The sequence below is a fragment of the Rana temporaria genome, chromosome 2 (genome assembly GCF_905171775.1).
Source record: "Rana temporaria chromosome 2, aRanTem1.1, whole genome shotgun sequence".
Lineage (NCBI taxonomy): Eukaryota > Metazoa > Chordata > Amphibia > Anura > Ranidae > Rana > Rana temporaria.
In genome coordinates, this window is record NC_053490.1 from 465,980,856 (window position 1) to 466,042,438 (window position 61,583).

The following is a 61,583-nucleotide window of genomic DNA, read 5'->3' on the forward strand; positions in this document are numbered from 1 at the left end:
CCTTATGCCACGCAGATTTTAGGCTGCAGTCGGCGTAACGAGTTCTCTGAATCAGGAGAACTCGTTACGCCGGCGCAAGTCAGCAATTGCGCTGCGTAACTATGGTTACGCAGGCGCAATTGCTTACTGAATCTGGGCCAATGTATTTAAAGTCCCAGAAATAGATACGCAGTCTCGTAGACATTGCAACCTCCCATTTTATAGTCTCATCTGACAATATCGCACTCTGATCAATGCCCAGTAACAGAGGTGGTCTGACATGGCCCCTCTATTTCTGCACCGAGAGGAATGGCTGCCAGCACAATGCACTGTAGAGGAGGGTAGGAAGCAACATTTTTACTGAGAGAAAGGGGTATTTTTAATGGCCAAAATCAAGAAAAAAAAAATGCAATTTTTTTTCAGGAGGAAAAAGTGTGTGAATTTTTTATTTTATTCCAGTATCGGGCTCTTGCAGACATCTTTCCCTAGTTCTCTGCCCTTTCATCTATACATACTTTCAGTTAGAAGGTTGGAGGACGTGTCAGTGGACTGCGCTGATTACTGCACTAGTAATCCTTCGAAAACTACAAGTCCGTCTTCTGCTGTGGCAGATGGAACATAAATAGGAAACCACATTTTGGCTGGACACTTTACATTTTATCTTTGAAGTCAGCCTTGTCATTTATTTCTTCTTCTCTATGTACAGCGCTGCTGAAGAGAGGGAATGTAAACATTCTTGATGCACTATTTCTGATAAAGGAACTGATAATAATCATAAGCTTTTATATTCATAACTTCTATACATGAGAAATATATATGCAAATATTTAACTTCTTCGAACAGATGGCCTGTTGAGTGATGAAAATCTTATGAAATCTTTGGAACGAGTGTGGATGGGCCACATGATCTTCCTTTAAAGGACTATGCTGTTTTATGAAATGTTAATATGAAGAAAGAAAGAATACCCCCAGAATGGGACTTTTAAGGCCAGACTCCGAATTTAGATGAAAAAAATGTTTATTTAGTGGATCAAGCAAAATTGGGTTGACACTTGTTCACAGAATAAACCTTGAATGTCAAGGTGTATATGCACTGGAGCAGGTACAACTATTAACCACTAGAGGGCCGCGCTATAGACGAAAGACGTCCACAGCGCGGCTCAAGTGCCGAGTGGACGTCTTTAGACGTCCTGTTGTTGTGATTCCCTGTGCGCGCCGCTGGGGGCGCGCAGCGGGAAAACAAGTTGCTCGGGAGCCGATGCGAGTGCCTGGCGGCCGCGATGTTCTGTGAAATAGCCCAGGATTCCCTGAGTTATTGACACTAGGACTGTTCATATTGGATTTACTGGAGCAACTGTTGGTTTTTTATAAAAAAAAATGTCCCACATCGGGATTTCCTGTGTTTTTGGACACCCATAGCTACGTACATTAAAATTGAAGGGATCTTACTTTGAGTCCAAGGGAAGGGGAAGATCCATGACACCAAGGGATTACTTTACTCGTTTTTTACAAACGATCAAGAATCTACAATCATACACTCCTGTGGCCCCTGATGATGGTCTTTTGCTTGTTCACAAGACCAGAAACGCGTCGGGCAATTTTTACCGTCCCCTGAAGAGTGTTTTTATTCTTTATGTTGTTTTACACTGGGTACTGTTTTGTTCTAATTTTTCTTTTTTCTATTTTACACTGGTGTTATCTATCTGTATGTTTGTTCAATAGTTAGTTGTACCTGCTCCAGTGCATATACACCTTGACATTCAAGGTTTATTCTGTGAACAAGTGTCAACCTAATTTTGCTTGATCCACTAAATAAACATTTTTTTCATCTAAATTCGGAGTCTGGCCTTAAAAGTCCCATTCTGGGGGTATTCTTTCTTCATATTATCAGGGATGTGGCCATTCCTCTAGTTTATGGATCTATGAACTTCCTTCTATATATCATGGAATGTTAATACATCCTCAACAAGGCCATATTGGATTTATTGTATTCTCCATGTGCAAAAAATGTTATTTATTTTTTACCAGAAATTGATTACTGTGTTTTTTACTTTGCGTAGCTAAATGCTATTAGGATGAGGAAAGGGCTTTTGGTCCACAACACTCTATTGAAGGTCTTTGTACTGTATTAGCTTGTGAGCCACATTCAGCTTTAAAGTGTTACTAAACCCAGGACCCTGCATTTTACCATATCTGGTCTCCAACAGTACATGGAACATGGAAATGCAATTATTTTAGTAAATATAAAGTGCTAAATACCTTTTCTCATCAGCAGTATATAGCAGTCTTGTGACTTATATCAGTTTCTGGTAACGCTTGTAGGGGGAGTTTTCATTCTGCACCATGCTATCTTATCAGGATGCTGATTGGCCCTGTGCTGGTCACATGCACTCTCTCAAGGGACAAAAAAAACTCTCTCTAGCAATACACACCAAACTGAGCATGTGCAGCCTGACTCCATAGGCTCTGTGTTATCGGAAAATGATCAGGGGACAGTGGAAGGAGGGGAGACGTGATCAAACAGCTTTTTTACACAATGTGGAGGATTAACCCCTTGGGTTCCACAGAGAGTATAACAAGCATGCTTTAAGCTTTACTGCATATACAGATGATGTTACTGTTGTGGATTTAGTAACACTTTAACAAGTGGTGCATTGTACAAGGGATCATTTTAAAAAAAAAAAAGATTTAGGCCTCAGCCACGAAGTTCTGTGCTGGCATTGTATACCTCTTGGAGACTCATCACCCCTTATTGCCGGTTAGGTCTGTTGCTATAATGAAGCCAAGCAAAGGTGTCTTAAATGAAACCTGTACTGATATATCCTGTCCAATCCCTTTCTCTCCAGAGCTTTGTCAGCCAGAGTCATCTAAATCTGGAGAGGCGATCATCTCTTGTCCTGAGGCTGCTTTAAATAAAAATGAAAAAAAAAAAAAAAAAATCTTATATTTGGACTTTAAAGGTACCCCCATAAATTATACTTCAAAGTACATAGATATTGATTAAAACTTATGAATTTTTTTCAAAGCAAGGAAAATGTTATGTTTAAAAAAAAAAAAAAAAAAAAGCTTTTTTGGAAATTGTAGTTGTACACCCAATAGTGTACCCATCCATAACAAGTTAAACTTGCTACCCCCTTCTGCCTCATGTCTCCTAGCGCCTGCCATACACAGAGCAACTTTCTTTCCTGCAACCATGACATGGGAATCCTTCCCGCCAAGCCATTGTGATCTCCTGGCGGGGGGTGTGGAATAAGCCATTCTTGTCAGGAGAAGACAGTGATTATTGCTAGCCACTAGTAATAATCACATGTAAAATCCGGCAGGCTGGTTGTACCCGAGTTGAGTTGGTACATTCAGCCTGCTAATCTGGCCAAGATTTAAAATGTCTATGGCCGCCCTAACATCATGTTGTAAATATTCATGTTTCGGGTTACGTACCATAAATCTAGTGTCACATGATGTTCATATTGGATCCAATAACAATAGTGGGAGACTTGAACGGTGGCCCCTTGAGGCCACTTTATCGTATTATAAATAATAATAAAAAAATAAAATAAAGGGTGTTGTCAAGGGCTACTCTTCATGTAAAAATAAATCTTATTACAAGAAGGGAAATGTTTGGGGGACTATTTTGTGGAGGGAAGAAAATCAGAGCCAATGTGGAGGTGTGTGGTTGTTTTATTTTTTATGACCAATCAGGTTGATTTATTTTTCTGTAAATATATTATTATTTGTTTAAATAAATAACATCCTTATACTTGCCCCTGCCTAATTTCTTTAATTTGATTTGTCAACCCCAGTTAAAAATGATATCTGCACATCTAGTGGATCAGTGTGGAGCACAGTGTGCAATTTCCATACCCTAACAAAGAGATCTCTTGCCTCTCCATACACCCGTATAAAAGGCAGTCTTCACCCGTATGGGATGTGTAGGTGTTCCATGCAGACCCGTACAGGCAGCCTGTTCAAATCAATGACAGGTGACCGGCTGCATAACAAAGCATCCGTGCGGGTCCAATACAGGCATCAGGGCGCATTTTTCTCACCTGCAGAGAGGATGTTGTGAGTGAGCAACATCAAAGATACCTAGTGTAACGGAACGTCCCACTGCTTGCCACCAATGTAACGAACCGTCCCACAATCCGCTTGAGTGCTTCCGTCATATACCGATTCCTTCCAATCTGGATATAGATATCAGATATTCCAACTGCTCACAAGCACACATTGAGACGATACTTGTTTTTCTGCTGAACATGGACTCTTTATTAGAACCAGAATACAAGTCTTATATACAGTTGAAGAGGAGGGAGTTCACCCCTCCTGCTCATATTGCTCTAACAATACCAGAAACATAATATAACATAAGCTAATTAAAGTGGATGGAGACCCAATTTTTTTTCCCCACTCCTTTTCTGAAGTCATGTGGTTACTTTTCTGGATTTTGACTGGATGTTAGTGATCATAGCAGAATTCAGTGTTGTGTTTAGTGCATGTTGACAATGGGAGTGTAGAGGAGGGTTGGGAGTCTACTGACATCACGACTCCACCCACAGAGCTCCAGACAACAGATCCACCCACAGAATCTGCAGTTTTTCAGTTCTTATAACAGACAGAGGGGAAACATTTGACAGGTAAGGATACATGCAGGGGGTATGTATATCCTTATAGATCAGCACTATGGCAGTAGTTTAGAAAGGATAATAGTGGGTTTACATCCACTATAATCCCTTATGCAGCCGATGTGACTCCCTAATTACAATACACATTATCATACATATCAACACAGAACTCCTTCATACAATTGCAGGGTCAATTAGCACAAACAACAATGGGTGACAGAGAAGCCACACTCATTTACATTATAGAAGACAACAGACAGACAGGTGGCTGGAGGTGATGACATTAGCATCTCCTTACAGTATATGTCCCAACAGTATGAATCGGTCACTCTTTCTAATATGGCATATACAGGGTTCCCAGAGTCTGTGTGTCTTGGGGGGGACATGGACCTGAATCCAAAGTAACACCACCTCAAGGGTCCCCAGGAATACAGCTCACAAAGAGCACCGTTCCCCCAAATGCCAGGGCCCATGATCGCAAGGCAAGAGGCTAGCATTCAGTCCCCTCCAAATGCCTCTGTCCCGGGTGAGTCTGTCACACCTAGAAACTGCATGTGCCGTTTAAGCTGCTGGTTGTGGACCGTGAGCCCACAGAATATGTGTAAAAGTGGATGTATCGTTTAAAAAAATATACAGGATAAACTGACATGTAATAGCAGGCATGCCAGGGTAGATTCCTCAGCCCCCCCGCCACAAATACCCACCACCCTCCTTTAACTAAATGCTGTGGTTTTAAAATGAAAAAAAAAAAAACCCTACCGTAGGCTGGGTTCACACTGGTACTACAGGACCATTGTACGACTGTCATCCTACTTTGCCCTGCGACATCGGTCCTTCTTTGGTCCTACTTTCATCCAACTTGAATGAACAGGATACAATTTTGTTCTCACTTTGACATAGTCTGACTTTGTCTTTTTGACCAATCAAAACAATCCCAGTGTGACCTAAAATTCCTTTTCTTGCTGCTGTATTCACCATGTCGGATGTCACAAGTCGGATGGTTAGGACGAAGATCTGACTTCAATGATATTGGATGGGCTGAAAACTGACCAAAGTAGTGCAGGAACTACTTTGACTTGTGTCGGGCCAGTTAAGACGGCTCTCATAGGGAACCATTGATTTGTACACATCATGCGACATGTGCTCCCAAAGTCGGAGTGTATGTTGCACCGGTGTGAACCCGGCCTAAATGCCTATTTATTTGCCTAAATCTGCAGTTCCATGATGCCCCAATCCCAAGTCTTCTCATCATTGCCTGCATAATGTAAACACTTCCCACTATCCAGCGACAGGGTCCTATCTGGATCTCAAGCGATGACATCGGCACAAGGGGACCAGCTGGCACAGCCATATTTGCAGTACTGTATTACTGGTCCCAAAAATGCCAGTATGCAACCCAGATGGCACACTTATGGGAGTGACCTTCCTTTCACAGGGATTTAAAAAAAAAATAGGTTGGGTTTGGGGGGCTTAAGTTTTGCCTGGAGATGGGCTTTAATGAAAGATCTACCTTAAGGCCCCATTCACAGCTGAGCATAGCGTTTTCAGGCAGAAAGTCACGCAATTTTTGCCGCGATTTTGTACAGGTCAGAAGGTCACTAATGTAAAAAGCAGAAAAACGCCTGTCATCTGCCTAAAAGAATGAACTAAAAAAAAGTTCCAGAACTTATTTGAGCTTCAGGCATTTTGGAGTGGATATGATATGTGAACCATCTCCATAGAGAATAATAGATTTTTTTTTTTTTTTTTTTAGCTTCAGGCTTCAAGCTACAAAACGCTCAAGTGTGGAAGTTTAGTCAGAAAATGTAATCTTGGTCACTTCAGGCTGGCCCCGTTTGCAGGTATAGCTATGTGAAACATAAAAAATGAATCCCTATACTGTCTAAAATCCACTGTCTCATTCTGCTCTGCACATGCCCAGTTGCTCTCCATGAATTTGTAGAGGCCGATCTGCTGACAGCCTTAAATCGGAATTAAACCCTCCTATCCTTTACAGCCAATGGTGCTGCACATGTGATTTTCTTATGACACCAGCTATTTGACGGTTTGACAGTTTGGTTGAGGAAACAAGCAAATGTGACAGTTCCAAGCATTCTATGAATATAACTTTTTTGAATGTCTGTTAAATCGATGGGTTTAGTTCCAATTTACTTCTGCTCAGGGGTTCTGGGCTTTAGCAAAATGGCAGCCTCTGGCAAAAAGAAACTGAGCAATGCTGGAGGCAATTTACAGCACATACTAATTTTGGTAGCAGAATTATTATTGTGTAATGTATGTTCCTTGCTAAAGAACATTCGTTTGTTTATCAATTTGTTATGGGTAAAGTTCCACTTTAACCGCTTGCCGACCATCGGACGCCGATGTACGTCGGCACAATGCCACGGCTGCGCAAATTGGCATACCTGTACATCCCCTTTAAATTGCGGGCTAGTGGGAGCACGCCGTGTGAGCGTGCCCACGGACTCTATGTCCGCTGGTGGCCCTCGATTGTGACACAAAGAGGCGCAATGGGGAGATGCCTATGTAAACAAGGCATTTCCCTGTTCTGCCTAGCAACATGACAGTGATCGGGAGCAGTGATCTCTGTCATGTTCTAGTGAGCCCATCCCCCCTACAGTTGGAACACAATGAGGGAAAACATTTAACCCCTTGATCGCCCCCTAGTGTTAACCCCTTCCCTGCCAGTGACATTTGCACAGCAACCAGTGCATTTTTATAGCACTAATCGCTGTATAAATGCCAATGGTCCCAAAATAGTGTTAAGTGTCCGCCGCAATGTCAGTCACGATAAAAATCGCAGATCGCTGCCATTACTAATAAAAAATAAATTCCATAAATCTATCCCCTATTTTGTAGCTGCTATAACTTTTGCGCAAACCAATCAATATATGCTTATTGCAATTTTTATTTTATTTTTTCCAAAAATATGTAGAACACATATCTGCCCAAACTGAGGAAGAAATTCATTTTTTTTATATATATTTTTGGGGGATATTTATTATAGCAAAAAATTAAAAATATATATATATATATATTTTTTTTTTTTTTAAATGATGCTCTTTTTTTTTGTTTATAGCGCAAAAAAAAAAAAAAAAAACAGATTTGATCAAATACCTCCAAAAGAAATCTCTATTTGTGGGGAAAAAAAGGACGTCAATTTTTTTAGGGTGCAACGTCGCATAACTGCGCAATTGTCAGTTAAAGCGACACAGTGCCATATCGCAAAAAGTGCTCTGGTCAGGAAGGGGGTAAATGCTTCCGGGAGTGAAGTGGTTAAGTACTTGCATTGTATTTTGGGACACTAAAGTTAATGCCAGAGCTTCAATTTATAGCAAAGCCTTGATTTTCTGTGAGTGCCAGGGTTTTGGGGCTTCTGAAGCATAGAAGGAAATTTGAAAACCTATTGACATGTGCCACAGTGCCTGCTGTCTCACACACCTATGTCAATTTTGCTGGGTTTTTTTGTGACATGTATGGTGGACATACCATATTTCTGAAATTGATAATACTGACACTGTGGATTGTTTGGTATCTAATAAGTTTCTTATTTCAACCAGTAAGACAAGCTAGCTGTTTACAGTTAGTGAATGTACTAGTTGAAGGTTAGTAGGTATGTACTACCCTCGCCGGAGAGCCTCGGGAACGACCAAAAAGACCCGAGGACACCTTGGCTGATCTTGACAAATCTCAGAAAGACTTCGTTACCGAGATTTGCCGAGGTCAGACGTGCTGTCCTCAGGCCTTTCCGTGCATTTCCGATCGGCGCCGATCAGAATTGTGCTTGTTTTGCGAGACAACACTCGCAAACTGAGTTACGATAAAAAAAAAATGCAGTGCTCGTATTGTGAAACGCTTGTTAACCACGTTACTCGCAATCCGAGGTTCCACTGTACTGTATTTAATTTTATATGAAGTTTTATTTACATTTTTACATTTTATTTTTTTATTTTTTTAAATGTAACAAAGATAATAAAATACAAGCAGCTATATTGGGTGTATGGCAGTTCCATCTTTCTTCTACAGGGCAGCGGTGGAGGCTGAACAGCCATGCACAGACATTACAGATTCTGGGCCTCCATAGTTAATAGAATAGTAATTGGACAAAAACACCCACCCAGGCGCAGACATCGGGCGCAGGCGCACTGAGCATGCCACTACTAACGGCATCATGCCGTTAGTGGTGGCTCCCGCACATGCTAGTGACGTCATCGCTGGCGTGGGGAATGTGGGAAAACTACAAATCTCTGGTGTTCCATGCTCATCAGCTGCTTCACGTAAAAGATGTGGCTACTGAAATTGGTGATTCTGCACTCCGCTCCAAACTCTGCAAAAGTAAATCCATCCGTGCCTAAGCTACAAATCACTTTTTATGTCACACCAACCTTTTATTAACTGCAATGTACATTTTTTTTCCTACCAACAGAAATGCAAAGGAGAATGATTACTGTATTTGCTGGCGTGCAAGACTACCTTTTACACTTAAAAAAACTGTCCAAAAAGCAGGGGTTGTCTTATACGCCGGGTCAGCTGCTTGGATGCCTGCTGGATGTGCGGTAATACTGTATGTAGCTTTGGCTACATACAGTATATACCGCTTAGTCAATCCCGGTGAGCGATGTATTCAAATGAATACAGAGCCTTCTCGGATTGGAGTAACAACCTCTGCCAATCCGAGCAGCCTACATATAGTAGCCTGCTCGGATTAGCTTTGAGAGTCAGAGGCTGATGATGTTACAGCCTCTGCCAATCCAAGCAGGCTTTGTATTCATTAATAGAATACATCGCTCACGGTGATTGGCTCCAGCTCCAGCAAGAAGGAAGAAGAATATGGCTCCAGCAAGAAGGAAGAAGAATGTGGCTCCAGAAGGAAGAAATATGAAGTGTCAGAAGCATCGGAAGGGGGGTCGTCTTATATGGTGAGTACAGGCAAAAAATCTTAAACTGTAAAATTAGGGGGTCGTCTTATACGCTCGGTCTCCTTATACACCGGCAAATACGGTATGTGTCTGGCATGAGTCTACCACTAAGGCTGGGTTCACATATGTGCGGCCGCGATTCACAGCATGGGGTCCAGTGCGTTACTGTTCACCAGTGCAGGTGCGAGTCTGGTCAGAACTTTTACCTGAATTTGCACCTAAAACAGATCCAAACACACATAGGACCCTTTTGGAATGTGGCCTGTGGCTGCCCCTGACCTGGGGGAGCTCATGTCCATAACGGATCCTAAAAAAAATTGAGCTCTGTCATTTCAAGGCCATCGTTTCTAATATTTAGGGACTCGTTAGAGACTGGAATGGTACAACTGGATTGGCGCAGAGTCAATGTGGTACCCATATTTAAAAATGGATCAAAGTCTTTACCAAGTAACTATAGACCTGTTTGTTTAACTTCTATAGTCTGGAAGATACTGGAGAGTTTAATAAAAGACTACATAGACAAGTTCTTGCTGTAAAAAAATATTTGAAACAACACACAGCAAGAATTCATGAAAAACAGAAGTTGTCAAACAAACCTGATTTCTTTATATGACGAGGTAAGTAAAACCTTGGACAGAGGGATGGCTGCGGTATACTTGGATTTTGCAAAAGCGATTGACACCATTCCCCACACATGGCTAATGTGTAAGGTAAAGTCTACAGGCTCGGAAAGATCAATTTGTAATTGGATAGAAAACTGGCTGAGATCAAAAGTAACAATTTAGTCTTCGCAGATGACACTAATCTATGCAGTGGAATAACGTCCTTACAGGATGTCTCCAACTTACAAGACAACCTCAATGCTCTGTCTAATTGGGCAACTAAATGGCAAATGAGGTTTAATGTTGATAAATGTAAAGTTATGCCCTTGGGGGCTAAGAATATGCATGCATCATACATACTAGGGGGAGTACAATTGGGGGATCCGTTTTTTATTTTCTGCAGGTTTTTTTCTCCATAACAAACTGTATATAGCTGGTTGTTAAGGAACTGGCTGGGAAGCTGGCCGCCACATCCTTAACAACCGATGAGTCATCAGCTGTCAATGGGGTTCCCTGCTGACTGCTGAATGTAAAAAAAAGAAATGTTGGCAATAAAAGAAATCGGTTAAAGAACGGCGTATGGTTCCTCCTTTTCTCCTGGATTGCCCTTTTTTCCTACTTGCAGGTTAGGCAGTGTCATGATCAGGCGTCGGGCTTGAAGGCCAGTAGCAATAGCAGTTGCAGAACAGGTATACAGGCAGTCACTTCTGGCAGATGACACAGGCTCACCTGAGTTGTGGAGTCTAAGTACTAGCTGGTGTTCACCAGAGCTCCTGATGGTGAAGATGGATTTAGCTGTGAGCTAGTACCAGGTCGCGGTCCTCAGGTTTTTGCTTTAGAAGTACCTAACGGGGAGATTCTCCTCGCTTGCAAGGCTTTTTCAAATACCACCAGATCCTGCTTACGGACTATGATGCCATTTGAGGCATACGTGCAGGACAGGAAGTATTGATGGTAATGGGAACAGGTGTTTTCTCAGGAGGTAGCGAAGGGGTCTCTGGAGCAGGAGGTGGTTCTTTGGCAGGACAGGGTGATGTTACTGCGTTTACCACTGTGGAGCATGGAATGACTACTGGAACTGGTCTGATGCTGGAGGTTGCATAGTTGCCTCTAGGCCAGATGGTAGGGGTTTCACAGGGTTATTGGATGCAGGTTCAAGTAGGGCACTGACATCGTTGACCACTGTAGTCTGGGAACCCACACGTGTCATTGAACATAGACAGGCTTTACAGCAACATTGGCAGTTCACAGGCCGAACAGCAGGGATATCAGGATGAGTCCCAATAGTACCCATTTTAAGAACCTTTGGACACGGTGGACGAGTTGGGCAGAGAGAGATTAAGTGCCCTCCTTTCTCTACAATAGAAACAAAGGCCACAGCCTCTTCTCCGCTCTCTTTCAGCTTTAGACAGCGTGGTCTGGATGACCCCGATCTCCATAGGTTCCACATCTTCCAGGGTAGGTGTGTGTGTGTGTGTGTGTGTGTGTGTGTGTATGTATATCCACAGGAACGCCATGGCTTTGTGGTGTTAGGGCTTCATGGCTTTGCACGTACTGGGATGGCTTGAAGTTGTATCTGTACAAGGTATTCCGGTCCCTGGGTCCCCGTAGGCCACATGAGCTAGGAGCAGACTTGAGAACCCTGGTTTTCTCGGAAACTGTACAGTGAGAGTCCAGGGCTAACATAAATGTTTCCCAGCTGTCAAAGCCTGGACTCCTTTCCTGTAATACCTGATGAGCCCATGTTTTGATTGGTACAGTGAGCAGGTTGATAGTAGCGCAAACCTTCATATAATCGGTGGCATAGGTCCTAGGCTTAAGAGCAAACAGCTCGCAATCCATCTTGAAGCACAAGAATGATTCACGGCTATCATCAAACCTCTCTGGCATCACCACAAATGGCTCAGGACATGGCCCGAGTGTACACACAGACCTTTTAAAAGAACAGTGGTTCTCTTGAAAGGCAAGCGCTCGTCACATTCGATGCCGTCGCCGCCATCTTGCTTCACCCTACCTATGCCATGGAAACTACCGCGCATGCGTCAAAGTCATTTCAAGCATGCGCGGGTTTCTACGGCGACAGTCAAGTATACACACTCTCGGGTTTCTCGTCGGAAAACAGGCTGACAAAAATCTCGACGACAAAATTCTCTATTTTTCTCGTTGAGATTTTGGCCAGATTTCCAGACGAGAAACCTGAAAGCCTCGTACACACGCTCGGTTTACTCAGCAAACCGAGCGTGTGTACGAGGCTTTAGGCTTTAAAACTTGGTTTTACAATAAATGTTGATTTGACAAGCCATCCTATCCCCAACCTTGAGAGGAACACCTAAAATTATTTTCAGGTCTGGGGAGGTGGGAAGCCTTACTAAACCCAATTCATTGGGGGCACGTGGCAGAAATACCCTTTACATTGGTGATCAGTAGGACGAATGCCACCCTTGCAGACAGCTAAAAAGAGCTTTATTTCCCTGTTGATGTCTCTCGCAGGTGGCATCTGCCCCAAAACGATGCAGGCACCATTAGATGGGAGGTTATTCCATCACAACTCAAGGAACCCCTATCAACCTCTGGAGGAACCTTTCCATGGAACCCTGATTGCGCATGCCTGTCTTATACTATTTGAGTTGTGTTTTTAAATCTGGTCTTTTTGAGGTCCCAGATCAATAGATTGACACGATCCTGACACAAGGATAAATCACTTCTATAACCGTTCATTTACATTTAGGTTTCCTTTATTGCACAGTGAGAGCCGTTCTATGTAGTCAGAGAGTGGAAAGTTCTAAAATAGACTTTCAGAGAGTCCAAAAATAGACTGCTAAACTACAAGCTGTTTAGCTAGACTGTTTGCTACAATGGAGGCCAGTTCTGTGCTCCTGACTCTAACTAATATATATGTGGCAATATTTGCCCTGTTCTGTTTTAAACTTTTAATCAAGGTGTCCTTGTGTGTGCTCACACATTTTTACATTGTGCGAGGCAATCGGAAGGAGGCTGCCAGAATAGCAGAGGAGTTCTATGGAGTAGTACAAGGTAACATGATTCTGTATAATAAGATTAAAATGGTATAAACCATAATGCCTTCCGTAGCAGTTTGCCATAGGCTGTCTAGTAAATATACATACATTGTTAACATCATTAACGGTGTGCTATGCTTCCTTCATAATAACACATACATTAATATGGCTAATGGTGAGTCTGGATAAAACATAACAAGCTGTTTTTTCTTTGGTATCCAATTTTTTTATGATGTGGAGGAGATTCATTGGTGTTTTATATTATACAGACCAGACATTTTGTGTAAATTATTAGCGTTTTCTCTATTCTAATTACTCTAATTACTATTCATCCACTAGAAGTATATGTGTTCATACTGCAGGTACCTAGCCTAGATGAAGCAGCAATGTAGGATGTAGGCCTGCAGTCTAGCAAAAGCTTGTTTACCAAGATGTCACATCCTGTATGGTCATGATGCAAAGGCAAAGGACTATTGAACATATCTTGTCACCCTTTGTCGGGCACAATTATTTGGTCTCCTGTATAGAAGTAGTAAAAAGGAGGAGTGTTTTTCATACTAGCTAGTCTTTACACGCTCTTGCACACGGGCAACTTGAACTCGTGTGAGACAAATTCTGGCATATTTCCCCCCACACTGGAAGCCAAGTTGCTGCATACAGCCACTTGGGTATACACTGTTAAGGCCCGTACACACGATCAGAATTTCCGACAACAATTGTATGATGGCAGGGTTTTTGTTAAATAATAATCCGACCGTTTCTACACTCCATCGGACAATTGTCGGAATTTCCGACAACAAATGTTTTATAGCATGCTCTCAAATTTTCCAACAACGAATGTGTGCCGTCGGATTATCCGATCGTGTGTACACAAGTCCGTCGGAATTAAATCCAAAGTACAAACACGCATTCTCCGAGCCAATGCTAACAATAGCACGAAATTAGCAGAAGTTGCCCAAAGGGTGGCACTAAAGAGCTGAAAAAACACGTAGTTTTATGTATGTTGACTGAAAAAGTTCTGCCGTCCTGTATGCATACCAAGTTCACGGCCAATGCACTTCGGACAAAAATCCACAGATTTGTCCGATGGAAATCCGATCGTGTGTATGAGGCTTAACACTCACTAAAACTTGTATAGCATATAGCGTATAAATATGTACAGCCACACAAAGCTATTCATGTTTAAGGGTGGCTATAAGAAGTACCTGGTTTTCATGAATTTATTTTCCGCAGGCTCAGCAAGCCAGTACACAAAAGCCCTACATTTTGAACCTAAAAAAAAATAACAGTTTAATGCTTAGAAAATCTTTGTTAAAATGGCCCCTTTAGTCACTTGCAGTGATATGAAAAAGTATTTGCCCCTTCCTGATTTTTTTGCATATTTGTCACACTTAAATTATTTAGATCATCAAACAAATTTTAATATTACACAAAGATAAATACAAAATGCAGTTTTTAAATGATAATTTAATTTATCCAATCCATTTGTCCAAACCTGCCTTGGCTTGTGTGAAAAAGTAATTGCCCCTAAACCTAAAAACTGGTCATGCCACTTTTGGCGGCAACAACTGCAATCAGGTATTTGTGATAACATTGAGTCTTTCACATCACTGTGGAGGAATATTGGCCCAATCTTCTTTGTAGAATTGTTTTTTAATTCAGGCACATTGGAGGGTATTCAACCAAGTTTAAAGTCATGCCACAGCATCTTAATCGGCTTTAAGTCCGGACTTTGACTAGGTCACTTCAAAACCCTAATTTTGAACTCCTCCAGAGTTACCATTGGCAGGCTGCTTCTCAGATTAATGCTCCCCTTGCCCAGCCTGTAAGTTAAGGCTCCATGCACACTGAAGCTGACAAACTGTAGTTTATTGGCGTTTTGCCTTTTTTTAAAAAGCCCATAAACTGCACTCTATGTTAGCCTATGTGTCCATGCACACATGGACGTTTTTTAGTGTTAATGAGCAGTGGAGATTATGGGCTTTTTTCTGAACGCCAGAAATTTGCGTTCAAAGTAATGTTTTTCAGCAGGAAAAAACACAATACGCTAATAAACGCTCAAAAACGCAGCTCGCCAGCGTTTTTAAGCATTTTTTATCCATTGAAAAAAAAAAAAAGCTAAAAAACGCTACACTGAAAAATGCTAATAAAAGCTATTGCAAAAACACTAAAAAACTTTGAAAGGCTCCCTGCAAAGCTACTGACATTTTTTATAGCCTTTTTTTTTAGCTTCCAGTGTGCATGGAGCCTTAGGTTTGCAGTTGTGCCATACTCTTTGATAATGGATTGAACAGTGCTCTGTGAGATGTTCAAAGCTTGGGATATTTTTTTATAACCTAACCCACCTTTAGAGAATATATGTTTGGGCAATGTCATGGACTTTATAGGCACAGAGTAATATAAAACTTTTTAACTTTTATTATAGAAAATTGATAAAAATATAAACATGTACCCTTTGGGGGAAAAAAATAATATATAATATGTAAAAAAATAAAAAAACACGATACAGAAAATGCCTAAAGGGTATATAGGTGACACCATCTAAAGCACCAAGACCCGTTCCTGGTAAGCATAGGGCGTCCAAGTGGAACAGTAGCCATTATCCAATTGGGCTTGGTGTGGGTAAGTCTAGTATAGTGTCGCTCTACATGTTGCGCATAAAAGCACTTCCTCAGGAGCTTTGGGCAAATATTAGGCTTACGGTCTGTAGTGGCCCACCCAGTGTTGCCAACCGCCAGTATTTTTACAGGCAGCCAGTAAAAAACAGGCATTTATCTCCTGCCAGTAAATGCCAGTAAAAGTAAAAGGTTGCCAGTAAAAATAATGTCTGTGACGCTCGGCTTGGTCCAGAGTCGAGTGCTTGCTACAGTGTGACCGGGCCGCTCTGACGGAGGCGGTGCTTGAGCAAATCGTGTGATGTCATGGTGCAATGGAGCCGAACAGAGAGGCCAGAGCCTTGTGTGCGGGTCTGTCATATGAGAGCAAGGCAGGCTGGGACCAGGACCATCAGTGCTGTTTAGACTGAAGGGACCACTTGGCTTGGAGAGAGACTGTCACTGTGACTCAGAAGAGGACGTGTTGTGTCAGTGAGGTCTCATCATCATCTGTGCGGCTGCACACTGCTGTCAGTGTCACTGTGAAAGTCAATTTTATGTGTGTGCGCCCATTCTAATTTCTTTTTTTTAATTGTCATACATTCAGAGAAATAAACAATTTCATTAATCCAACAATCATATGAGCTCCAACGAATCCATTCAAAATATGTTTGAGACATGCAGCAAAAATAAGGCTGGATCTTCTGGGAAGTTATACTCAGTAAATTTATGTGCTATCCACCGTATCTCCCTCCAGAAGTACTCCAGTTTTGGGAAGGACCAAAGAACGTGGAGTAGAATCCCTCTTTCCTCCTGACACCTCCAACATTTATCCGAGATCTCTGGAAAAAAATTATTAATTATTGAGGCTGTACGGTACCATCTTGTCATTATTTTAAAATGTGTTTTTTGGATTCTTATAGATATTGAAGCCATTCTAATTTCTTGCTATATCAAAAATAAAATAAGAAATATGTTTTTTGCCTTATTATCTACTTTAAATCATATTGCTAATTGCATATTGTATTTGTTTGTAGCCTAAATACTCAAATTTGCACTTAAGAGCCGGTTCACACAGGGGCAACACGACTTCTAGCACGACTTTTGGGAGGCATCTTGGACACGAGTATGAATCATCAGGCAACTTACAAGGCAACTAACTTCAAGACGCCTCCAGGACAGGAGGCTTTCCAGTGGCCAATCAAACAACAATCAGCTCTGTGGGAGGAAGGAGTTTGCCTGAGAAATGTATGTTATCTTCCTGGAAAGTTGCTTCAGTTAAGACAGTGATCCAACTTCTGAGGCGACTTCCATTGAAATCAATGGGTACAAGTCGCCTAGAAGTCGGATTGAAGTAGTACAGGAACCTTTTCTTAAGCCAGAGCGACTTCAGTAGTGTATATTAAAGCGGGAGTTCACCCTAAAAATTTTTGTTAACATTAGATTGATGCTCATTTTGTCAAGGGGAATCGGGTAGTTTTTTAAAAAACGAAGCAGTACTTACCGTTTTAGAGAGCGATCTTCTCCGCCGCTTCCGGGTATGGGTCTTTGGGACTGGGCGTCCCTATTTGATTGACAGTCTTCCGACAGGCTTCCGACGGTCGCATACATCGCGTCACGATTAGCCGAAAGAAGCCGAATGTCGGTGCGGCTCTATATAGCGCCTGCGCACCGACGTTCGGCTACTTTCGGAAAATTGTGACGCGATAGATGCGACTGTCGGAAGCCTGTCGATCAAATAGGAACGCCCAGTCCCGCAGCCCATACCCGGAAGCGGCGGAGAAGATCGCTCTCTAAAACGGTAAGTACGGCTTCGATTTTAAAAAAACTACCCGATTCCCCTTGACAAAATGAGCATGAATCTAATGTTAAAAATTAACATTTCCGGGTGAACCTCCACTTTAAGACAGCTCCCATTCACTTCCATTCATTTTCTTGACCGTGCGACTTAGGGTGACTTGAAGTCGGATCCCAGGTCGCCCCAGTGTGAACCGGCTCTAAAACTGTAATTTTGTAACGTTTGGAAATGCCAGTAAAAACTTGGCTGTGCCAGTAAGTTTTTGGGTGTTGTGCCAGTAAATTTAAATCTGGTAGGATGGCAACACTGGGCCCACCCTATACGAATATATAGGCTAGATAAAACGTCAGATAGTAGGGGCAGAAAATGCTGAGTAAATAGTCTGTCATCCAGTGTATCCAAAGGGGTATTTATGCACAGATGGTAGCTGAACAGGCTTCAAATTCTGTTAAATATCAAGTCCCTCAACGGGAATGGGTTAGGAACAAAACCCTCCTTAGTGTCTGCATGGTGTTGCTGTTAGGGACAATCCGCACTGCATAGCTGCCATGGTAATACACCACCAGGTGAGGTCTGCCACCTCATATTATACCTGAATGAGTAGTGTGTTTCTGTAAAACTTAAAACACACTAAAAGATACATAGGTGTGAACAATGCCTATAATTTAAAATAATGCAGATTTTTTAATTTACATTATTGAAATTGCAGCAAGATCTGTATATGGACGTGTATATATTCAATCATCATAATAATGTAATGTATGGCAACTAGTCGAATAAGTATTTGCATAATAACATGAAATCCTGCAGAGCAATTCCTAAACCTGAACAGTGTTTGTAGTGTTGCTTCTTCTGGCTCTAGTCTGGAGATTTGATAGCAGTACTGCTGTAAGGTGGTCACTGATCCCAGTCATGTGATGTTGTTTAGTCATTACACTGAGCCTGCAATGTGATGTCTGCACACACACCAATGGTTCTTCATGCTGTTACAGAGGTCTCAGAAAGGCACGGACTAACTTCACTACCATGGGCATTGAGAAATGCACTTTATGGCGATTATATCTGTCACACCTTTCAGGGAGGTATGTTCTCAAATTTTTTACTAACCTTTTTTAGTAGAATTACAAATGCAGAGCAGTTAAACAGCTGCTGATCATTGGACAAAGGCAGGTAAACCCACACCTTGAAATTGTATTTACTACACCCATCAATATTAATTTTCATTTTGATGCCGCTGGTAATGCAGCGCACACTATATAAATAAATCAGGATATACCAGTCAAAATGAAGCATTAGCTAATCCTCCTCCCCATATTTTGGTCTAGCAAATAAAACATGAAGTATGTGGTCACAGTGAGTGCCGTAAATACACACGGACATTTTTACAGTGGCGTTTTTGAGATTTTTTTGTAGCTTAAAAACGCCACTCGATGTTATTCAATGGCTTCATACACACCATGGAATTTTTGAGCTGTAACAGGCATTGGTGTTTTTAAGCTCCAAAAAAAAAAAAAACAGTGCGTTCTGAGGCTCCAGCGCTAGAGCTATAAAAGCGCCAGACCCTGTAAAAGGTGTTAAACGAGGTTTAACAAGGCTTAACATGGTATATACAGCGTTAAGCCTTGTTCAGCGTTTCTCTGCCCCTATTCAAAATCAATGGTTCCCTATGGGAGCCCACTGATTTGAATAGAAGTCGCAGCAGAAATTGGATCAAGATGATCACACTTTCCGGTGTGACTTTTGTGCTGAGAATCTTGAAGGAGAACCCCGGCAAAATGTAAAAATTTTTTGCGTGATGTTCCCCCCCAAAACAATACCAGATCCTTAGGTCTGGTATGAATCTTAAGAGGAAACCCCCCGCCCAAAAAAATGGTTTGGGGGTCCCCCCAAGATCCATACCAGACCCTTATCCGAACACGCAGCCCGGGAGTTCAGGAAAGGGGGGGACGAGCGAGCGCCTCCCCCCCCCCTCTGGAACATACCAGGCCATATGCCCTCAACATAGGGGGGTGGGTGCTTTGGGGCAGGGGGGCTCTGCGCCCCCCCACTTCAAAGCACCTTGTCCCCATGTTGATGAGGACAAGGGCCTCTTCCTGACAACCCTTGCCGTTGGTTGTTGGGGTCTGCGTGCGGGGGCTTATTGGAATCTGGAAGCCCCCTTTGATAAGGGGGCCCCAGATACCGGCCCCCCACCCTAGGTGAATGAGTATGGGGTACATCGTACCCCTGCCCATTCACCTTAAAAAAAGTGTCAAAATTAAACACACTACACAGGTTTTTAATGTATTTTATTAAGGCAGCTCCGGCTTTTCTGGCGACGTCTTCTCCCTCTGCCGGTCCTTCTCCCTGTCCGGTTCTTCTCCTCTCTCCGCTGCCTTCTTGCTCTTTTGCTGGGTCTTCTCCCACTGCTCTTCTTCCGATTTTGACTCAACGCGATCTCCCGGTGTAATGCTGGGTCTGCAATGACTTGTATTGGCATGGGGCAGGGCCACCCGATGACGTAATTGGAGGCCATGCCCCTTGTTACATCATCGTCTATAAAGCAGAATAAAAAAAAATAGTTTTCCAAAAAATAAATAACACAGTGGTAAACAATTACAACAACAAAAAAGCTCCATTTGTGTGAAAGAAATAATATAAATGTATTTTGTGTACAGTGTTGCAAGACCATGCAGTTGTCAGTTAAACTAGCAGAATAGCAGAAAATGACCTGGTCGTGGTGGGGGCAAAACCTACCTAAGGTTAAAGGGGTTGAAACGGGACACGTTTTTTCACCATTCTATGCATTAAGGTGAAAAAACATCAGAGGATTAGCGCCCCCCCTTCTCGAAAGTCCCGGGCCGTGAATGCGCTGGCTTCTCGGCCGGGCTTCTTGGCTCATTTATTGGTTGATTGAAAGCAGCGCAGCCATTGGCTCACGCTGCTGTCAATCACATCCAATGACACAGCGCGCCGGGGTAGCAGGGCTGAGTGATACAGTGAGCTGCTATAGCCGCCGGCTGTATTACGGGAGTGTGCCGCAAGAACTATTCACTATGCGGGAGAGCTCGCATAAGGGTGGATAGTTCTTGCAGGGGGGAGCTGAGACAGCCGCCGAGGGACCCCAGAAGACCAGGTTCGGGGCCACTCTGTGCAAAAGGAGCTGCACAGTGGAGGTAAGTATAACATGTTTGTTATTTAAAAAAATTATAATAATTGCCTCTAGTGTTCCTTTAAATGACTAATGATATTTTAACTTTACACTGTTTGTGTTCTCTTTTGCTAGTCAGTTTCGAAAACTTTTTTCCACCCCCGAGGGCAGAATTGACCAACAACAAGCAGTTCTTTGATCAGACACTTTGAAAATGTGGCCCATGGTGATTTAAATTATGATTGTATTAATGCCATGAACATGTCATGCCAAGATATTTAAAGGCAATACATTTTATTTTTTGTATCATTCTTGTTAAGTTTATATCAACCATGGTGTCAAGAGTCACCAGAGATGTAATGGCCAAGGACTTGAATTTTGAACAAAACAATTACATTACAATGTCGTTAGATAGTAAATAAAAACTGACTAGTTTAAACTCACATGTCCCACATGGTTATAAAGATCTGGATGATGTGATTTTCACTAAAAATATTTCCTTAGGTTCTTGGACAGACCGATCTCCACTACACGATGCTGCATTTCATGGAAGACTACTTACCGTGAAAACACTAATAGCTCAGGTATGTACAGACGAACACAATGCACTCTACAGATTGGGTTGATTATACAATAATCAATAACTCAGTTACTCAAGGCTCAGGCTCAGTTACCCAATAACACAGAGAGAATAAACTTATGACCCAAAATCCTGTTTTTTGCAAAGTTAGCTGGAGAAATTATTGGATGAAACACAGGAAGTAAGAATCATACACATAAATGAACTCATATCAAGGTTATTGGGCTCGCAAAGGTTAATTATTAAAAGGGATTACCCATTGTAATATTAATTAAACCGCAAACAATTTATAACCAAAATGGACAAGGGAAGTTTTTTAGGGGGATTTTTTTGGGGCTGCCAGCAGAAGTAGATGTACAAAATTAAAAGAAATATAAAAGAAAAATAAATTGCTCTAACCTTGTGATCATTCAAAATAGACTTAAACCAAAGTAACAAATAAGATCACCAAAAATGAATTAATAAATGACCCATACATAAATCCATAAACTTAAAAAAAGATAAAAATATATAAAACACACAACATTCAACGTGTTTATACGTGAAACCAAAAGAAATTATGTCCATAAAATTACTAGTGCATATGAGCTTAAATTAATAAACTAAACACCAGTGCTCTGTGAAGCAAGTCCATATATTGTGAGATATCGTATCCAAAAAGCAATCGTGTTGAATCCACCATCAATCAGCAGAAATTACTGCTTACCAGCTTGCCATGATCCCCCATAACAGAGGATCAATGTATGCCTGTAATCGGTCAGCTCTCTCCAAGAATAAGCAAACGCAAATACGATCTCTGAACAGTGGCTCTCAACCAATGGACCGTCCACAGGTGCACGCGATATATAGAAATAATAAACGGTCTATATAGTGCATTAAACGTATAAAAATGTATTAAAAACAATTAATATTGCACTTACAAATGTTGCAGTTTTGTTAGGCCTTTGAGTCTGCTGTGCCAGCCTGTGCACAAACAACAGACACCCATCCTACTTGGGAACCGTATGGAGCACAAGGTGACGTCAGCGTGTTGCTCCGACCTACGTCCGTTTCGTAATAGCTTACTTCATCCAGGGGCCCAGGGTACTAATTTAACAGGTGATCCTTGAGACATGAAAATAATTTGAAGGGTTCCTCTATGTTAAATAGGTTGAGGAAGGCTGCCTAATAGTCTAATGACATGAATTAAAGCTGAAGTCTAGAATTTAAGATTAGATTACAATTTACACTTATACTGAGCGCTGGGAGAACAGCTATCGCTATACTGCACATCTGGGACTTTGATACTTAGCTCCCATAGAGTCGTGTGCAGCCGCTCTGTCTGCCCCTCTTGAACTCTTGCCCATTCACAAAACGTTTTGTTGTATATTAACCCATGAACAAAATACAAAGCCTTCTGTAAATAGACAGTGGAGGTTAGGGGTGGGCAGGACTGCTGTTGTATGGGAATGCATTATTTATACTGTCAGAGCGCAAAGAGTATAGTAATAGCTATACTCCCAGTCAGAGGAGGCTCTTTAGGCAAATTAGGCAGTCGCCTAAGGCCTCACACTCACAGGGGCCTTGCGGCCGCCTAGCTTACCCAATGCATTACCCCAGTTTTGAGGGGACCTTAACGTTGTTGTGCTCAGGCAGCGTTAAGAGCCCTGATTCAGGAGCAGGGCCGCCAGCGTCCCTAACAACCAGTGAATCTAGGAGACGCCACCCCTTGTGAGGTCAATGACCCAGCATGCCCTCAGTCAATGATATCACAAGGGGGCAGGTTCAGCAGGTGACATCATCGGGTGGCCCCCGCCCCTTAGGTATTAAAGAGCAGGATCTGGGGGCCACCTTGTTAAAGGGGGCTTCCATATTCCGATAAGCCCCCTGCCCGCAGACCCCCACAACCACCGGCCAGGGTTGTGGGGAAGAGGCTCTTGTCCTTAAATTATTTTTCCCATGATGGGTGTGAGTGGGGCCCCATGTCAAGTTTTGCCTAAGGCCTCACAAAGCCTAGAGCCGCCTCTGCTCCCAGTGCTTTTTAACTGTCAGTTAAAAATAAGAGAGAAGTCCACAAGGTGGCTTGCACCTCATTGGACTTGACCCATTGTAAGCCAGCACATTTTATAAAGTGACTGATTTCCTGTAGTTCAGCTTTAAAGACCATGTTTGCAGTATCTTATGCAGTTATTGGCCTGTAAACTTTGATAGCATGTTGATAACAGTCTACATATTTTCACTGTAGGGTTTTAATGTGAACATTCTGACCATGGACAGAGTTTCTCCTGTTCATGAAGCATGCCTTGGTGGCCATGTCTCTTGTGCCAAAGTGTTACTAGAGAATGGAGCTCGGGTAAGTCCTTTGATTACTATAACATTTGTATTTTCTTTCTTGTGCTTAAAGGCGTTGCATGAACAAAATATGGAACAATTTTAGGTAGACTTCTAAGGGCTATTGTATTAAGTTGTTAGTATGGTGGTTTTAGAGCTTGTTCATTCCACGACTTGTTCATTCCCCGACTTAGTTGGGGTAGGCGGTACACTCTGGTGGGGGTGGTTTAGCCACGCCCCGTGACCTTTGACCTCTGGGAACGCGCCTTCTGACCTTTGACCTCTGGGGGAGGTCCCGGTTCCAATTCCTGAGTCCTAGCCTTATTCTTCAATGGGAATACCTAACCCTAACCCCTGACCCTGACCCTAACCCTACCCCTTACCCTAACCCTACCCTAGAACCCTAACACCTAGCCTGACTGAGCAGTGGCTCTGACTACATGTCTATGGTCCACGCTTATAACATGATTTGTTAAGGTGATTGCAAATGAACACATTATAAAGCAACCAATTCAGTTTAAAATATAAATAAAAGGCAAAACATTTGTGTATATATATAAATTATAAATAACTTTTCTTCCCCTTTTTAAAAGTGATCACATTCCTTCTGTTCTCTCTGTTCTCAGCTACATAAGAGCTGGGGGGGGGGAGAAATAACAGCACACTGATCTCCCCAGTGAAAGGCTGTGCAGGGGAGGCATATCAGGACAAGTCTGATTATTGGAGGAGAGCACACTGAGTTTCCAGCCCAGCTGGAGAACTGACTACAATGTGTTCTCCTGCTTAGTGTGGTCAGTTTCTAATGGGTAAGCAGAAGGATGGGCAGGAACACCAGGGATTTCACACAAAGGATGCAATATAAAGAGGACAGGATATTTTCACATACAAGAGCATGGTACAGCAGGCACATATCAGAAATGTGAAATGTTGAGTTTTCATACTTTTAAAGTGTAAAGGTTTAATATTAAAGTTATTCACAGGATGGCAGCAAACATACTGCTCATGAATGTATTGTACGACTGCACAGCTTTAGTCACCTCTGGTTAGACTTTAAGGAATAATTTGAGTAGCTGCAGGTGGTGCAATGAAAATAATTACTTATTTTGGCGACATGGATGGATATAGGAAAATCCAGTCTCCTAGCTGCCTTTGTGACCTGAAGTAACTTCTGTTCCAGAAATTATTAAAATGGCATTACTGGAATTTATGTCTGTGGCTTTGCTACAGAATGTACACTATGTAATCTAAGCAATTTTCAGTTCCCACAGACAACAGATGCTTATTATACAATAAATTACAGAAACCTAGAAAAGTAAAGGCAGAAAAAGAGTTGCCTATCAAGTTTGTTTATTTTTTTTTATTTTTTTTTTTATATGTGTTTTGTATTTTTTTTTTTGTCAACTTTTTATGTCTGGTGTGGTGGTGGGACTCTGTGAGACCTTAAAGGATGCTGGTTTACGCCATATTTTGGAGAGAAAGACGCACAAATTGCACAGCTGTGTGTTCAGCTATTTAGTTCTGACCTGACTATGGCTCAGAGCCCCACCCAACAAGACAGGAAGTCTGTGCCTGGTAGTCATGTGGACTCCCATCCCTCTGAGAGGAGCCAGAGAATGCATGTCTGCAGGAGGCAGATGTCATTGGTGATTGAGCAGCAAGGCGCTGATCAGGAGTAAGCTAGGAGAAAGCTTAACTCTAGAAAACTCCGTTTGTTCTAAAGGCCTTAAACAGCCGAATGGCAAGAATGAAAGCCAGGAGGCTAAACTGTTGAGTATGCAAGATACAGTAATGGTGGAACCCCCTGTGAGGGCTACTGATGTATTTGTGAACTTTGTGCTTTTAAATAAAAGTGGGCTACCAGGCCCTTAAAAATTCAGTTCTGGACTGGCGTACTCACTAAAAATGCACCTACCGCTGGAGTCTGATCACCCCAATCTTACACTGGCTATAGATCTATGTTAATCCCAAGCATGTTTGAAGCCATTTACTGTTGACTGGCTCACTACCTCTGCTGGAAGTTTATTCCAAGCATCAACTACTCTTTCAGTAAAATAATACTTTCTAGGATTAGTTTTGAACTTTCCTCTAGTTAGTTTGAGGTCATTTTGCCATGTTCTTGATTTTGGTTTCATATTGAAAATACTGCCCTCAACCTTTTTCACCCTCTTGATGTATTTAAAGGTTTTAGCCATGTCTCTCCTTTCCCTTCTTTCCTCCAGACTGTACATATCAAAGCGGAGGTCCACACAAAAATGGAACCTCGCTGTCCGGATTCTTCCCCCCTCGTTATGTTTTATATAGAGGAATCGGGGCTTCTTTCCTCCTCCTACTGGTGATCCCTCTAGTGATGCATCCTAGAATTCTATTTTCTTTTCCCCCTGCCTGGTCACACTGTTTGTCTATTTTGCATACCCCAGGCATACCCCACCTTTAAGTACACATAGGGGTTTATTTACTAAGGCTGTAAAGTGCAAAATCAGGCTCACTTCTGCAAAGAAACCAATGCAATTCTAGCCCCAGCTTGTTCAATTAAGCTTTGGTAATAAAACCTGGAAGCTCATTGGTTTCTATGCAGAAGTGAGCTTGATTTTGCACTTTACAGCTTTAGTAAATAAACCCCATTATGTATGTAAAAGTGGGGTATGCCTGTAAGTACCCCCAAATCGTTTTCTTCTGTAGTGCTGGCCAACACTGTACCCCCAATGTTATACTCTTTCAGGGGATTATTTTTCCCTAGGTGCATTATTTTAAATTTAGAAACATTGAACTGCAGTCTCCACTGCTTTGATCAATCTTCCAGCAATGCCATGTTACAGACATCTCCAGGGATATCAACCCTATAACACACCTTTTTGTCATCAGCCAAAAGACATACCTTACTTAACAAACCTTTAGTTACATCACTTACATAGAGATTAAATAGAACAGGACCTAGTACAGAGCCTTGTGGTATACCACTAATGATTCGTCTCTTCCAATGGAACACCCAATTACAACCACACTCTGGTATCTAGCCAATTGCATATCCACTGAACCAGTGGCGACTGGTGCTCCATTTTTGGGGGGGGGGGCAGCAAACAAACCACCCGACCCCCCATTTGGTTGATTGATGAACCCCCCTGTTGCTCGGTCGATCGGCAAACAACCCTCCCCCGTCTCTCGTCCGTTCACCCACCAGCCCCACACTTACACCAGCCAGGTCGCTTTCTCCTGTGTCTCCTCTTCGGCGGCTTCCCCCCTGCTTCTGCTCCTGTCCAATACGGTCGCTTCTCTGCTGGAACGAACAGGTCTTAAGACCCGCTTCCTGATTTTCCGGGAGAAGAAACAGGATGGCAATGGCAAATATTAATTTGCTATTGTCACACAACTGGGTGAGCTTGGGGCACAGTGCTCTTCGACCGTTTTTCATGACATGAAAAGCGACGACGTGAAAAACGACAAGAAAAAATAGAGCATGTTCTAAATTTTTAATGGCCATATTTCAAGTCGAGAAAAATGCTCTGGAGCTTACACACAATTGTTTTTAATGACCAATTAAAAAAATTGCATTTTTCTCGTCATGAAAAACGGTCGTGTGTACACGGCATTAGAGTCTGCAAAAGACTTCAGACTGGAGCAGAGGTTCACCTTCCAGTAGGACAACGACCCTAAACATACAGCCAGAGCTACAATGGAATGGTTTATATCAAAGCATATTTATGTGTGAGGCCCCATACACACCATAGAATCTATCCGCAGATAAATCCCATCGAATGGGTTTCAGCGGATAGATTCTATGGTGTGTACACTCCGGCGGATATTTATCCGCGGATAAATCTCCCCTGGGATGGATTTCCAGCAGATGAATATTTGCTGACATGCTCAACAAATCCATCTGCTGAAGTCCATCCCAACGGATGGATCCGCTCGTCTGTACAGACTCACCGGATCCATCCGTCCAAAGGGATTCCCCGCATGCGTCGTAATGATTTGACGCATGCGTGGAATTCCTTATATGACAGCGTCGCGCCCGTCGCCACGTCATAATCGCGGCGACGGCGCGACACGTCATCGCCAGAGGATTTTGGCGCGGATTTCAATGCGATGGTGTGTACACGCCATCGCATAGAAATCTGCTGAAATCCTCCACCGGACCGTATCCGCGGATAAATCCTCTCGTGTGTATGGGGCCTGAGAATGGCCCAGTGATAGCATGGAACAAAATCCAATTGAGAATCTGTGGCAAGACTTGAAAATTTCTGTTCACAGACACTCCCCATCTGACAGAGCTTGAGCTATTTTGCAAAGAAGAATGGGCAAAAATGTCACTCTCTCTGGATGTGCAAAGCTAGTAGAAGCATCCCCAAAAAAGGTTTGAAACTGTAATTGCAGTGAAAGATGGTTCTACAAAGTATTGTTTCAGGGGGCATTTGAATATAAATGCACGCCACACTTTTCAGATATTAGTTTGTAATAAATTCTAAAAAAACATTAATCATTTTCCTTCCACTTCACAATTATGTGCCACTTTGTGTTGGTCTATCGCATAAAATCCAAATAAAATACATTTACATTTTTGGTTGTAACATGACAAAATGTGGAAAATTTCAAAGGGTACGAATACTTTTTAAAGGCACTGTAACTACAACTGATGTTAAATTCACTGTCCTGTAATTGCCAGCTTCTACCTTGCTGCCCCTCTTGTGGATAGGTAAAATGTTAGCTGCCTGTCAGTTATGGGGAACTTCTCCAGTTAGAAGAGATTGATTAAAAAAATCAGATATTGGTCCAACAACTATACCTTGAAGCTCTCTTAGAACTCTGGGATGAATATCATGAGGGCCCATTGCTTAGGCTTTAATCGAGCCAGTTCTTCTTAATACCTCTCTCCAGCAATCCTAAAAATTAACCGTCATTACTAGAAACAATAGGATTCCCCAACTTGGTATTGTTAGTACAATTTATTTCTAAGAAAACTGAACAAAAGTAATTGTTTAAATGGTTTGCTACATCCTGGTCTCCCTCAACCTAAGCGTTGTGCCCAGATTTCATTAAGTGATCCATTTTTTTTTCCTTCTCTCACTAATGTACTTAAAAAAGATTGTATCTCCCTTTTTAATAGATTTAGCAATTTCCTCCTCTTTCTGTGATTTGACAGCACTGAAAATGTGCTTTGCCTCCTTTTGTCTATTTTTATACTCTTCTCTATCAGCTACACCACCTGTTTCCTTGAATCTTCTGATTTTTTTTCCCCTTTACTATCCTACTTAACTCTTTTTAGTGAACCATTTTCTTTCTTTGGTTTATTCCTACTAACTTGCCCGACATATAATCTAGTTGCCTCTAGGATGATGGACTTTAACAGTGTAAATAAAAATAGTAAAAAAATCAGCGCAATATACAGGTAAAACACAATCAGCAGCTATGCACTAGGATTCAATTTATAAATTCCTTAAGAGTCAATGTAAAGTAGATAGTGCAGAGACTTTAACAGTGTGCCCATTATATTTTTGCAGTAGTAACTAGTAGTAACGTGTACCATGAACTTAGGCTTCAAACTTTGTGTTTGGGTTCATATAAATTAACAATGAACTGGTTTCTACTGTAGTCTCAAAAAGTAAGCAAATCATTTTGGTTTAATTAGCAAACACGTGCCCACAACAGGGCAGAGGGTGAAACTGATTCTGAGCCTTTGAGGTCAGGGGTTCAATCTGTGACTACTCCAAGGGTGCTACCACTAGGTGAACTAGGCAGGTGCACTGCCATCTAGGGCGCAGCCATGGCCAGTGCCACATTCCTCTCCTGTCACCTTCTCATCCTCCGGTGGATGTCACCTTGGGGTGTAGAATTAAAGGGGTAGCATTATGTGCAGGAAGGAAGGCAATGTGTACAGTTATTTTTTTTCGTTGGGGAGTGGGTGCAAGTAACTGGTCTTGCCTAGAGCGCAAAATAGTCTAGCACTGGCCCTGAGTCCACCTATGGGCGGTTCAAGGACCCATAAGGTCATGGGGCCCATAGGTGTTTGCTTTCTTCTCTTTGTCAGCCCCATGTTCCTATTAAAACAGTGTGTCACTTGCACTTGATTCTTTTTTTCCTATGACTATTTGTTTAAAATATAAGTTCATCTTTAGTTCCATTAATAGCGCATACCAGTGGTCCTCATTTTAAAATTCTGCTCCTGCTTTCCTTTACATATATGCAGCTGTTTCTGTCTGCCTGCAGAAACTGCAGGCACTTTGATCCCCCTCTGTTTTCCCATTTGCAGGGTGAGCTTGGCCCATTCTATATATGTGCATGCACAGTGTGCTCCCTTCTACTCTAGTTACATTGACTGAGCTAAGCTGCTGCAATTGGATACGGAGAGAGTGCACCGTGCATGTGTGCAGTTTGAACAGGCTGAAGTGGTTGCTAAGGGGCACACAATAAAAAAAATGTCTATACTAATAATACTGTCTCACCTTGCTCTGCATGTGCTCAGTTGCTTTCTATTTTTCATGGCAAAGGGCTCTGAGGGAACGGCATTGGTATGCCATTTCTTCAAAGCACATGCACCGTTGACGTCACCAGTGGCTGCACAAGTAAATATCTCCTAAAGGGTGCATGTTTAGAAGATATTTACTGTACCTATAGGTAAGCCTTATTATAGGCTTATCTATAGGTAAAAATCAGCCAAGAGAATTTACTCCTACTTTAATTTCAGCTTGAAGGCCCTTTAACATGTTATCTATCTATGGGGGCATTGACATGCTTTAAAGGTTGAAAGCATTCATTTGATAGTCTGTTTTCCCCTTGTAGCAAAGAGATATTTCCCAACACCACAAAAAAAAAATAATAATAATAATACATGCTTGCTATGATTATGTGTCTGATGCATTAAATTCTCAGATATGAGAACTGCCAGTTTTATCCATAGTAACACATTATACTATGTTTCAAAAGCATACTAATAACTGAAAGGGAGGAGTTAATTAGCTGCTATAGTCATAAGGGCAAAAGTGTGCATTAAATATCAATCACAGGTGCTTATGGTATGTACTATCATTTTCATGTCCCACCTTAGAAGACGATAATAAGACAGACAAATATGAGAATTAACTAAGCTTCCTGCACCATTATAATGGTCAGAAGTGATGTGCTCCACAATTACTTAGCATATAGGTCTATCAGAACCACCTGTGCCAGTTTCTATTTCAAAGTCAAATAGAAGCTAGTGCAGGCCCACCCCTTATTAATAGAGGGAATACAGCAGTTTTCAAGATAGAAAACTGCAACAATTCCCGCCAGGTATGCTGGTAGTGAATGCGATCTGTCAGCAGACAGATGACATCCCTCTCTCTGCTTGTGCAGTGATTACACTACACAAGCAAAGCCTGCAAGGTTAATGACCTTCCTCCTCCCTCCTGCTCTAAGCTGAGCAGGGAGGCAGAATGGCAGAAATATCAGAGTATGTAGCTCTAGCACTCATGTTCTTTGGGCTGCCTGTCACTAGGGTTGCCACCTCATCCCTTTAAAACTGAACACATATTAATTACACAAGTTCTGTGGCTGATTAAGGTGGTAATTAAACTCACTTGGTGCACTATCTGCATTAAATTTGCCTCAGAACCTGTGTAATTCATATGTGTTTGGGTCGAAAGGGATGAGGTGGCAACCCTACCTGTCACAGTTATGGCAGTACAGAGAATCGATCGCTCCTAATGAACAAAGGGGCTTGCACCCTTTTTTTTAATTCTGGAAGAATGTACACTCCATGTAGAAGAGCGATGTGAGCATGGTGCTTGCATCACTCTTTGTAAATTCCTCAAATAGAGTTATACATAACCCTGACTGTTTATTATCTTCTGCCCAGGTCAATGTGGTGACAGTGGATGGAATCACTCCTCTGTATAACGCATGTAGGAGTGGGAGCGTTGCTTGTGTCAGCATGCTATTGGATTATGGTGCTAACCCGGAGCTGGAAACTCAACTGGCTTCTCCTCTTCATGAAGCAGTCATAAGAGGTAACATGTTTAACTGTCACATACAGTGGCTATAGAAAATAATTAAACAGAATCACTGAGTTGGATAAATGTGACAGTATTTTGCCCTATCCATTTTACCTTCAATTCTGACAAGTGCTCCAGTCCCGGCTGCAGAAAAACATCACCATAACAGGATATTACCACCTCCATGCTTTACTGTAGGAATTGTGTTATTTGGATGGTGATCTGTATTGGATTTCCGCCAGATATATGGTTTGGTGTTGAGGCCAAATAATTCCATTTAAGTCTCATCTGACCATAACACCCTTTTCCATGTGGCCTCAGAATCTTCATGAATGCATGTTCGTGAATCTTCGTGAATGCATGTGGCCTTTCTTGAGGAGAGGCTTTTTTCTTGCAACCCTCCCATACAAGCCACATTTCTGGAGAATTTGAGATATTGTTGTCACATGCACACAATGACCACTCTTTGTCATAAATTCCTGCAACTGCTTCAGAATTGCTGTAGGCCTCTTGGTAGCCTCTCTGAATAGTTTCCTCTGGGATCTTTCATCCAGTTTGGAGCGATATCCTGTTCCGGGGAGGGTCAGTGCTGTACTAAATACCTTTTACTGTAAATAGGTTAGTTTTTAGTGTAGGCAAATTGGCTTGGCTGAGAGCCAGGCCTGGGTTGTAAATCTGGGTCAGGGTTTAGTGATTCAAGAGCTGGATGATTCAGCAAGCAGCCTCTCTGGTGCCCCCCCTGTTCTCTGGAACATTGAAGAATATTCTAGACATAATGGGTGGATATTATGAGGAGCTGCTTGGCATATTTATGAGGGCCTCAGAAAATCCCCAGCAAATGGGCTGGCAGGGGGCAGTCTCATCTGAAAATAGGCATGAGTCATGCCAGCAGGGGAGACAGATGGAAAATGGAGATGGAGTGCCAACGAGGCTGTCGGTCCCCCCCTAGTGTGTATGGGGGGGCAGTTTATTTGCGGCTCCTTAGGGGTGCACTACACACTTCATAATAATAGACTTTACTCTGCTTCTAGGCACTGATAAAGCCTTTAATTATTTTTTTATTTATCTCCTGACTTGTGCCTGTCTACAACTTTATCCCAGAGATCTTTTGACAGTGCCTTGCCACCTATAGTTGATTGTTTATTCTTTCAGTTGCACTACCATGGATTAACCACTTAAGACCCGGACCAAAATGCAGCTAAAGGACCCGGCCAGGTTTTGCAATTCGGCACTGCGTCGCTTTAACAGACAATTGCGCGGTTGTGCGACGTGTTTTTTTCAACAAAATTGGCGTCCCTTTTTCCCAACAAATATAGCTTTCTTTTGGTGGTATTTGATCACCTCTGCGGTTTTTATTTTTTGCGCTATAAACAAAAATAGAGCGACATTTTTGAAAAAAAATCAATATTTTTTACTTTTTGCTATAATAAATATCCCCCAAAAATATATAAAAAAAACTATTTTTTTCCTCAGTTTAGGCCGATACGTATTCTTCTACCTCTTTTTGGTAAAAAAAAATCGCAATAAGCGTTTATTGGTTGGTTTGCGCAAAAGTTCTAGCGTTTACAAAATAGGGGATAGTTTTATTGCATTTTTATTATTATTTTTTTTACTACTAATGGCGACGATCAGCGATTTGTCCATTGTCATTTTCACAGCAAAAAATGCATTTAAAATGCATTGTTTACTGTGAAAATGACAGTTGCAGTTTGGGAGTTAACCACAGGGGGCGCTGAAGGGTTTATGTGTGACCTAATATGTGTTTACAACTGTAGAGGGGTGTGGCTGTAGGTGTGACGTCATCGATTGTGTCCCCCTATAAAAGGGATCACACGATCGATGACGCCGCCACAGTGAAGAACGGGGAAGCTGTGTTTACACACAGCTCTCCCCGTTCTTCAGCTCCGGGGACCGATCACGGGACTCCAGCGGCGATCGGGTCCGTGGGTCCCGCGGTCACGGTCACGGAGCTTCGGACCAGGTCGCGGGTGTGCCCAGCCGTGCCATTCTGCCGACGTATATCGGCGTGAAGGGGTCCTTAAGTGGTTAAAATGCTCCAGGAAAGCTCTTTTCACACCGAGCTAATCAAAATGACCACAGCTGATCACAGTTGAAAGTCAAATGGCTTTGTGTGCCATTGAGAAGGTGATTAGCTACACCTGATTGAGTGTACAAGTCATTTTTAGAAGGGGGTAATCCTTTTTCCAACTCAGTGTTTCTGTTTTTGAATTATTATTATTTCTTATTTTTTTACATGTTGGTGTTAAATCTTTCAATTGGATGTTAAAAGTTGCACTGAGTAGATACAGCTGTATAAAACAAAAACTGTGTCTGTCTTCATTTCAGGCTGCAAAGCAGCAACTTATTTTAGGGGAGTGACTCTTTCCTATACCCATTGTATGTTAAAGAGCAAGGCGATGTACATTTTTTAGCAAATGGAAAACGATGCACTACTATTTAAAATACAATTTCAAATAAGATACATAAGCCAAGGTTGACCTTTAAGTCTCCAATTGAATGCTCAAGACCAACAGTTGTGGCCCACATATATAAGCCTGATATTAGTATTGTAGGACTACCAAGGGCAAAGTAAAACCATTCATACAAATCCTCCTACTTAGGCCTTGTACACACGGTCGGACGGTCCGATGAAAACGGTCCGCCGGACCGTTTTCATCGGACATGTCCGCTGCCGGATTTTGGTCTGATACACACCATCAGACCAAAATCCCCGCGGACAGCGAACGCGGTGACGTGGTCGCGACGATGACGCATCGACGTGCGCGACCCTGGAAGGTCAATGCTTCCACGCATGCGTCGAATCACTTCGACGCATGCGAGGGCTTTCGGCCGAGCGGACATGTCCGGTGAGTCGTACAGACGACCGAACATTTGTCCACTGGAAACCTGTCCACTAGGCCGGGAATCCGGTCCGGTCGGCCGTACAGATGACCGAACATGTCCGCGGAAACTGGTCCGCGGACCAGTTTCAGCAGACATGTTCGGTCGTGTGTACGAGGCCTTACAGTAATTCACCCTTTATTTTGCCATTGTTGTATTAGTGACCAGATCCCTAAGACGTAGTTGTACAATAATGATGGAAAATCTTAGGTGTATAACCCTCAGGAAATATTAGTATGTCCTAGTACTGTATAGTCCTTGCTTTCAGGTACCACTGTAGACCTGGATTCCATGGAACCCTAGGCTTTCTACGGAGCAGCAATACTCAACCTTTTTTTTAACATGGAGAAACAAATAACTTTCAGGTCTCTGGGAACCCCTGCTAATTAGTATACTTCCAGAGGACCATACAGTATCATAAACAGTAAATCTAGTGTCTAGACATGTGCGGTTTGTTTCGTTCCTAATACATTTTCGGACAGATTTTTCATTATTCGTTGATTCGGATATATCTGAATACCTGAATTACAGTATAAATGATGTTTTCCAATGCTCCGAATAACAAAATGAAATTCATCCACATTTCCGATATTCTAATTGAATTTTGAATCAAATTTTACATTGAATTCCATTCTAATTTGAACTGTAAAGATATTTCTGAAATAAAAGACCGTGGCCGGATTCAGATACGTGTTACGACAGCGTATCTCTGGATACGCCGTCGTAACTCTGAGTGTGCGGGGTCGTATCTATGCGCCTGATTCTTAGAATCAGTTACGCATAGATTTCCCTAAGATCCGACCGGCGTAAGTCTCTTACACTGTCGTACCTTAGGCTGCATATTTACGCTGGCTGCTAGGTGGCGCTTCCGTAGATTTACGCATGGAATATGCAAATTAGGTAGATACGCCGATTCAGAAACGTACGTCCGCCCGGCGCATTTTTTTACGTCGTTTACGTAAGGCTTTTTCCGGCGTAAAGTTACCCCAGCTATATGAGGCGTATCCTATGTTAAGTATGGACGTCGGGTCAGCGTCGAAAGCATTGCCTATTTGCGGCGTAATTTGGAGCATGCGCACTGGGATACGTTCACGGACGGCGCATGCGCCGTTAGTCAAAAACTTAATTTACGTGGGGTCAGCCTTCATTACCATGAAACACGCCCACTGCATGGATAATTTGAATTCCGCGGGCTTACGCCGGACCACATACGATAAGCCGCCTTAACTTAGGGCGCAAGTTCTTTCTGTATACGGAACTTGCTCCCTAAGTTACGGCAGCGTAATGTATCTGAGATACGTTACGCCCGCCGATAGATACGAAAATGTATCTGAATCCGGGCCTGTGTGTGTTATTAGAGTACCATTTCAAACTAATGTTGTTTTTGTTAAGCCAAAGGTGATTTAAAGAGTCATTGTAATCATTTAATGAATACCTTTCGTTTATTTGTTCACTTAGCCACATTCAAGTCGGAAGAAAAAATAACCTTTTTGATTCAACCGATTTGAAATTTATTGCTTTGAACGTTTAGGTAAATCGGTAAATGCAAAGAAAATTTGAAAAAAGACAAAACAAATTCTGAATACAAATGGAACAAATCAACCGAATTGAACAAATCAACCGAATTTAATGAAACTATATAACTAGATTAAGTAATCTAAACGAAACAAAACAAAACAAATTAAATGTTTTCGTCATGCACATGTCTACTACTGTTGCCAGCATTTCTTTTAAAGCCATCATTTGTGTTTAATAACATTATGAATGCTAAAAAAAATATTTAGCTGTATAGCGCAAGCCTGGGTTTCAAATATACTAAGCACATCAAATTCTTTATTTTATTTATTTTTACATTTGAACTTACTGTACTGCAGATATAGTAATTGTTTTCAGGGTGTCCTGATGCATGACATTGCTTTCAAAGGTTCCTTCATGTTAAGAAGGATTAGAGAGGCTGCTATAGACCAAGTTGCAGGCTACCACAAAATAATATTCCTATGATGTAGGGTGGTAGTGACCCGAATAGACAGAATAGTTTGTATCTATACATGATCTAATAAATGCAACTAGTAGGACAAATTGTATTTCTTCGAATAAGCAAGCTGTGTAGGGGTAAAGGAATAAATAATGAAAAATTCTGGGAGTTCTAAATGCTTGTTTTACATGCAGAGATTTTACAACTTTTACTATGCCATATACAGTATCTCACAAAAGTGAGTACACTCCTCACATTTATGTAAATATTTTATTATATGTTTTCATATGACAACACTAAAGAAATTACACTTTGCCACAATGTAAAGTAGTGAGTGTACAGCTTTTATAACAGTGTAAATTTGCTGTCCCCTCAAAATAACTCAACATACAGCCATTCATGTCTAAACCGCTGGCAACAACAGTGAGTAGAGTGAAATGTCCAAATTGAACCCAATTGGCAATTTTCCCTCCCTGGTGTTATGCGACTCGTTAGTGTTACAAGGTCTCGGGTGTGAGTGGGGAGCAGGTGTGTAAAATTTGGTGTTATCGCTCTCTCATACTGGTCACTGGAAGTTCAACATGGCAGCTCATGGCAAAAAACTATCCGAGGATCTGAAAAAAATGAATTGTTGCCCTACATAAAGATGGCCTAGGCTATAAGAAGGTGGCCAAGTCCCTGAAATTGAGCTGCAGCACGGTGGCCAGGACCATACAGGGGTTTAACAGGACAGGTTTTACTCGGAACAGGCCTCGCCATGGTCGACCATGGAAGTTGAGTGCACATGCTCAGCGTCATATCCAAAGGTTGTTTTTGGCAAATAGACATATGAGTGCTGCAAGCATTGCTGCAGAGGTTGAAGGGGTGGGGGTCAGCCGGTCAGTGCTCAGACCATACGCCGCACACTGCATCAAATTGGTCTGCATGGCTGTTTTTTTTAGAAGGAAGCCTCTTCTAAAGATGGTGCACAAGAAAGCCTGCAAACAGTTTGCTGAAGACAAACAGAGTAAGGACATGAATTACTGGAATCATGTCTTGTGGTCTGATGAGACCAAGAAAAACATATTTGGTTCAGATGGTGTCAGGCGTGTGTGGCGGCAACCAGGTGAGGAGTACAAAGACAAGTGTGTCTTGCCTACAGTCAAGCATGGTGGTGGGAGTGTCATGGTCTGGGGCTGCATGAGTGCTGCCAGGACTGGGGAGCTACAGTTCATTGAGGGAACCATGAATGGCAACATGTACTGTGACATATTGAAGCAGAGCATGATCCCCTCCCTTCGGAGACTGGGCCACAGGGAAGTATTCCAACATGATAACCACCCCAAACACACCTCCAAGACGACCACTGCCTTGCTAAAGAAGCTGAGGTTAAAGGTGATGGACTGGCCAATCATGTCTCCAGACCTAAACCCTATTGAGCATCTGTGGGGCATCCTCGAGCGCAAGGCCTCTAACATCCACCATCTCCGTGATGTCGTCATGAGTCGTGAGTGGAAGAGGATTTCTGTGGCAACCTGTGAAGCTCTGGGGAACTCCATGCCCAAGAGGCAGTGCTGGAAAATAATTTCTTCAGTGTTGTCACATGAAAAGATATAATAAACTATTTACATAAATGTAAGTGGTGTACCCACTTTTGTGAGATACTGTATATTTTACTGCATCTATTATTTAGCTTACAGCAGGTCTAATAATGATGGGTAGGTTTGTTAATACTGATTCAGTGTGTGAACTAGCCATATACATGTATGGGCAGGCAGAATGTACCCAAGTATATCGATCAATCGACTTGGGTACAACCAGCCTGCCAGATTTTAAATGCGATTATTGTAAGCGACTGTTATAGTCGCTAGCAATAATCACTGTCTTCTCCCGGTGGGGGAGCCGCCTCCGCCGGGAGAACACAATGGCTCTCACCATGCTTGTGTTGATGGTGGAACCAAGCAAATTCCGCTCTCCATTGGTGGTCTTACCTGTATAGAAGAGGGTGGAGTAAGCCCTGTTTGCTTATAGATTTTACAGTACTTTGGACAATCTTTGTGTAATAATGAGCACCTGTGATAAGCTGGAGCCCCTATTGGCCATACACACGATCCGAAAATCAGACGATTTTCTGCATGGTAGTCACATATCAAAAATGGAGAGGTTACTAAAGTTACGAAAACTTTCATACAACAGAATAAAAAATCGGAAGTGATGTAATATGTTGTAGTGTATTTGTATTGTATTTTCAGACGACAACTGTACTGATTAAACAAAAATTGTATGATCTGGTTTCATACGAGAAAAATGTTCGTGTTTGTACGATCGGATAATATCGAATGATCTAACGATTCGAAAGCGGTATTTATCATCTGATTTTCAGATCGTGTGTACTGACTTTAAGCCCAAGGGAGATCACAGGTATTCTAATTATCACAAGTGATGCTCAAATTAGAACTACTGCATATAATAGGATGTCTGCCTATGGTTAACCTAAGCTCTTCAATTTTCAATTTCCTTTAGATTTACCTTCAACCATGTAGTGCAGGGGCCTGCCTGATCAGAGGCGGCTCTAGGCCTTGTGAGGCCTTAGGCAAAACTTGACATGGGGCCCCACTCACAACCATGATGGGAAAAATAATTCAAGGACAAGAGCCTCTTCCCCACAACTCTGTCTGGGGGTTGTGGGGGTCTGCGGGCAGGGGGCTTATTGGAATCTGGAAACCCCCTTTAACAAGGCAGCCCCCAGATCCTACTCTTTAATAACTAAGGGGCGGGGCCACCCGGTGATGTCACCTGGTGAACCCGCCCCCTTGTGACATTATTGACTGAGGGCATGCAGGGTCATTGACATCACAAGGGGTGGTGTCACCAATACTCACTGGTTGTTAGACGCTAGCGGCCCCACTCCTGAGTCAGGGCTCTTAACGCTGCCCGAGCACAGCAGCGTTAAGGTCCCCTGTCCCTCAAAACTGGGGTAATGCATTGGGTAAGTTAAGCGGCCGCGAGGCCCCTGTGAGTGTAAGGCCTTAGGCGACCGCCTAATTAAAGAGCCGCCTCTGTGCCTGATTGCCTACAAATTCTAAATCTAAAGGAAAATGTTATAATGTATGGCCAAGATCCAACTCCCTCCTACTGGAGATATTGTTAGAGGATGATGGACGCTAGAAAATGTTTAGTATACAGTACAGTATATAGGAATGTCTACTCTAGATGCATTTAGTGATTGGTAGGTGCTTGTGGAAGGAGATGATCATGGTTGATAAAGTCTTGATCATGACATACTGGTTAATGTTAGTAGCTTTAATTTTGGGTATGAATATTATTTTGTTAGGCAACATATTTCATATTTCATGTTTTCTGTTTATTATTATTTTCTTTGTCCCTAGGTCACCGGGAATGTGCAGAAATGTTAATCTCATATGGAGCAGACATTGATAAAGAACTACAGAGCAGTGGTACTCCGCTGTATTTAGCCTGTGCCCACCAGAAAGCTGACTGTGCTAGAAAGCTTCTTGAATTGGGTAAAGCTTTGATGATTTATGAGGATAATTGTGAGCAAGTGCAATCACTGCCCTATATCTATATGATGTCTGTACAGTTGTGCAGAAGTCACAGTGATGATCATTGCACACAGTCCAGGGCTAACAAAAATCTAACACATAAAATTGTATTATTTTCCTCTTTGTCTTACTTCCCTCAGTTTACAATGCTGATAGTGCAGTGTCACACTTTAATATATATGTGTGCCAGTGGCAGCCCGTAATGCAGGGTGCAGGGGTGCCTCCTCCCTATCCATGCGTCCGACCCCCTAATCTACATGCGGGGCGCATGGATTCCAATGTTTTTTTTTTAAACCATGTGTTTGGAGCCAGAGGCTCTAATCGGCTTCAAAAAAAGGGTGGGGAGCCGACAATTCATTATAACCTCGAGTGGTTTTAAATGGCTTTTTCTCCTTCAGAAATTACATTTTGTGCAGGGACAGTTCTAAGCACGGGAAACAAGCGCTACTTCACAGGCATACTATACACCCCCCAGGAACGAAATTTAAAGGAATATTTCAGTTTTATTGTTTCACTTTAAGCATTATTAAAATCACTGCTCCTGAAAAAACTGCAGTTTTTAAAACTGTTTTTGCATTGATACATGTTCCCGGGTCCCCAAACACGTTTTAGGACAATAACTTGCATATTAGCCTTTAAAACTAGCACTTTAGATTTCAAACGTTCGAGTCCCATAGACTTTAACTGGGTTCTAATGTTCACATAAACTTTTGATTTGTTCGCAGGTTCTGGTGCGAACCGAACGGGGGGGGGGGGGGGGGGGGCTTGTTGTTTGGCTTATCCCTATTTGTTGTCTATGCTGACGCGTGTCCACAGTCAAAAGCACCTCCAATGAGAACTGGACCACAGAGCGCCATAAAGGAAGGTGGCATGGTCTAATGAATCACGTTTTCTTTCACATTATGTGGATGGCCAAGTGTGTGTGTGGCACTAACCTGAGGAAGAGATGGCACCAGGATGCACTATGGCAGGGATATGCAATTAGCGGACCTCCAGCTGTTGCAGAACTACAAGTCCCATGAGGCATAGCAAGACTCTGACAGCCACAAGCATAACACCCAAAGGCAGAGGCATGATGGGACTTGTAGTTTTGCAACAGCTGGAGGTCCGCTAATTGCATATCCATGCACTATAGGAAGAAACTATCTGGCAGAGGCAGTGGGATTATTTGGGAAAAGTTCTGCTGGGATTCCTTTGTCCTGTCATTCATGTAGATGTTACTTGACACATACCCAGTGGCGGCTGGTGCTCAAAATTTTTGGGGGGGCGCAAACGTAAAAAAAAAGAAAAGAAAAAAACTGCAGCCTCACTGTGCCCATCAAATGCAGCCATTGTGGCATCAATTTTCACCACTGTGCCATGCCATCAAACGCAGCCACTGTGCCATCAATTGTCACCACTGTGCCATGCCATCAAACGCAGCCACTGTGCCATCAATTATCACCACTGTGCCATGCCATCAAATGCAGTCACTATGCCATCAATTCGCACCACTGTGCCATGCCATCAAATGCAGTCACTGTGCCATGCCATCAAACACAGCCACTGTGCCATCAATTATCACCACTGTGCCATGCCATCAAATGCAGTCACTATGCCATCAATTCGCACCACTGTGCCATGCCATCAAACGCAGTCACTGTGCCATGCCATCAAATGCAGCAGCTGTGCCATGCCATCAAAAACGCAGTCACTGTGCCATGCCATCAAACTCAGTCACTGTTCCATGCCATCAAACGCAGCCGCTGTGCCATGCCATCAAACGCAGTCACTGTGCCATGCCATCAAATGCAGCCGCTGTGCCATGCCATCTAACACAGTCACTGTGCCATGCCATCAAACGCAGTCACTGTGCCATGCCATCAAACGCAATCACTGTGCCATGCCATCAAACGCAGTCGCTGTGCCATGCCAAACGCAGAATCGGCTAACCTGATTGGCTGAGACGGCCGTCAGTCTTATTCAAAGAACGCACCCCGTACGTTCCCTGGATAAGACATCCGGGAGGACGAGGGCTGTACACGGAATGCCTATCAGAGCCGCTGGCTCTAATAGGCACTTCCGCACAGCCAACCAGCTGCCGTTATTCAGGTGGTCGGCGCTCAATGTCCGGCCACCTTGAATAGACCAGCGGCAGCTGGCAATAATAACTTACATTCATGCAGTGGTGGTGCGGAGCCATGGATGCCCCACCTCACAACTTACAGGATTTACAGGATTTAAAGGATCTGCTACTGACAGCTTGATACCAGATACCACAGCATACCTTCCAAGGTTTAGTGGTGTCCATGCCGTGACAGGCTAAAGTTGTTTTGGTGGCAAAAAGGGGGACCCACTTAATATTAGGTAGATCATCATAATGTTATGGCTGATCATTGTGTATATATACTGCGTGTGTGTATGTATGTATATATATATATATATATATATATATGTATATATATATATATATATATATATATATATATATATATATATATATATATATATATATATATATATTTAGTAATTCAAGCGAGTTCAGCTGCTCCAGGTGGGTTAGACAAGCTAAAATGGAGTAAATAGCTTGTAGGTAGGGGGGGCACACCTTGCCACCGCAACAGAAACATATACTGTATGTAGAAAACAAAGCAGCACTCCCATATACAATGCAATTAAGATTTATTCCAAAGGATAGAAAAAACAACACTCAATGGTATAGGCAGGGAGAAAGCAGGAAACGTGTTTCACATGACTAGCATGCTTTGTCAGAACCATGCATAAAACAACCACTGTACACGTATATGTGTCGTAACATCACATGGAACATCACATGGAATTTGCAACAATGTGGTGTCACCTCCATGGATGCCATTAAAGTATGTGGCCACGTTAGTAAAACCGGTCCCGAAGCCTCCTGGTTGTGCGTCTTATCCTACATATTGGATCACACAGATTTTAGATTTAGATTACAGTTAGGTGTATGATTAACCAATTATACAAAGCAGGTGCTCATGATCATCAATTTTATATGTAGGTTGAAACACAGTCATTAAATTAAACAGCAACAGCTGTGTAGCTTGAAACTGGACAAGGAACAGCCAGACTGTGCTACTAAGGTGAGGATGTGGAAGACCATTTCATGTCACGGGTCATACACCATGGCAAGACTGAGCACAGCAACAAAACACAAGGTAGTTATACTGCGTCAGCAAGGTCTCTCCCAGGCAAAGTCTTCAAAGCCGACTGGGGTTTTAAGTGTAGCATCCTGGTCTTTAGGCAGGGTTGCTAAGAAATTTAGTTTGCCAGGTGGTAATTTTCCTGGCTAATTGTTAGAAGATCAATTGATTCTGCTCTAATTCTGGAATTGCTGCACCTTTTTTCTTCTGTCACTAGGTGGCACTGTGCTGGTGACATTAGAATGACAGGGGGCTTAGCAAGGTCAGAGTAGGTATGGATGGGGTGTCTCAGCCAATTGGCAGGGTTTTTTTTAGTCCCTTGACCTGCTGGGAGAGCCTTTTTGGGTGGAGTCAGGTGATCAGGATTCTGTGCTACCTGGATGGCTGTCTGGGTGGACGTGTGTTATGTTGCCCCGGGTTACTAGGCCAACCCCGGGGGCAATGGCTGCTAGGCTGCCTGAGGCCTATCCAGGAGCAAGAAAAGAAGCGTTGGGTTGGGACTGCAGGATTGGAGTCCAACCGAGTTGTAAAGGTTCAGCCGGATTTGGAACCAGTTGTGGTCAGAGGTAGAGGGGAAGCTGTCGCCACTAAGGGGCCATTCACCTTGTTACCGGAGACAACAGTGAGTAAGCTGAAGCAAGTACCCCAGCAGTCTTCTCACCAACCGGGGACGGTGAAGAAGGGGAAAAGCTTCAGCAGGTGCCAAGCGAGGGACCCAGCAGGGAAGTGGGGGTGATGCTTAACCTCCCTGGCGGTATTATTCTGTCTGGAATTACGTACCAAAAGCGCTACAATTATTTTGCATGGAAATTTGGCGTTTTATACTGTAGGCCTGCAATTCTTAGGAATAACTCACTTAAATCTGTCCAAACAAGAGTCTAATAGGCATCCCGGGTATGATAAAGTTTGAAACACAAAATCATAAAATTATAATATAAATAACTATAAATAATTATAACAAATGATAATGTAATTATAATAAAAATTATTCAATAATGTAATCAAATCAAAATCACTGAAATTTGCTCAGTTGCAGAATTGTCGCTGTCATTACTTTTATTTTTTATGACGGATTTCCCCACAAATCGCTATCGCACAATTCTGCAAGTCATTATAATTTATTATCGCTGTTTTCTAGCTGCTCTAAAATCACTTTTGACATAAAGGGACACTTTTGGTTGCTATGGACAATATACAGTTTGCAGGCACAATTTTTTTTTTTATTATATAAAACTGCATGCAGGACACTGGGCAGACCACTAGGGACAAGGGGGGTGTGTATTTTTTTACATACAGTACTGTAATCTATAAGATTACAGTATACTGTATGTATAGTGTTTGTTTACTTTTTTGAATTTGCCGCCGGTCTCCGCCCCTGTGCGTCGTAACGTCGCAGGGAATGGAGATCGGCGGCACGCGGGCACTGTGTGAGTCAAATGGAGGACGCCGCTCGCTCACACAGCGGGGATGCATCGCTGGATCCAGGGACAAGGTAAGTACAGTAACCCTGCCTGGAAAAGGTAAGCCAGCGCGCCCTGCAGGCTCTGCACATCTACCCTGAGCGTGACTCGGGGTTACCGATTTTTGCATTGAAAAACAACCCCGAGTCACGCTCGGGAATACCGCTAAGGGGGTTAAAAGAACACTAAGGGCAAGATTTTTTTGGGGGTAAAATAACAAACATGTTATACTTACCTCCACTGTGCAGCTCGTTTTGCACAGAGTGGCCCCGATCCGTGTCTTCTGGGGTCCCTCGGCGGTTGTCCCTGCTCCTCCTCGCAAAAGCTTTCCACCTTCATGCGAGCTCCTTCGCATGGTGGAAAGCGTTTGCGAGCGCGCTCCCGTGATACAGCGGCGGCCATGGCCGCCGACTGTATCACTCGGCCCCGCCCCCCGGCACGCCGCGTCATCCGCTGTGATTGATAGCAGCGCCAGCCAATGGCGTCGGCATTCCGTCAAAAAAAAACATCTGAGTTTATTCCGATGGAAAAAACGGTCGTGTGTACACGGCATTAGAGTGTCTGCAGGTATGGTGAAGTGAAGCATGGAGGTTCCTTACAAGTTTGGGGCTGCATTTCTGCAAATGGAGTTTGAGATTTGGTCAGGATTAATGGTGTGCACAATGCTGAGAAATACAGGCAGATACATATCCATCATGCCATACCATCAAGGAGGCATGTGATTGGCCCCAAATTTATTCTGCAGCAGGACAATGACTCCAAACATATAGCCAATGTCATTAAGAGCTATCTTCAGTGGGCCAGATTCAGGAACATCAGCGGATCTTTGGTCCGGCGCAGTGCATCTTTTTTACACTGCGCCGGAGCAGCGCAGAGAGGCATGCTAGTGATTCAGGAAACTTTTTTCCTGTCTCTTGCCCCGGCGTGGCGGATTTTACACGGCGTAAGGCGGCGTAGCGCGGCGTAAGGCGGGGTAGAATAAAATGGGTGGCTCCCTATGCTAATGAAGCGGGGAGCGTGGCGCAGGGGTCACGGCGGGGCGCAGAGTCGGCCGCGCATGCGCAGTGTGCTCCCTGGGGCAAATGCCCCAATCTGCCCATGCTCAGAACTGCCCCCCGGCGTGACACCTGCGCTACGCCGGCCCACTGCCTACGCCCAGGCCATAAATCAGACCAGAGTTCCGCCCTACAGGTGCAAATGTTCCCAAGCAATTTTATCAACTGCTAGGTAATTTGCTATTGCTCTTGCTATTGTCTGTGCATTATTATGTCTGCTGAAGAAGCAACAGGTGGCCGGATGACCAACTTTAGCCCTGAGGAGAGGGCAGTAATTATTGAGGGGCTCTCCCAACATGGGGACCGCCTCTATGGGCCACAGAGTGGGCACACTGGCAAATCTGATAAAGAGCGAATTTTTGCCATCATTACTAACCAGGTCAATGCTTTGGGGGTTGCGGAGAGGCAGCCCAAACATATCAGAAAAAAAATTAATGATTTGCGCAAACTGGTTAAAGACAAGTTGGTGGCAATGCGTAAACATGCCAGGGGAACAGGTGGTGGGCCAGCAAAAAAAATTACATTGACATCAGAGGACCTTGTGGTGGCCAGGTTCCTAGATCGTTCGGTGGTGGAGGGCCTGGATGGGTTTGATTCTGGAGAGCAGCCCTTGAGGACAGGTAAGTGTGTTTTATCTTCTTTCTGGTGTGTTGCATGTGTGTGTGGGGGGGAGGGAACAAGTGACAATTGTGTGGGTCCACCAACATCTGAATGTTTTGTGTCCTCCACAGATGTGCAGGATGGAGCTGGGCCATCATCGGCTGCCGACCGACCCACCACATCCAGGGTGGAGACTGCCCCTACCTCTGTGGTGGAGGAGCAGCCCGTAGAAGAGGAGGAGGAAACGTTTATTTTATTTTTGAAGACCCCCATTCCTGACCCCTCCCCCACCTCCCCCCTCATGACATTTACCCCCTCAGGGCTCTCTAGCCCTATCAGGGATTCCCCACCTAGGGACCCAAGCCCCTCCCAGGCCGGGCCCTCACAGGACCCAAGCCCCTCCCAGGCCGGGCCCTCACAGGACCCAAGCCCCTCCCAGGCCGGGCCCTCACAGGACCCAAGCCCCTCCCAGGCCGGGCCCTCACAGGACCCAAGCCCCTCCCAGGCCGGGCCCTCTCAGGACCCAAGCCCCTCCCAGGCCGGGCCCTCACAGGACCCAAGCCCCTCCAGCCGTCCTCAATCTACTCCTGCCCCAAGGATGGCTCGTCAAAAAAGGAGGAGAGTCCATGACGAGCTGGAGGTGTCTCTGGCAAGGGACCAAACTAAACAGACCCGCTATATGGGGTCTCTTGCGGGGGATCTCTCACGGGTGGCTGCTAGCCTGGAGTCCTCTGCAGAGAGCCAGGCTGCCTGCACTCTGGCAATGAAGGAGGCCATTACTCAGCAGGCTGGCCAGAGTTTACTAATAAACGACAGCCTCCAGGACGTGGTGGGTAACGGGGCAGCCCTTCTCACGTCTCTGGGTGAGCTTCAGGCCACCACAAGCGAGCTGGTGGCAGAGGTCCGCAGCCTGGCAGGTGCAGTAAGAGAGGAGGGGAGGCTGACACAGCGCCAGCAGCGCAGCAATGTGACCCGCCGGCTGCGGATGCAGGCTGCAACTAATATCTACCTTAATAGGTTAGCCGTGGCAATGGAGGGCAGGGATGCAGCTAGGGAGAGACTGGGGGAGGTACCACCACCACCACCCCCTGCCCCACCAGCCCCGGCTCCACCACCCCCTGCCCCACCAGCCCCGGCCCCACCACCCCCTGCCCCACCAGCCCCGGCCCCACCAGCCCCTGCCCCACCAGCCCCGGCCCCACCAGCCCCGGCTCGCCGCAGGCAACTGCGCCCCAGGAGCCGAGGGCCAAGAAAGAGCCCACGACAGGGCCGTTGATTTTGGTTAAATTTAATTATACTCAGGTTTTTTTTTTTTTTTTTTTTTTATAGTCATGTTATTTAAAATTTTTTATTTTTCTACTCAGGTTATGAGAATATTTTTTCCATTTTACTCATGTATTGCAAAAATGTATTTTTATTTTCTCAAGTTATGAGAATTATTTATTATTTTATATGCACACGGGAGTTAGTGCATGATTTATTCATAAAGATGTATGAATGGACAGCAACATAATTGGAGCCTTGGCGCGGCGTTGCTGCTCCCTAGTACCATGGGTGGTACTTCGGTCTAATCCAATTCTGTGTGAATGTGGGGTGTATGTGTTAGGGACCACAGTGATGTGCATGCATCCATTAACATTAATTTAATCGTGAAAAATAACGTTCGACGAGGCGACTCCTGACTGCTCTTCCTTCAGCAGACGGGTTAGCCTCTGGCAGGGGGGGATTATGTGGTTGGGGGGTCAGGTCCTCACGTAGCTCAATCTCCAGGCCCCTTCTCACTGCAAAGTTATGGAGAATGCAACAAGCCCCGATAATTTTGCAAACAAATTCAGGGGAATATAACAGGGTCCCCCCAGACTTATCCAGGCAGCGAAAACGAGATTTCAGCAGACCAAATGTTCGCTCCACAACTCCACGGGTCCGTGCATGGGCTAGGTTGTATCTCTTCTCTCCTGGGGTTTGGGGGTTCCGGAATGGGGTCATCATATGTGGTCCAAGTGCATATGCTGCATCACCTGTAAGGGAAAAGACAGGAGGATGTTACTCATGCATGTGCCCCTCGTGATGTCTATATCATGGGGGGGGACAGTCATACCTGACACCCATGTCACTCACCAACCAGCCAGCTGTCCCCGTAGACGTTCTGGTCAAATTCATCTGGGATGTTGCTATGACGATAAATAAAGCTATCATGGCACGAGCCGGGGTGTTTGGCACGGACGTGCCATATTAGTCCTTGGGCATCTACTATAATCTGCACATTAATCGAATGCCAGTGCTTTCGATTACAATAAATGTGCTCGATGTCACGGGGGGGCTGAAGTGCCACATGTGTACAATCAATTGCACCCACTGTGCCAGGAAATCTATCAATTGCATAAAAATCTTGCATTGTCTTCATCCGCTGGACCTCCTGGGAGGGTTTTATGAAGAGGTGGGACATGTGTCTCAATATTGCTGGTATCACCTGGTGAACACACCTGCTCACGGTGGGTTGTGACATCCCAGCCGACAGTGCACTTGTCCTTTGAAAAGAACCAGTGGCCAAGAAATGAAGTGTGGCTAATACCTTCACCAGTGGCTGCACTGCATGTGTGCGGAGTGTGGGGCTTGTGAGGTCATCCTGCAGGAATCTGGTGATTTCCAGTATGGCTTCACGGCTGAACCTGTAGGTGCGATACACCTCTGCGTCCCCCATGCCAAAAACATTAATGCGTGTGCGGAAGATTATCTCCTGTTCCCTCCTACGTGCCCGTCGACGCAGAAGTGCAAGGACCACGGCTGCCCCTGGCATGATGGCACACAGGTGTTGTCCAGCAAGTGTACTTGCAGCTCAGTTCGTCTGTAGCGATGTGGTTTTATCTGCTCTCCAAATGACCTGTGCAAGTGTGGTGTAAAGTTACCCCTGCTTTATAAAGGGTAACTTTCCGCTGCAAACCAGAGTTACACACACCGGGAGTAGCCTGCGCCGGCAATTCGTAATTTGCTGAATCGGACCAACTCCCTCATTTGCATATTTAAAATAGAAAAACCAGGGCCGCGCTAGTTCAGACCAGCGTAAATGGGCGCCCACGCCGCACCGGCGTGGAAAGGTCCAAACGAAAAAAAAAAATCTACGTTACGGCGTAATATTGTTTGCTGAATACGGCGCGGAGATACGCCGGCGCAAATTGGCATTTACGCCGCGCATCTCAGTCTACACCGGCGGAAATTGTTCCTGAATCTACCCCACTGTAAAGAAGAACGAAGAGTATTGGAAGTTATGGTTTGCCCCCCACAGAGCCCTGATCTCAACATCATTGAGTCTGTCTGGAACTACATGAAGAGACAGAAGGCTCTGAGGAAGCCTACATCCACAAAGGATCTGTGGTTAGTTCTCCAAGATGGTTTGGAGCAACCTACATTTTCTTTCAAAGAAAAAAGTTATTTCAAAAACTGTGTGCAAGTGTACCCAGAAGAATCAATGCTGTTTTACCGTAAAGGCAAAGTGTGGTCACACCACATATTGATTTGATTTGGATTTCTCTTCTGTTCATTTACTTTCCATTTTGTTAATTGATAAAAAAAATTAACTATTAACATAACACTTCTATTTCAGAAAGTGTTCTTATTTTCTATTTTTTCACACCCGCTTAAAACTTTTGAGCAGTAGTGTGTATATATGCACATTTTTGCTTGCACATGATTGGGTAATTGAAACAAACATAGTTTCACCTTATCTACTAATCTAATTGAACATTCACTTTGCAAACTGAACATGCACTTTCATACGTGAATGGTCTCAATTTCCTTAGTAAATCAACCCTATTTGATGAAGGTGCTAAATATAATTATTGGTAAGATTTGGCCATATGGGCAGCTCACTCCTACACGTGATGTTGGCCTGGTAGCCCCATTATCAAGTATAGCCAGTCAAACATAGATGTATTAATGAAACCTGTTTGATTTTCTGTCTAGGCGCAGATGTGAACCGCGGGAAACTCTTAGACACACCTCTCCATGCTGCTGCTCGCAAATCAAGTGAAGAGATTGTCAAGTTGCTTATTGACTATGGGGCCAATGTGAAGAGTAAAAACACGGAAGGAAAATACCCCATAGAGCTGGCAGCACCCAGGAGTGCAGTAGAAAGAACATTGCTCATCGCAGAAGGTATTCATAATAAAATAAATGGTACCAAACTTTAAGGTTTGGATTAAGTGCAGAAGGAGCACCCAGATCCTGCCCCCCCTCATGTGAATGAGTATGGGGTACACACTCATTCACCAAAAAAGTGGTAAAAGTGAATAAAAACACAACAAGGGTTTTGACAAGTCCTTTATTAAAAATAAAAAATTGTCCCCCGGTGTAGATCCAATGTCATTCACGATGACAGCTCTGCCGTCCCCCCAATTTTTATTCATTTTTACCACTTTTTTGGTGTAATATGTACCCCTACTCATTCGCATGAGGGGGGTGGGAATCTGAGGGCCCCCTTGTTGAAGGGGGATTTCATAGTGCAATAAGCCCTTACCTGCAGACCCCCACAATCACCGGGCAGGGTTATAGAGAAGAGGCCCTAGTCCCCATCAACATGGGCACAAGGTGCTTTGGGGGGAAACACTCCCCCATGTTGAGGGCATGTGGCCTGGTATGGTTCAGGGGGAGGGGCTGCTTGCTCGCCCCCTTCCTTTCCTGGCCTGCTGCGCTACATGCTCTGGTATAGGCCCAGTATGCATTTTTTTTTTTTTTTTACATTTTGGCATGAGGGTCCCCTCAAAATTTATACCAGAAGAAAATAAAAGAATCCTTGAATCCACACTCCCTTTGGCGATAATCTAAATAATGAATTAGTATACCGGCCGATTTGCCAGGACTAGATGGGATACCTGCCAAAAAGCAAAAAAGCTATATAAAACAAAAAGTTTGGAGGGGACAAGGGAGCCCCCAGAAAGCAAAAAATGTCGGGTCAACAACGGCTTAAGGTACAAAAATATGAAAAGGGCTTTATTAGGGGTGGGGGTATCATATACATTAAATATCAAGCAGATGTGAGGAACAATTAGCCAGATTCCGGTATAGTTACGCCGGCGTATAAGTAAATACGCCGTCGTAACTCTGAATCCGCTCCGTCCTACATTTAAGCGTATGTTTAAACTGAGATACGCTTAAATGTTGCTAAGATACGAGCAGCGTAAGTCTTCCTACGCCGTCGTATCTTAGCTGTCTATTTACGCTGGCCGCTAGGGGCGTGTACGCTGATTTACGCCTAGAATATGTAAATCAGCGAGATACGCCTATTCACAAACGTACGCTCGCCCGTCGCAGTAAAGATACGCCGTTTACGTAAGGCGTTTTCAGGCGTAAAGATAAACCACCAAAAAGATGGCGCAGCCAATGTTAAGTATGGACGTCGGAACCGCCGTCGAATTTCACGTCGTTGGCGTAAGTCGATTCAGAATAGGGCTGGGCGTAGGTTATGTTTACGTCGAAAGCATTGACTATTTGCGACGTGATTTGGAGCATGCGCACTGGGATACGTCCAAGGACGGCGCAAGCGCCGTTCGTTCAAAACGTCATTTACGCGGGGTCATGCTTTATTTACATAAAACACGCCCACCTCTTCACAATTTGAATTAGGCACGCTTACTTTGTGAATACAGCACTTGCCTCTCTAACTTGCATCGGCGTAACGTAAATTACATACGCTACGCCCGCAGAAGTTTAAGCCGCCATATGTGAATCTGGCCAAATGTATCCAATATAACACAGTATATCTCACAATACCTAACCATTTAATTAAAAAACATGCTACAGCAAATATAAATTAAAAATGCAGAGCGCTCTGACAGGCATCAAAAATTTGCAGACTCCATTTGTCTAGAAAAGAGAGGCACCGCAAAAATTAGAAGGGATGACCCTACAACGTTTCTAGTGATTTTTTTAATGCTGGCAATTCTTTTCTTTACGTTAAGCTGTCAGCAGCTAACGGTTCCTTGACAACCATGTTGTTTACTGGTTGTTAAGGATGCTGGCGGCTGCCGGTTCCTTAACTATCGCATGCTGGGACCACTACTTATTTACTGCATACATTTTTTTTATGTATTTCCTTTTGTGAATTGACTTTAACTCCTTTTTTATGCGATATTGACCGACCATATTTGCTTTATGCGGTAAATACCGCATTAAAGCAATAGTGAATTGAAATATTTTAGGATCTCATGGTATATTTAGGAAAACACCTAAATACCGCATGCGATCAGCTTTTGTGAATTGAGCCCAATATTTCCAATGGGAACCCAGCAATAGAAATAGCTGATTCACTGCTGTGGAGATTTCACCTCACTTCTTGTTTTAGTGTCACCCCATGTTTTGGAGTGTGATGTTGTCCATGAAATAGGAAGGGGGCATTACCAAAATTAAAGCAGACATCAATAAAGACACCTTTTTCATAGTGTAAGGTAGGATACGTGATAAGGAAAACTATTTCGTACCTTCCAAATTATATTATTGTCAATGTTTTTTTTTTTTCTAGGTCCAGCTTCCTTGGCTCAGCTTTGTCGGCTCAGTATTCGAAAATTGTTGGGTTCTTCCTGTCTGCAAGTGGTGCCCAGGCTTCAGTTACCTAACAGACTAATGCAATTTCTACTATATCGATAGTACTTCAAACTGGCATTACCCCATTTTTCTAATTGTCATTGATGCAGGAGCGACAGCTGATAATGATTTTATTCATTTTAGAAAATTAGTTCTCTAATTTAGAGACTTAATATTGTGATCACATCAACTAAAACACTATTGTAAATGATATTTCATTTTAACTGAAAGCATAACTGCACTTTATCTTTTATTTACTGTTTCCAACGGCATGGCCTATGTTCCGTCAGATTAGGCGACCCGTCAAATCTTGTAACGCAAGTGACGTTCCTTCACGGCCATATTGGTACACCCCACACTCAGCCACAGTAAGCCTACAGTCTGAAGTCACCAAGCGGACATCTTTTTACATCCACCGAAGGGTGTTTTCTTATTTATTTTAACTTATTTGATTCATTTTCACACTTAAAAAAAAAATTGGGTCACTTTTATTCCTATTACAAGGAATGTAAACATCCCTTGTAATAGAAAAAAGCATGACAGGTCCTCTTAAATATGAGATCTGGGGTCAAAAAGACCTCAGATCTCATATTTAGACTAAAATGCAATAAAAAAATAAAAATAAATTGTCATTTGAAAAAAAGACAACAGGACAATATGCCTTTAAAAAGCATGGGCGGAAGTGAAGTTTTGATGTTGTTTCCGCCCTGCTATGCTTTGGGGACGGGTGGGGGCCATCTTACCCTCACTCGTATCAAAGCCGTGCAGGAGGAAGGACCCGATCGCCTCCGCTGCTGCCGATTGCTCCAGTAAGCGATGAAGGGCGCGGGAGAGCGGCGGGGGGGCCCTCTCCCGCCACCGATAACGGTGATCTCACGGTGAATCCGCCGCCGAGACCACCGTTATCGTTAACAGGACCGCTCACAGGAAAGATGGATATCTCGGTTGTGGCAGCAGCTGCTGCCGTTACTCATATATCCATCTTTAAAATGCTGACGTATATGTACGTAAGTGGGTCCTTAAAGGGGAGTTCCAGCCAATTTGTATGTTTATTAAAAGTCAGCAGCTACAAAAAGTGTAGCTGCTGGCTTTTAATAAACAGACACTTACCTGCTCCAGCGCTCCAGCGACGCGCCGGCCGGGGCTCCACTCCTCTCCCCCCCTCCCCGGCCGGCGTCTTCATTCTCAGTGTGGGCACCTGGCCGTGACAGCTTTCGGCTTCACGGCCGGGCACCCACTGCGCATGCGCGAGCGGCGCGGCCCGGCGCCGCGCCGTGTAATTGGCCAGGAGATCGCCTAGGACCTGTGACGTGTCCTAGGCGATCACCTACAGCAGCCCCTTCCTGTAGGCGATTAAGCTTAGTCGCCTACAGGAAGGAGGAAGTGGGACAGGAAGTCCCACTCTTCCTGAAGCCCCCACTCCCCACCCAAAAAAATTACATGCCAAATGTGGCATGTAAGGGGGAGAGGAGTGGGTTAAGAGGAAGTTCCAAATTTGGGTGGAACTCCTCTTTAAGTGGTTTTAACAAGTACAATTTCAGAAAGCTTTAAGACGGATGCAAGAACCCCTTTGCTATTGTCATTTAACCACTTGGGATCCGCGCGCCGTCTATTGACGGCTACAGCGGGGATCCCAAAAGCCAAAGCGCCGTCAATTGACGGCCGCCCCTTTGGGCGGTCCCCGCGCGCGCTCCAGAGCGCGCAGCGGGGAAATTTTGTTTTGCCCGTGTCCCTTGGACACAGCCAATTAGAGATCGCCGCAAACGGCCAATCAGAGTGGCCGTTTGCGATGCGATCTGGGCGGCCAATGAGAGGAGATCTCAAATGTAAACATATGAGATCATCTCTCATTGCCGCCTCTCCCTCCTCACACAGAGACAGCGTGTGAGGAGAGAGAAGTGAGTGAAAATCGTTACAGTTACAGTTACAGTGTTACAGTTTTACAAAGTGCCTGCCATCCATCCCAGTCCCATCCACCAGTGCCATCCATCCCAGTGCCATCCACCAGTGCCATCCATCCCAGTGCCATCCATCCCAGTGCCATCCATCCCAGTGCCATCCATCCCAGTGCAATCCATTCCCAGTGCAAGCCATCCCAGTGCCGCCAATCAGTTCCCACCTGTGCTGCCAATCAGTGCCCGCCTGTGTGCCAATCAGTGCCCGCCTGTGCCGCCAATCAGTGCCTGCCTGTGCCGCCAATCAGTGCCTGCCTGTGCCGCCAATCAGTGCCCACCTGTGCCGCCAATCAGTGCCCACCTGTGCCGCCAATCAGTGCCCGCCTGTGCCGCCAATCAGTGCCCGCCTGTGCCGCCAATCAGTACCTGCCTGTGCCGCCAATCAGTGCCTGCCTGTGCCGCCAATCAGTGCCCACCTGTGCCGCCAATCAGTGCCCGCCTGTGCCACCAATCAGTGCCCGCCTGTGCCGCCAATCAGTGCCCGCCTGTGCCGCCAATCAGTACCTGCCTGTGCCGCCAATCAGTGCCTGCCTGTGCCGCCAATCAGTGCCCGCCTGTGCCGCCAATCAGTGCCCGCCTGTGCCGCCAATCGGTGCCCGCCTGTGCCGCCAATCGGTACCCGCCTGTGCCGCCAATCGGTACCCGCCTGAGCCGCCAATCGGTACCCGCCTGAGCCGCCAATCAGTGCCTGCCTGTGCCGCCAATCAGTGCCCACCTGTGCCGCCAATCAGTGCCCGCCTGTGCCGCCAATCAGTGCCCGCCTGTGCCGCCAATCGGTACCCGCCTGTGCCGTCAATCGGTACCCGCCTGAGCCGCCAATCGGTACCCGCCTGAGCCGCCAATCAGTGCCTGCCTGTGCCGCCAATCAGTGCCCGCCTGTGCCGCCAATCAGTGCCCCTTCTGTGCCGCCAATCAGTGCCCCTTCTGTGCCGCCAATCAGTGCCCGCCTGTGCCGCCAATCGGTACCCGCCTGAGCCGCCAATCGGTACCCGCCTGTGCAGCCAATCGGTACTCGCCTGAGCCGCCAATCAGTGCCCACCTGTGCTGCCAATCAGTGCCCACCTGTGCTGCCAATCAGTGCCCACCTGTGCTGCCAATCAGTGCCCATCAGTGAAGGTTTAGCACACACCAGCAAAATGTCCAAAAGGTCCTATTCCCTTCAGGAGGCTTTCCAAATAATTTCTGCCCCCGACGAGAGCAACGTGGAGCTCTCTCTTTCAGAGTCCCTTTCCAACTCTGATTCGGAGTTTGACGTCGCTTATGAGCCAGCCATCAGTAGCGCAACACTGAGTGACTCAGAGGAGGAAGATAGCCGGCCGGCTAAACGAAGGCGTGAGGAAGCAGTGCCATCCACCAGCACCGCAGTGCCATCTGCCAGCACCGCAGTGCCATCTGCCAGCACCGCAGTGCCATCTGCCAGCACCGCCGTGCCATCTGCCAGCACCGCCGTGCCATCTGCCAGCACCGCAGTGCCTCGGCAACAAACTTCCAGGACCCATGCCAGCCTTCCCTATGCCCTTCAGAACCCCTTGTGGCTTCCTGCTACTTCAGGAGAAGCCAACATTCCCCCTTTCACGGCCCAGCCAGGAATCCAAGTGAACACGGAGAATTTTACCCCACTCGATTATTTTAACCTCATGTTTACAGAGGACATGCTATCCGAAATTGTGGCCCAGTGCAACCTATTTGCACAGCAATTTATTGAAAACAATCCCACGTCCTACTATGCCCGTCCCTTCCAGTGGAGAGACCTTACGTTGAACGAGTTCAAAATTTTTTTAGGCCTCACATTTTGTATGGGACTCAACCCAAAAAACACTTCACGTGCCTTTTGGTCCAAAAACCCGATCTACCACATGCCCATCTTCTCCACCATAATGCCCAGAGCCCGATACTTTGCCATAATGAGATTCCTACATTTCAACGACAATACCCAGTGCCATCCCCGAAATCACCCAGAACATGACAGGCTTTTCAAAATCCGGCCCTTACTCAATTATTTTTCCGAGAAATTCCCCCAATTGTACACCCCGGACCAACACATCTGTGTGGATGAGTCCCTTATCAAATTTAGTGGCAGACTCCAAATAAAACAATTCATGCCCAGCAAAAGAGCCCGCTATGGTGTGAAGGTCTACAAATTGTGTGACCGAGTCACAGGATACCTGTATGCCTACAGAGTATACGAAGGCAAGGACACCCAGATCAATCCCCCTAATTGCCCAGACTACTTGGGATCAAGTGGCAAAATTGTTTGGGAACTAATCAACCCCCTATTAGACAAAGGATACCATCTATACGTAGATAATTTCTACACCTCTCTTCCCCTGTTCCACAACCTGCACCGGAAGCAGACGCCAGCATGTGGCACCGTCAGAAACAACAGGAAAGGCTTTCCTCAAAGCCTGGTGAACCAAAAGTTGAAAAGAGGAGAATCAGCAAGTCTGCGTAACAATGCGGTTTTGGCGGTGAAGTGGAAGGACAGAAGGGATGTCTATATGCTATCTACTATCCACAATGACACCATTGTTGAAACCCGCAGAAGGCGTGGCACCACCATCCGAAAGCCCACTTGCATCCAGGACTATAATTTGTTTATGGGGGGGGTCGACTTCAATGACCAGATGCTTGAGCCCTATCTTGCCACAAGAAGAACGTACCATTGGTACAAAAAAGTTGCCATTTATTTTTTTCAATTGGCCATATACAATTCTTTTGTAATTTACAGCAACTCCACCCAAAACCCCAAACGCTTCCTTGGCTACCAAGAGGACCTTATCACTGCCCTTATTTTCCACAACGATGCACCCCAAACCATCCGATCTGATGTTTTAAGTCGTCTCGCTGAGCGTCATTTTCCCGATAAAGTCCCTCCCACAGAAACAGGCCGACGACGTCAAAAACGATGCAAGGTATGCGCCAGTGAAGGAGTCAGACGAGACACAGCTTACCATTGTGCCGATTGTCCTTCCAAACCAGGCCTCTGTATAATTGACTGTTTTCGCCGTTACCACACCAAACTAAAGTATTAATCCTCCGTTCCTGCCTTCACACACCTTCACACCCCTTATGCCACCGCCTGCTCTGTAACTGACCCCGGCTTGTTTTTTGACCACGATTCTGCCTAACGATTTTGTAATGCCTCTGCCCGATTTGGAATTGACCCTGGACTGTTTTTTCGACCATTCTTCTGCCTAACGATTCTGTACTGCCTCTGCCTGATCTGGAACTGACCTCGGACTGTTTGACCATGTTTTTGCCTGCCTCATGGACTGATCTTGTACCCTGCTACTGGACTAGTGGGAACACAGGGGTCTCACATATGTGAGGGGCGCCAGAAAAGTTTTTCTGGATGAAGAAAACTTTTTCGTTTTCTCATCCTAGATTAGGGTCTGGTTGCCCGGAGGCTTCAAAGAGATTTGGGTGGGAGAAGCCTCTACCCCTGTCCCCATTCTGTCCTGAACGAGGCCCTACTTCTGCCTGCTGCCTGTAGGACCTATGCCATCATGCCTCTGCCTGTTGCATGAACTGACCACCTGCACTAACCCTGACGGGACAGTATCCCTGCCTGGACGTTGCTGACCAAGTCCCTGCCTGCTGCCTGGACCAGTGCTATCCTGCTGTAGAACTGCGCTACTATTACCACAGGTAATCTTTTGTTTACGCTTTGCTCAGCATAATGTATTTTGAGGTGTAATTCTTGGTATGTGCATACTATGTGTCTCTGGAACACCTGACGGTGTTCCTTGCATGTTGGATCTCTGTATGTGGTCAGGCTATGTAGAAGTCTCACACACGTGGTATTGTTGTACTCAGGAGGAGTAGCAGAATGTATTTTGGGGTGTAATTTTTGCTATCTAAACGCTATGTGTTGGAAATATCTTAGAAACATACAACTTTGTGTAAAAAAAAATGAGTTTTCATTTTTCTTCCACATGTTCCAAAAACTTCTGGAAAAAAATAAACCGTTCAAAAGACTCATTATGCCTCATAGATTATACGTTGGGGTATTAGCTTTCCAAAATGGGGTCACTTTGTGGGTAATTCCATTGTCCTGGTGTTCCAGGGCCTTCAAAAGTGTAATAGGTAGTCAACTAGTTAGATGTGCAATTTATGCTCCTAAAACCCCCGATGGCGCTTCCTGCATGTTGGGCCTCCGTATGTGGCCAGGCAGTGAAAAAGTCTCACACATGGGGTATCGTTTTACTCAGGAGGAGTAGCAGAATGTATTTTGGGGTGTCATTTGTGGTATGTACATGCTATGTGTTGGAAATATCTTATCAATGGACAACTTTGTGTAAAAAAAATGCGTTTTCATTTTTTTCCCACATTTTCCAAAAACTGCTGGAAAAAAATAAACCGTTCAAAAGACTCATTATGCCTCATAGATTATACGTTGGGGTATTAGCTTTCCAAAATGGGGTCACTTTGTGGGTAATTCCATTGTCCTGGTGTTCCAGGGCCTTCAAAAGTGTAATAGGTAGTCAACTAGTTAGATGTGCAATTTATGCTCCTAAAACCCCTGATGGCGCTTCCTGCATGTTGGGCCTCCGTATGTGGCCAGGCAGTGAAAAAGTCTCACACATGGGGTATCGTTTTACTCAGGAGGAGTAGCAGAATGTATTTTGGGGTGTCATTTGTGGTATGCACATGCCATGTGAGAGAAATAAGCTATTACAATGACAATTTTGAGAAATTTTTTAAATGAAAAATAAAAATCTTTATTTTGCAAAGTATTGTGGGAAAAAAACACAACTTTAAATAACTCACCATGCCTCTTACTAAATACCTTGGGATGTCTACTTTCCAAAAAGGGGTTATTTTGGGGGCATTTGTACTTTCCTGGCTTGTTAGGGTCCCAAGAAATGAGATAGGCCTTCAGTACATCAGGTGTGATCAGATGTGACAATTTTTTATGATTTGCACTATAGCTTGTAGACTCTAAAACTTTCACACAGACCAAATAATTTCCAAAAATTTTGGGTTATTTTTATCAAAGACATGTAGCAGTATAAATTGTGGCCAAAATTTATGAAGAAATATTAATAATTTGCAAAATTTTATCACAGAAACTAAGAAAAAATCATTTTTTTTCCAAATTTTCGGTCTTTTTTCATTAATAGCGCAAAAAATAAAAAACCCAGAGGTGATCAAATACCACCAAAAGAAAGCTCTATTTGTGGGAAAAAAAGGACAAAAAAATCATTTGGGTACAGTGTTGCATGACTGAGTAATTGTCATTCAAAGTGTGACAGCGCTGAAAGCTGAAAATTGCTCTGGGCAGGAGGGGTGTTTAAGTGCCCAGTAAGCAAGTGGTTAAAAAGCCTCTGAAAAGAGATGGGTAGCTGGTATGAATGTCATACTTTTTTCAGATGTTGCCACTTTTGAAGATGATCACTCTCACAGACATCAGACATTATTACATATCATACCTTTGTGTGTATAAGCGCTGTGGAGATCCTACTTGTTATTTCTAGTGTTTTTCAGTTTGTGGATCTGCAAGGATTCTCTGTGGTACCAAATATGGATGTGTTACAGACAGCAGCCAATCAAAACTACCTTACCTAGCCAGTGCTTATAAAATAAAAGCTGAAATCTGACTGGATGGTAAAATCAACATGTTTTTTTAAAGACACATTTTATACCTGGGACATAGGGCCAGATTCACGTAGAAGTGCGGCGGCGTAACGTATCGTAGACACGTTACACCGCCGCAAGTTTTCATCGCAAGTGCCTGATTCACAAAGCACTTGCAATGAAAACCTACGCCGCCGGCCTCCGGCGTAAGCCCGCGTAATTCAAAAGGGCGTGTGCCATTTAAATTAGGCGCGCTCCCGCGCCGGACCTACTGCGCATGCTCCGTTTCGAAATTCCCGCCGTGCTTTGCGCGAAGTGACGTAATTTTTTCGAACGGCGACGTGCGTAGCGTACTTCCGTATTCCCGGACGTCTTACGCAAGAAGGAAACATTTTGAAATTTCGACGCGGGAACGACGGCCATACTTTATACAGCACATACGTGTGCTGTGTAAAGTTAAGGCACCAAAAATGACGACTAACTTTGCGACGGGAAACTAGACTAGCAGCGACGTAGCGAACGCGAAAAAACCGTTGTGGATCGCCGTAGCTCCTAATTTGCATACCCGACGCTGGTTTACGACGTGAACTCCCCCCAGCGGCGGCCGCGGTATTGCATCCTAAGATCCGACAGTGTAAAACAATTACACCTGTCGGATCTTAGGGCTATCTATGCGTAACTGATTCTATGAATCAGTCGCATAGATACTCTGAGAGATACGACGGAGTATCTGAGATACTCCGTCGTATCTCAGCTGTGAATCTGGGCCATAGTAACTGGAATCATAATTTTTCAACAGTAAAGTGAAAGTCGCAAGCTGTAGAAGTGCCATACAAAATATGCCCCCTTTTTGTGCGGGGGGACAGTACGGTACTCCTTTTAGCAGACACACTGATATCCAATAACTAGAAACTTTCATCAGGATGTCTTTCTGTAGCCTATCAGTTGCCTTCTTCCAGAAAGTTCTCTCACTGATCTTCCCAGACTGGACCGTAGAACAGTCCTTACTCTGATGTTACAAACCCACCAGGCTGACACACGTGTCTTCCTTTTCCGTAGCTATTTCTTGAATTGTGGTGGCCATTTTGGGATAGTCTGAAATCCATTGTTGTCAAGGTGCTATGACTATATCACCCTCTGTCTAGAGGCAGAGAAATAATATGTAAGAAATGATAATGAGTAGATCCAGTAGAAGCCAAATTGTAGGTTTTGAAAAGGTAGGAGGCTAACCTGTTCACAGATCATGTCGATCATGTCATGTTTGTAGTGGCATTGA

The 61,583-nt window shown here is 44.1% G+C and overlaps 1 protein-coding gene across 2 annotated transcripts; it reads left to right on the forward strand.

Annotated features, from left to right (window-relative positions):
- Positions 1 to 12,431: 12,431 nt before the first annotated feature.
- On the forward strand, positions 12,432 to 52,986 carry ASB11 (ankyrin repeat and SOCS box containing 11). Of its 2 annotated transcripts, XM_040338672.1 has the most exons (8): positions 12,432 to 13,148; positions 18,517 to 18,606; positions 21,159 to 21,238; positions 23,459 to 23,566; positions 31,373 to 31,523; positions 39,753 to 39,887; positions 50,160 to 50,351; positions 52,714 to 52,986. In XM_040338672.1, exons 1-8 carry the CDS (start codon positions 12,971 to 12,973, stop codon positions 52,836 to 52,838), a joined length of 1,059 nt encoding a protein of 352 aa, XP_040194606.1. In that variant the 5' UTR covers positions 12,432 to 12,970; the 3' UTR covers positions 52,839 to 52,986. The 2 variants fall into 2 exon arrangements, with proteins under 2 accessions (XP_040194606.1, XP_040194607.1); XM_040338673.1 differs by lacking the exon at positions 18,517 to 18,606 and having other exon boundaries at positions 12,435 to 13,148.
- Positions 52,987 to 61,583: the final 8,597 nt, after the last annotated feature.

Excerpts from the sequence above, each read along its gene's own strand:
- ASB11 (XM_040338672.1), top strand. The coding sequence starts at position 12,971 with ATGGAGGCCAGTTCTGTGCTCCTGACTCTAACTAATATATATGTGGCA. Across the intron at positions 13,149-18,516 it reads GTTCTATGGAGTAGTACAAG|AGGTCTCAGAAAGGCACGGA; the intron begins GTAACATGATTC and ends ATGCTGTTACAG. Across the intron at positions 21,239-23,458 it reads TGAAAACACTAATAGCTCAG|GGTTTTAATGTGAACATTCT; the intron begins GTATGTACAGAC and ends TTTTCACTGTAG.